The sequence below is a fragment of the Xenopus tropicalis genome, chromosome 6, assembly GCF_000004195.4.
Source record: "Xenopus tropicalis strain Nigerian chromosome 6, UCB_Xtro_10.0, whole genome shotgun sequence".
NCBI classification, from domain to species: Eukaryota; Metazoa; Chordata; class Amphibia; order Anura; family Pipidae; genus Xenopus; species Xenopus tropicalis.
In genome coordinates this window covers 37,452,789-37,524,877 of record NC_030682.2, presented here as the reverse complement: position 1 = coordinate 37,524,877, position 72,089 = coordinate 37,452,789, and the positions used below count along the sequence as shown (strand labels likewise).

The 72,089-nt window shown below is 40.4% G+C and overlaps 1 protein-coding gene across 4 annotated transcripts; it reads left to right on the top strand.

The window, feature by feature from the left end:
* The first annotated feature begins 29,603 nt into the window (after positions 1-29,603).
* agr3 (anterior gradient 3, protein disulphide isomerase family member) lies at positions 29,604-62,781 on the top strand. 4 transcript variants are annotated; one of them, XM_031903319.1, is made up of 9 exons: positions 29,604-29,699; positions 50,926-50,979; positions 52,243-52,374; positions 53,139-53,202; positions 54,411-54,463; positions 59,579-59,655; positions 61,018-61,081; positions 61,740-61,823; positions 62,303-62,777. In XM_031903319.1, the coding sequence occupies exons 3-9, from the start codon at positions 52,272-52,274 to the stop codon at positions 62,350-62,352; spliced, it is 495 nt and encodes a 164-aa protein (XP_031759179.1). In that variant the 5' UTR covers positions 29,604-29,699; positions 50,926-50,979; positions 52,243-52,271; the 3' UTR covers positions 62,353-62,777. The 4 variants fall into 4 exon arrangements, with proteins under 4 accessions (XP_031759179.1, XP_031759180.1, XP_012820000.1 ...); XM_031903320.1 differs by lacking the exon at positions 50,926-50,979; XM_012964546.3 differs by lacking the exon at positions 29,604-29,699 and having other exon boundaries at positions 50,972-51,049.
* Positions 62,782-72,089: the final 9,308 nt, after the last annotated feature.

The window sequence follows — 72,089 nt, the reverse complement described above, 5'->3', positions numbered from 1 at the left end:
TATGTAATTCCTGCATACTGTCTGTAATCTGTGGAGAACTGTTGTGCAGCTGGATTTCAGCATATAAAAATTATATTTATTCAGACTTTTTGAAAGAACAGATTACAGTGATAGGTTTATTAGGGGTTTCTGTGTTGTGTGGGGCTCTTTAACAAATTTTGATTCAGAAGCCGGAGTTTCCCTTTAATAACAGTGTGAAAGCCTGGGCAAAACAAAGAATATGATACCCCTAAAATATTGCTTTAACAACTTAAGATTTAAATTAGCATTAGGTATTAGGCTGATTCATTTTGTAACCCAATGCTTCTGTTTTGTTCAGTTGAGCACTTTTAGCATTAGGACTGATAATTATCACTGGGAGGTTTGGTTTATTTGTAAACTGCTGTTACTAAGTAGGTCACAGAATGAGAACCAGTGTTATATTAGAGCCTATTATGGGCATGGGCTAGACTGAGACACAACAAAAACTCAATAGGCTCCGGTTTCTGCTCAGGCTACATGCCAAAGGGGCAGTTTGATTGGTCCAGACCTACGGAATTAGTGCACAAGCATTTTGCTAGCTCAGAGCAATATTCATGCCTTCAAAATGAATCATTACCAGAAGCCTTCAATAGCACAATACTGTATATCAGCATTTTAGTGAAAATGAATACTATTAACATATAGAATAGCACTCTTTTGGTTTTCATGATTTAATAAAGTTTTCTTGCTTTGTTATAGCTTTACAATACTAATATATAAATTATATACTTGTGGGAAGATTACCTTTTATAATGGTAGGCAAACCTACAAAGGTTTCTTGTGCAGAGAACGAGACAGTGACACCAAAAATGCTGGAAAACAATACTTTGCCTTTAATTGTTCACTCAAAAACAGTCAGACCCCACACAGCCTACTTCCAAGTCAGCTTCACTGCTGCACTCTCTTCAAACACCTCCTCTCTCAAGGCGCAGTCACAGGCTCCTTGGCACTCACTTTCTCTCAAGCTCAGGCACTCTGCCTTCGGTTTCCTCTCACATAGTAGTAACAACCAGGATCCATCTCCTCCAGACATTCAAGAGAGAGCCCATAGGTGTGGCAGACATCCCTTTTACCTCTATAGGCAGCTCCTTTCTCAGCTTCCACTTAATTACCTGACCAACAGGGAATATTATCTTCAATAAGAATCCCCCTGCAGTCCATATTATGCTCCTTAAATGCACACTTTCTAGTACATTTTATAGGTTAGACATATGTGTTGTCTAAACCCACTGTCCTAATATATATGCACACAGGCTTATATCATATATCAAATGTAATACACCCAGGCACTCCATATGACTCAAAAGGGAAACTAGATGCTAAACTACAACAAGTTAAAGGGTAAACTTCAACATTTGATAAAAACGACACTTTTAGTTAAATGGTTTGTGCAAAGTATGCATAAGCTGATGCACCCCATCAAGGTGTCGTCCTTGACACGTGGTGTCCTTGTGTCAGTTGTAACTATGTAAAACAAGGGTATTAGTGGGGGGGGGGGGGGGTGGAGAATGCCATGTCAGCTTATCTCTTCATTTGCCTTGACCTCTTCCAAGGTAACTATAGACCTTAAGGTACCTTCTTACCTGTAGACCTGTCCTTACAGTTAGGAAGATCAGACAGATATTGATGCATAATGGCAAAGTGGCCATACAGTGTTGAAATAATTGGGCCAGTTATTCTGAGGACTTGGCAGAAGTGGGGAGAAGTCTGGCCTTTGAATTATGTAGTCAGCCATATGTAACCCAACGCATCCAACTGAACTGCATTATTGGGCAGGTTTTCTTTTTGCTGGTTTGGACTGAATGATTGTAAGCTCACTGGGGCTGGGATCTTCTTCCTCCTGTGTCTCTTAATATGGGACACTTTAGGGCCTAAATTTTTTTCCTGTTTTTAATAAACTTGAAATTTTACTAAGCTCAACTGTTCTCTTATTTTAAAAAATAAACTTAAATATAAAAAACTTGATCAAATTAAACTGCAAAAAAAACTTGGGAACTTTGAATTCATATTCTGCCAATCTTTTTCAATGGGTCTGCAAAAAATGTGAACAATATAAAAACCACATAAATTTTACCTAGGACAACTCCCATTTACTTCTTCATGAACTTGCACGCTTTTAGATGCCGAAGTTTTACATTCAAGTTGTTGGATTTTTTTGCACTTAATAAATATGGAATATTCGAGTTTTAAAAACCATAATTTATGTATTGCAATACTTGTCCCCTTTGTGCTATTGCTGTATTGTAAAAAGTACAGTGCTGCATATACAGTAGCACTTTGTAAATAAAGATATACATCCATACATTTTGGGGCCAAGCACAGATCATCAGTTGGTTAGACATTCTTCCTTGTAAATGTAACACATATCATTGCATTGTTTCCTGGAAAGTATAATTCAATTTGGGAAAATATAGCAGGTCTATAAAGTTGCCATTTAGAGTAGCACCTAACATTACAAAATTTACAATTTCAGTATTTCATGCATTGGGCTAAATGTACTGTATAAGCAGCATTAATTCTGGCCACATGTTGGCATGAAATTGAATTGACTGATTACAGATGTTGGATTAGACATGCAAGTATAATTGATGTACGAGGTTACCCTACGCTTTCGTTCATGTTTTCACACAGTTTACCTTCTATCAGTTATATATATCTGGATTGCATAGATTATCAAACATTCTGAATCTTATTATGATAAAAGGAAGATTGCACGCAAGAGTGGGGGGCGACAGGACTGTCTGTCTGGCCTGCTTCGTAAACCTGGGCCTGAGCATAGTCATGTGGTGGGTGAGCCAAAAAAAATTAGGCCACTAACTGCAGACTGGGACTCTATACTGGGACACTTGTGACACTGATGGAAACCCAATTTTTGTAGCAACCTTTTAAAACACTATTTTCTTTGTAGATTATTGGTGTTATTTTTTAAATGTACCAAAATTTTTAAATCAAACCAGGGGTATAAATGTGCTCATGTGTGTGTGCACAAATTAAAATTTGAAATTAAAAATATTTATTTGCTTTTGAGATTATACACTAGTGCATTTGCAACTTTTGAACAAATGGGCCCTATCACTATATGTAATTTATAAAGTGCCAGTATACTGTACAATAGAAGATTAATTGCATCTAACAAATTACCTCTAAATACTGACCAATACAGGAGGACCTTTTCATTAGAGCTTGCAATCTCACAGCAGAAGGAGATGAAGAGCAAAATGAGAGATGTGGCATTAAGTGAGGCACTCATCGGGTGGCAATGGCATATAGTGTATGATGAAGGATTACTTAAGTAGCTAAGCTTCTCTAAGGAAATGCATTTGAGAATATCATTTAAAAGCTAAAAGATTGGGAGAACTTTTAATGGAAATGGGAGGGAATTCTTGAGAAGTTGAGCAGTTTCAGCTAAGTCTGGAGTACATAATTATGTTTGAGGTATTAAAAAGCATAATGAGTGGTTTAGTTAATGTGGTGATATATTTAGAAACAACATGGGTAAGAGTTATAAGCTGCTTTATCTTCACAATTAGCAATTAAAATGTTATCTTGAATGGAAGGGAAGCAAGTGTAGGAATTGGTAGGGTGGCATGGCTGAAGAGTGGTGGCAGAGAGGTGTGAGCAGGGAAGCGGCATTTATTATGGACTGCAGAGGTGGCAGTCTTTGGAGGGGTAGGCCAATTAGTAGAGAATTTTCTTTCCATGTACTGCATTTAGACACATATGAGGTGCACTTAAGATATGAATATATTTTCTACACACTGAAAAACCTGACCTTGTTCTGTACACCTTGCAGTGAAGCTTGTACTAAACTCTGCTCTTCTTTTATATACATCACACATGTTACTTTAATATTTTCTGTCACTTCTTGTTTATAAAAAATTGAAAGACACAGAATGAGAGATCTGATATTACACTAGCGTTTAACCTTTCAGGTAACCGCAGCTCATGCTCGACATTGCATTGGAGGAGATTAATTGAGCTGGCACTGACACCAAAGGGTGTAAATTGACCCTTTTTGCAGCCAGCCTCACAGTTGACAGTTCTCTGTCGGATTTCAAGCCTTTGGCTCCTCTGTGGCAGGAGCTATATTTAGGACTGGAAGTTCATTTATCTTTGAGGTGCCACTCATTTCAGACTGATGGGGGAGAAACAAAATAGATTTGTTTTTGGGTTCCCTTGTATATTTATATATACATAGTAATCATAACCTCTCTTAAGATCCTGTTCTTCTTTGAAAACAATTTCATCTTGAACAACAAATCATGTTCCCTCTAGTTCCCTCTACACTCAGACTTGGTTATAAGAATGTCTTTGAAAGAGCAGAACTATACTCCCCCCTTAAATGTATTCCCCCATAAATACAGGTCCAGCCTTGCTGGACTCAGCTGCTACAGGCTTACATTATATGCTGATATATACTCAATAATTTATTTACAGTCACTCCTAGGTCCTTTTTTCATTAAAAATTCACCATGTCCAATTAACAATATAAGTCACCTGCATATATGTAAAAATGTGTAATGTTTTGTGCCAAACACATATGTGAATGCCAGCTTCCAAGTCATTAATAAACAGATGAAACAAAAGCAGCCTCAACATAGAACCCTATAAAACAGGGTGGGCTGTGCTGAATCGGGCCACCTCTGCTCCCAATTACTTGTGATCCCAACTCCCTGATGCATTACACAGCCATGACAATAGCTATGCAAAGCCCAGGAAGATTTCTACTGATTACGACAGGGACCAAAGTACTTTATTAAGCTGTATGTAATAATAATATTAATAGTAAAGTGCATAATATAAAATGTAACTAGTACTAGTTGCGCTGCACCCCCCATCCCTGGTCCTTGGAAAAATTGTCTTGCTTGAAACCGGTCCGTGGTACAAAAAAGGTTGGGAACCACTGCTATAAAACACCACTAGAAACTTTAGTCCAAGCAAATTCCTTTGCAAAATAGTTTCTAAATATAATTGCTGCCCCACAGGATGGGCCTTGAGCCATATATTAAAAAAATTATCACATTTTAATGCCTATTATAATACAGGCATAGGATCTGTAATCCAGAAACCCATTATCCAGAAGGTTTTGAATTATGGGAAGGCCATCTCTCATAGACTCAGTTTTAAGCATATAGTTCAAATTTTTAAAAAAATGTAATTTTCTCTGTAATAATAAAACAGTAGCTTGTACTTGATAGTAACTACACTGCATAAATCCATATTGGTGGCAACACAACCCCATTGGGTTTATTTCATGTTTAAATGTTTTTTTAGTAGACTTAAGGGGTATTGTAATTAAATCTCAAGCGCTATTTTGAGAATTTTAGTGCTGTTCTTGATACAATACTGTACACTAAACATTTATTACATTGCAAATGTTCAGCACCTGCTGGAATATACTGTAGCGTCATTGTGACCATGACTTTTTCATTAAGAAGTTTTATTACATTCACTGTCCAAATTAGGAAAAGCGGGCAGGACTCCCTGAGATTGATGCGGCAATCTGCCAATCTCTGATCATGGTGTCATAGACCCGCCCCCATGACATCACTGCTCTGCCTCTTCCCTGCCCCCGTAACATCGCCACCCACCCCCTTTGACATGACTTCACGCCCCTTGCCTGGAGAAAAAAGCCATCAGTAGTGTCAACCCAGCACTGTTCCATTTCTTATAAATTCATTATTCAATATTTCTAATGATAAACTGCTACACATTATCAGCACAAGGCTAGAGAATACCAATCTCTTTATTACTGAATAAAAAGGTTTTTGCTTTACACCTATGCTCTTTTAGTAAAAGTTTTCTTTTGCAGGTGAGAGACTAACAGGAATGGGTTTTTGCTCCAATGGATCCTGCTGACACTTACAGTACATGACTGTATGAGGAGTTGGCAGGTCACGCTGGTGCACTGCTAAGGATATGACACAAAGATAAAAACAGCCAACAAAAATCACGCAACGAGAAATGAATCAAAAGCCCTAAGGGCAAATATTAAATTGACCTTATCCTCACATGGCAGCCGACATATCCACAAATAGAAAACAAAGAAACTTTGGGAAAGTGTCATAATAAAGAGATTATCATGCCGATTTTAATGGTTATTGTTAGCAAAAGTGCTTGATATTGACTGTAGGCAAACTGAGGAGCAGATTGATCAGCATTCTAATAACAGTGGTTTTTAAATTTTTCAAAACCACAAATAAACTTATTTTCACTAAAACCACAAAATTCTTGTCATTTATTAAAAGATCCGAATTAAAAAAGCACAAAGAATTACATTTTTCATGGTTTTTACATTTTTCCACTAATCTTCATGGACTTACAAACTAAAAAGAACTTGAAATACTCTAAAACCACAGATTAAATAAAGATTATCACAGTTTGCCTAGGACAGCTCCCATTGACTTCTGCCTGACCTTGGAAGCTTTTAGTTGGCACAGCTTTTAGTGGTTTTCATGGTTTTTTAGCTTAATAAATCATGAAAAATCAAGTTTTAGTGCAAAAAAAACACGAATCATGAAAAAAAAGAGATACAGGTATGGGACCCATTATCCAGAAATCTCGGGACCTGGGGTTTTCCGGATAAGGGGTCTTTCTGTAATTCTGATCTCCTACCTAAAGTCTGCTTAAAACATTATTGAAACCGTAATTAAACCCAATAAGATTGTTTTTCCTCCAATAAGGATTAATTATATGTTAGTTGGGATCTAGTACAAGGCACTGTTTTATTATTACACAGAAAACGGAAATCATTTTTAAAAATGTGAATTATTTGATTAAAATGGAGTCTATGGGAGATGGCCTTTCCATAATTCGGAATTTTCTGATGGTTGCCAAAAAGTTAAACTCAGGGGTGTATCGGAACACTCACAAATACAGTGGGTCCTGTCAGTCTTGATATATGTTTGTAAAACATATATGACGTGTTGGGGGATCCTAAAAAAGGCCAGTGCCATCACTGCCTTGTAACTACACCTATGTTGCCTCTGAAACATAATCCCCTTGCATAAATAAAACCAATGAAATAACCTATATCACCAAGCTGTTGTGGTTTAGTACATCTGGGCCACAATGAAAGATTAGGAAAAGTGACCCACTTACTATCTAGCGCAGGTCTACTTCACAGGTAAAAATCTGACCACTGTAGATCACTTTTTCAGAAAGTAATGTTAATAAATAATATAGCACAGTAGAAAGATGCATATTTCTGACTTCTATATATTTGGCTTCAGTATTTCATGTACCTTTCTTATGTGGTCCTCATGAAAGGTAGATCCATCTGCACTATCAGGGGATTTTCTCTACCATGGAAGCTCTGCCATACACTGAATTTTCCAAGCAGAGGAAGCACACAGACACAGCAGCATCCACTGATGCCATTGTTATATGTAACTTTACCACATATCAATCATTTCACTTACCACCAATCCTCTGCTTTAGTTCCTATGTAGTAGATATTTAAGGCCCAATGCTTCACTGAATGAATTTACGTCTGACTTTTTACCCAACACAAAGTGCAGCCAGACCTATGAAAAAAGTACTTCCCCAATGAGCATTAATAGGTGCCACTTGCCCTTGCATTTGCACTTCATGTCCCAGAGTGCAAAGGTACTAGCTTGAAGAACAGTAAGGATAAGGAGCAGCCAATCTACAATTTCCTATTGTATTTCATTTTAAATTTGCAGAGAAAGAAGTATTGAACCACCCTCTCATAAATTCATAATTACTAAATGTAAATGTGCATATCTGTACATAGAAATCCCTGTATAAGTAAGGTTACTATTTAAGCGAATGGTTTATAGATTGTTCAGCAGTCCATTTTTTCAGAAATGGCTATGGAAGTTGTAAACCTCAACCTCAGAGATCACATTTTTGAAATAGAAAATGTTTTCTAAAAAGGGAATTAATTTAAGAAACAATGCACACTGATAAAATAATCTCCAATATATCTTGGATTTTCTTCCGTCATCTCCAAAGCTAATTACATTCTCATTTTCTGACATTCCAACCCCAAAGATAGTCTACACGATATCGGACTTTCCAAAAGACATACAGGCTCCCAGAAGATTTGGGTCTACAATTACAAAACGTATTTTTCATAGAAAGTTAGGGATATGTTTAATGAAGCCAAGGAATCCATGAAATCTCAATCTGCATTTGGTTCTAGGAGATAAAATATGACTGTCAGATGGAAAATGCCAGATGTGTTGGATTAAAGTTTGGCACAATTAAAAAATGGATGGTATTTACTTTTTGCTGCCATAAAGATATGCACATCTTTTTATTTTCAACTGTTTTTTGAATATCTTCTTGTTATTTAATGAAGAAAATAACCCAGGGGTTTATCTTTTGTCTCAAATACTATATCTGAGATGTTTAGAGGAACGCTCTGTTAATATTTCTTTGTTTTTTTGGATCTACCAAATGCGTAGAATGCACCCTAGCTCTCCAAAATTCCACTCGGTATTTGTACTGAAATCCTAGTTGCTTGAGAAGATTTTCTCAGCACAATTACTTCTCCATTTTCAAGTATTAACTGTTACATGATTTCAAGCAGTTTTTTGAATAGTGCAATATGATTACAGATATGGGACCTGTTATCCAGAATGATCAGAACCTGGAATTTTCCAGATAAGGGGTCTTTCCATAATTTGGTTCTCCATACTTTAAGGGGGCCCTTTACCAACTGTTGGATTTTCTTTTCCCCAATTTGGATTTTTAGCACTAAGGGGCCTATTATTTGTTCGGACTGTGCGTTTTTTGTGATTTTTTTTATATTTGCGACAAAATTTGTGCAACAAAATTGTATTGTCGCACCGAGTACGAAAGTTTCAGATTCAATCAAGCTTCAGTATTGTGACTTTCCTTGGGCCAGTTTGTAGCTGCAGAGTGCCATTGAGCCCAATGGGAGACTTTCCTTGGGCCAGGTTGGAGCTGCAGAGTGCCATTGAGTCCTATGGGAGACTTTCCTTGGGCCGGGTTGGAGCTGCAGAGTGCCATTGAGCCCTATGGGAGACTTTCCTTGGGCCAGGTTGGAGCTGCAGAGTGCCATTGAGCCCTATGGGAGACTTTCCTTGGGCCGGGTTGGAGCTGCAGAGTGCCATTGAGTCCTATGGGAGACTTTCCTTGGGCCGGGTTGGAGCTGCAGAGTGCCTTTGAGCCCTATGGGAGACTTTCCTTGGGCCGGGTTGGAGCTGCAGAGTGCCATTGAGCCCTATGGGAGACTTTCCTTGGGCCGGGTTGGAGCTGCAGAGTGCCATTGAGCCCTATGGGAGACTTTCCTTGGGCCGGGTTGGAGCTGCAGAGTGCCATTGAGCCCTATGGGAGACTTTCCTTGGGCCGGGTTGGAGCTGCAGAGTGCCATTGAGCCCTATGGGAGACTTTCCTTGGGCCGGGTTGGAGCTGCAGAGTGCCATTGAGCCCTATGGGATGCTTTCCTTGGGCCAGGTTGGAGCTGCAGAGTGCCATTGAGCCCTATGGGAGACTTTCCTTGGGCTGGGTTGGAGCTGCAGAGTGCCATTGAGCCCTATGGGAGACTTTCCTTGGGCCGGGTTGGAGCTGCAGAGTGCCATTGAGTCCTATGGGAGACTTTCCTTGGGCCGGGTTGGAGCTGCAGAGTGCCATTGAGTCCTATGGGAGGCTTCAAGAAACATGCACAGAAGGATCAAAGTCAGAAAGGTTTTCCCGCCATTTACGATTGTTCGGACACGAAAATTTCATGACTTTCGGATCGCCAATATGATATTATCGTGACTAATACAATTTTTTCGTAAACATTTTCATGATATTTGCGATCATCAGAAATGATTGTATCTAATCCGAATTTTACCCAATTCGGGATTCGAAATCGTACTTTGATGAATCTGCCCCTAAAAGTCACAGAAAAAAAGTAAAAATGGCTAAAAATCCGAATACAACAATTTATCATCTAAAACTTGCCAAGATCATGTAGAGCTCAAAGGCAGATGTCCCTTTCCTGGAGGATCTTTCATGCAACTCGAAAAAATTCTGAATTTTCGCAACATTTCTGCGACTTTTCCTGTAGATGCTTTTTCATTTCAGATTCTTTAGTAAACGCCAGACATTTGTGGAAACAAGTTTATTTGAATTTTAAAATGAGAAATGTTTGAGTTTTAGTAAATCTACCCATAAACCTACTAAAACACCAATCATTTAAACATCAAATAAACCCAACAGGATTGTTTTGCTTCTGATAAGGATACATAAGATCTAAGTTGGAATCAAGGTACAAGGTACTGTTTTATTATTACAGAGAAAGAGTAAATATTTTTTCAAAATTTAAATTTTTTGTTTAAAATCCAATCTATGGGAGATGGCCTTCCTGTAATTGGGAGCTTTCTAGATAATGGGTTGCTTGATAATGGGTCCCATACCTGTGTTATCATATTTTCTATGGAGCCTTTATATCAAATATATGTGTCACCTGTATCACAATTGCAAGTGATTGTATTATAGCATAACTACATTTAGTGGATTATTCTCAGTTATAGAATCTGGAGACTTTTAGCCATCTCATGATGCATCTAGGTCACATCCCAGATCTGCACTGCATTGTCCAGAGAGTGGCTTGGCCCTGCCTATTTTACATTTCAGACAGCAGGGTAGTTCTGTAAGAAATGTACAAAGGTGTCACACATTTATGTTCTTTACACACAATTTTATATATATTTGTGCCAGGGCCGGAACAAGGGGTAGGCAGAAGAGGCAGCTGCCTAGGGCGCAACGACTGTGGGGCGCCAGGCAGCCTCTCTTGCCTACCCCTAGTCTGTGCACTCTGTTTTCATTGCCCCCACCACTTGCGATCACTCGGCGGGGGCAATGAATTATCGCTTCGCAAACCCCCCCGCGAACTCCGTATGCACGGCAAAATGGGGGGGGGGGCTGGGGTGCATTAGCGCAGGTGTAGGGGAGAGGTGGCCCGCCCCTGATTTGTGCAGAGTAACCACGCCAAACATTGGACCAGTTCTATTGTGGGATGCCAGATGGGACTTCACAAGTTTGCAACATAATTATAATCATAATAATATGATTCTGTTTAATTGAAACCCATTAATGAGAATGGTTGACAAGACAATAAGATGTTGCATTGTAATGAAGCCTGTAATTCATAATAGGATTAGAAATCACTTAGATGCATCCATGCTTATTGCTATGTGGCTGGTAGGGCAGTAATCTGGAAAATATCACATGGCAAAATGTATTATAGTAATTGCAAATATCCCTCTAATAATTTCAAATCAGTTTTCCAGGAACTTGGCTTGAAAGTGACTGCTGTATGCAGGGCTTATTTTCTTAATATACCACAAGTACAGAAAATTAAATGACTGCTGTTGCACACTGTATGGTGGCTTCTCTCTGGGCAGTGCATTTCTGCTTGCTTGTTATCAGAAAAACAAATGGACCTTTGGATGATTCATTTACTCACATTTTGTTCCATATATATATATACTGTATATATATATTATATATAAATATGTCTGGATATTTTGCTTGAATAGGATCTTTACTCTGGACCCACTAGTTCCTTAAAACAGCCCTGGATATGTAGTTATATCTACAGACATGAAGGGCATTTAAAACAGGAGTTTTCTAAAGTAGACCCATCTGTCCCAGAAAAGGACGTGCAATATAAACGAAATGTAAGATGACTTTCTTGAACATTACTTTGAGATTAACATTTCAGAATTAGCTCCTAGAGCTTTATGCCAACAGATCAGATACCAATATATTTAGCAGTACTGTGTATCACATTCTAGTAAAGCCTTTCCAAAAAAGCATTGGTGGAATAGACTAGCACATTAAAAATATGCATAAATACACTATTTGTGGATTAAGATAAAACACACACCCATGTACTGTACTTCTTTGTATTTAAAAAATAAGTGTATTGGAAAATTCATGCTAAAGTTCTACAAATTATAAACAAAAGACCACTTTTTAGTAGAATCTCTAAATAAATCCTGCCCACTTTCAGGTAGACTCTGGGGCCAGTAATTCTGGAATGCCCCATGGAAATCAGGACTAACCATGGTTACGTAACAATAATTGTTAACTTGACAACTTGGTTTTAAATATCATAATTATATTAGCCGGAGTTATATAATCTTGCTAAATTCAAGGCAGGTGGAGAGATGCTGCTTGATTCTAACTTTAGGGTTTTGGTTTTAAGATATATAGGCCCTTAAAAAGCATCTAGTTGGAAGGTTCAGAATGTACCAGATGGACCAAACTCTGTCAAAATTGGTGAGCTGGCAATGATGTAGGGCTGCTGTTTGGAGATCTGGTAAGTTGCCATCTGGTTTTAGTGTTAGGGCAATTGAGCATTTCACTGCTGTAGGAATTAGACTGATCAGCTTCATTTTTCAGACCAGTGAGGGGTATTTTCTATATACGATTACCTCGGCTTTGTACTGAACAGTTTCTTTTTTTCCCGAGTGGGTTTTTTAAAAAATGAAAAACTTGGCACCTAAAACCTGCTGAGCTTTTTATTTTTTTCCAAAAATTCACTTGGGGCACAAAGGCGAGGTAACCAGATACAGAAACCACCTATGGTTTCAATAACCGATTGCTGAGCTCATAAATCATCCCCACATTGTTAATGATAGGGACCTTATATTGTAAGCAATGGGGCCGGGCGTGATTTGACTAATATATTATCTCTATTTTTTTAAATAAAAAAAGCAAAATAATAAGTCTATATTATACTCAGTTCTGTAGAAACAGCAGAAATTTACAAAAAATGTATATATATATATATATTGAATGAAAACACTAATTTATTATTCTCTTGTATGATAAATGAGGCCCTTTAATCTCTATATAGACTGCATTCACTGCAGTCCAACCTATTTAGAGCTGTCAAGCCCATTTATCTCATTCATTGCTACTTTTCCACTATATCATTTAGATTATTTGTGCATTCATTCCCAATAGCTCAAAATCACTGCACACATTTTTCTGTTAGCACAGAACTGAATGAGGTATTTTGTAGCTGAGAATAATGCTAAAGCATACTTATGGTAAATATGATACTTTGAGGTAACATGACTAATCCTATTATATTTAAATGTCATACACCATTAGGCCTAACCTGGCAAACTCTCATCAAGACAACTCTCAGTTAAAGATGCTGGCTGTTCCACATCTGAGCTCCATGCTTCTAACGCAACCCAAATCGCAGTAGTGGGGACTGGAAGGGAGATTCAAATAACTGTTCCTTTCTCCCCCAGTACCAAAGGTTGTGTATGTAGCCAAGTGGGAGATGCGAGCAGGGAAGCCTGTGCAAAAAGGTAAGTGCAAATTGTGGGGGGTTGTGAGCAAGTGCAGGACTAGGGGCACCATCATTTCAAATCCTGGCCTTTAAAGGCCACCTATCTTAGGAAAATTATTCCCCCCACTTAAGGTGGATGCCAATACTCCTAGCGGGCTTGCATTGCGAGCAGGCCATGTTTGGTCAAATGCATGTGCATAATGAGCGAGTCTCCTAGATCTATCATTATGTGCACCTCCCAGAGGCATAGCCTTTACTAGGGGCATTTTCTAGCCAACCATAGTGTTTTTCCCCCAAATGGAGTGTGGGCTCTATTAGACAGAGCAGAGAGGTGTTAGACTTAGGTTGTGGCCCACCACCTGCCTGTAACCTGCCTCTTGGGGAATTGATGGGCCCCATCTTTGGGTTTTGACCAAATACATATCATTATTTATAAGAGTCTGTTCATGCTCATATTATGTGTATGTAACATTTCACTGAATATCTTGCTCTGACACATCCTTACCTGAAGGCTTGTAGAAAGCATAAATATCATTGCACACTCAATGAACCTATGTTCAATCGCATTAGGGTTAATTTTGCTGAAAAAAACACATAAATATTCACTTTTCTTTCACTTGGGATTCCCAGAAACTGGCAAATGAAAAGTGCTGTGCCTGTTCTACATCAATAGGATTTTTTTATATGTAATTACAGCTTCAATCATTCTATTTGTCTCTTTTCATTGACAGTAATGTCGGCCCCGCTGTAATAACACAATCCTTTTCAGGCTTTTTAGCTTCCTGTGCCGTTTCCTAATGAGAAAACAAAACAGGCTTTTTGATCTCCTCAAGTGTAACCAAAACAGTTGGGGGAGTTGGTTTTTTAAAATAATAATGAAGGATACATGCAAAGTGACATCACATGAAAAATGATGGCTGGAAAGCACTGATGCATTCACAGGGAATATATGAATAATACTCACATTATGGCTTCCTCAGTCTAAAATGTGATGGGGAACTAAATACACAAACCATAGAATCTAACAATAATAAATAAATAAAACAACTTTTTATCTGACCCTTAGCAGTGTGAAAATGATAAGTTACGCAGTGTATTTTTATTCTCAATCTCCCTGTATTGATCTTAGACCTTCTTGAAATCCCTTTTCATAACCTCCACCATTCTTTCCAGGGATGTATAACGATTGGAAGCTCTTTTGGGCAGGGCTCTCTTCACCTCTTGTATTGGTTATTGATTGCTTTATATGTTACTCTGTATGTCCAGTGTATGAGACCCAATTATTGTACAGTGCTGCGGAATATGTTGGCGCTTTATAAATAAATGTTAATAATAATTAAGGGACTATTTATCATGATATGTAAAACAAATAATGCCGAAAAAACAGTGCAAAAAGCTGTGTAAAATTAAAGATAAATGGCAAATTATCAAGATGTGTTTTAATTTACACCACTCGAACAGTGTTCAGACCTTCATAATCAGAAAAGTCAGTGGAAGAAATGTCAAAAAATGTGTAAAAAACGTGATGGCAGGTAAGACTGGCCTACTCCATACTTGCTCTCAGCTTAGACAGGATGTGGGAAACAGGAACAGGATAATGAATCATAGACAAATGGCAAAACAATAAAAATGCCCTTAACCAAGTGTCCACACAAGCAGAGGTTACTACAGCCCTTGCACTTCAAGTACACAGAGGCCCATTTTCCAGCATTTTCCAGAATCCACAGATTGCCGGGTCTGCCATGATGGCCCCACTATCTTGTGTGGCAGGGAGTTTATGTTCCCCAACAGCTGGGGCTCTCTAGGCTGCCTATCCCTGGTGAAAACTATTAAAGGCACCAACACCCTTACATTCCACTTTCTAACATTGCTGCTTACTGTAATGGTCCTCTCTATGCAAAATCTTTTTTTTAACTTTTGTTGATTCCCTTAGTACATGTAATGGTGCCTATCATATTACTCCTCTCCCTGTTTGACGTTATGAGGTCTTTCGATCCTTCCCGATAAAGTTTATGATACAGGCCTTGTAGCACTTTAGCCACCATTGCTGACTCACAGTTTATTTTTCCTCTAATTAAAGCTAAGTCTAAATGTATGATGTAGAGAGCAGAATATATAAAAAATTCCCTGCTATGTTATGATATACCAAAAGCAGGGCAGTTCACAGTTAGATGACCATGTCAGATTAGATATGAATTAGAAATGAGTGCTTTTGTATTCAGGCTCAAGCTGACATCTGTAGCATTTGGTGAGACTGCAGCGTTGGGATGAACTGCTTTATCATTCACACAGTAAACTTTCATAATTTTTTTGGAAAGCATTTCAGTATAATAGCAGTTAAATATCAAAAGCTAGACTTTGTTAGAAATGAATCTGTCCGGGTAACGCAGACCTGTGTACTTGTCTTCATAATACAATCTTGGTTTGAGTGTGTATAAGAAAACAAGCAGGCCACATGCCCACAGCATGCCAGCTCAGCACTTAGTCATTCATGCTGCTAATGCAGCTGATGTACTGCACGGAGTGGGCAAAATAGCTCTAAACCTTGATGCAGCCCATGTGCCTCAAAGTCTCCGTCCTGGACTAACAAATCTGATGATCTTGATGATTAAAAAAATGAATCAATGCCCAGAAAAACCAAATAGCAAACAAGAAGGCCAATTTCTCCATTCATACTTTTTACAATATAAAAATGTATCATCCTTTATGTACAGTTACAGTCTTGCATTGCAACATATTGAGGTTTATTCACTATGTTTTGGGCAGGGGGAGTGCAATCTGCTTTTTTTACACTTAGCGCTCTGCCCTGCACATCAATCTGTTGCCACTAATCTCTGTGCTCCAAAACAGTGCCCAGTGAAGGGACCTACATTCCCATGAATATAATGCTGCCTACATCCATCATTGCTGTATGCAGGACAGGCAGGCAGTGCAAGGCACGTAGGTGTATCCTATCCTACCCCTAACTTGTAATTCGGACACTCAAGAGGGCTCTATGATAGGCATTAAGGTGAGGGCTGCCTTGTGCCCAAAGGTTCTGCACTTTGCACCTCATCCAGATTTTATTTTATCCAGAACCTTTGGTGGAATGAGTACTAAAGGTTGTGCTTTGCGCCCCTTAGTGCACTTTCATTTAGGCTAAATTACCTCTAAGTTTAAACGCACAAGGCCCTGTCACAATGGAAGTAAGTAGTGATGGGCGAAAAGTTTCGCCAGGCATGGATTCGCGGCGAATTTCCGCGTTTCGCCATTGGCGGATTGTTTCGCGAAACGGATGAAAAATTTCGCCGCGGAAAAATTCGCTGCACGTCCAAAAATTGTCGCGTCAAAAAAGAATAGTCGCGGGCGACAAAATAATAGCCGCGGGCGACGAAACAATAGCGCGCGACAAAATAATAGCCGCGGGCGACGAAACAAGAGCCGCGCAACGAAACAAGAGCCGCGTGCGACGAAACAATAGCTGTGCGACAAAATAATAGCTGCGCGACAAAACAATAGCCGCGGGCGACGAAACAAGAGCCGCGCGACGAAACAAGAGCCACGCGCGACGAAACAATAGCCGCGCGACAAAACAATAGCCACGCGATGAAACAAGAGCCGCGGGCGACAAAACTAGAGCCGCGCGCGACGAAATAATAGCCGCGCGCCAAAACAATAGCCGCGGGAGACGAAACAATAGCCGCGCGTCAAAATAATAGCCGCGGGCGACAATTTTTTTTGTCGCACGACATTTTCGCCGTTTCGCGAATTTTTCGCCGTTTCGCGGATCTTTTCAAAGATTCGCGAATTTTTCGGCGAAGCGAAACGGAACAGATTCGCTCATCACTAGAAGTAAGATCTAATGTTCTTACCACACATACATTCTAAAGTCAGGGAGAAAACTACTTTGAAAGTACCGATAAAACTTTCCCCTAGTTTTGCCTTACTTTTTCCTAATAATAATGCAAAGTAGTATATACATTAAGCAAATTATCAAACGTTTTGCTAAAGAAATAAACAATGTATTAATTGTATTCATATTTTAATGCTAATTATTAAAAAAAATAGAGACCTGATCTTTAAAATGCTCCATATCTAAATTTAGGTTTTTGATAAGAGAATTTCTCACACTTAAACAGGTATGGAATCTGTTATCCAGAATGCTCAGGACCTGGGGTCTTTCTGTAATTTGTATCTCCATAACTCAACTCTACTAAACCATCATTTAAACATTAATTAGACCCAACAGGGTTGTTTTGGCTCCAATAAGGATTAATTATATCTTTGTTGGGATCAAGTACAAGGTACTGTTTTGTTATTACAGAGTAAAATGAAAACCATTTTTAAAATTTAGAATTATTTGTTTATAATGCAGTCTATGGGAGATGGCCTTACTGTAATTTGGAACTGTCTGAATAACGGGTTGCCGGATAACAAACCTATACCTGTACTAATATTACTAATATTACCATAATACCAGTACTCTTATGGAAACAATAGTTCATTTTTCTTTTATCTTAATCATCTGCTGGCTGTACTTTGTTTGTTTTGCTGTCTTTCCCAGTCCATGGTTTATTAAGGGCAGAGCTGTTTGAGAACATGCTTTTAAATCATGTTCTCAAAACTGCATTCATATAGACTGTCATATTATAATCTGAATGATTTTTAAAAAAATCAATAACATTCTTTTAAATTAGAGAACAGCTACCCCCAGTATGTTTTTGGACTGCCTGGCAGTAGAAAATACTAGTTTTTTTCTATATAGTTTATATACTAGTTTTTTCTGTATAGGGCTGTAACCATAATACTGCTGCCATAGGCTTAGACCCTTGGGTGCCTATATGTTGCATGGTAACAGTGCTACCAAGCATACACTAACAAACTCTTGCTCAGAACTTTTGCAGAACCCTGGGATGGCACTGGTTTTTACTGCTGAATAATTTAATTAACCAATCAGACTTTAGCCACAAAAAGAAACCAACTGTGCACAACTGCTTACATTGTGGCAGCTATTAGGGACTGTTGTCCCAGGCCCAGTGTGTTTTGGGTCTTAATGGGGGCCTGACCATGATGACTGACAGCCCCCCAGCTGTCAGTCAGCTGCATAATTGGGTAGGGAGGGCAGAGTTGGAGTCCCTGCATCTTATTTGCTCTTTACAGCTTACTATTCTACTTGTTTTCTCATGGAGTTTAAGTCCCGCCGCATTGGGATTGAATAGGCTGGGGTTTGGAATTTAAACTTTATAGCATAGCAACCATTAGTAATAACACTAATTGGGTCCTGTGCTGTATCTTTCACAGGCTTATGTGAGTATATTTTAGGGTTCCCATCCCATTTTTTAACCAATAGACCCCCTTCCCACCAATGTGTGTTTTGTTTTTTAACCATGAGGAACCATCAGGAGGGGGGTCCCCAGATAATTATGTTGTATGGGGCTCAGTAATTTGTGATGGCAGCCCTGGCTTACAATACATTATAAAGAGAACTGGATTCTGAATATCCATCAGGCTAACCCCATGAAAGGAAAGGAAATCCACACTACGGGGCTGATTCACTAAAGGTCGATAACGCTTATTGCATGCTTTTTTTCGTTAAAAAGCATGCGATAAATAAGTACCGATTCATCAAAGTCATTTTGCATGCGTTAATCCGCATATCGCATGAGCAAAAAAAGCATCATCGCAAAGCATTATTTCTTACGCATCGCGTTAATTAGCGAATAGAAATAGTACTAACGCATGATTCACAAAAACAGTGTTAAACGTGCAAAATATTGCATTAATCTGTGTGAATATTAACACCTACTTGGGGCAGGCGGTATTTTAAAGAAAATTGTGGTTCATGAGCTTTTGGCAACACAACATGGAGTTTGCAGTCGGATTTTCAAGTCTGTGTTGGCCCTAGAGTGATGCAGCCTCCAGTTTTCAGGGAAATGGTAATTTTCAGAACAGTAGTTTTCCGAAAGTAACTGCTACGTGCGTAATACCATGCGCTAAATATCACACACAGCGAAATATATCGCGCGCGATGGGAAATAACGCACGCTGTGTAAAATACTGCAAGAAAATCGCTCATTGTGAGTTAAATAACGCAAAGAACATTGCTTCTTAATTATGACACGTGTCCTTTTAGTGAATTGAGCATTAAGTCGCAAAAAATAAGAAGTGATAAAATTTTTAACGCATGCTATAAATAGCGCTTGTTTTATCGACCTTTAGGGCTCGCCCGCGACAAATCTCCCTTTTCGTGGGCGACTAATCTCCCCGAAATGCCATCCCACCGGCGAAAATGTAAATCGCCGGTGGGATGGCATACGCGGCACTGTGATTTCCTGAAATCTCGAAAGTTGCCTTGAGAGGAAACTTGCGCGATTTCGGGAAAACATGTCGGCCGAGTATGCCATCCCACCTCGACAAGGGAGATTTGTCGTGGGTGACTAATCTCCCCGTGTGCCACAGCCTGTAGTGAATCGGCCCCTATATCTTAATCATATCTGATATTTCAGGGAGTTGTAAAAGCCAAAAGTTACAACTAATGTTACCTTGTGACTCCTAGGGGCTGATTTACTTACCCACGAACGGGTCGAATGGAGTCCGATTGCGTTTTTTTCGTAATGATCGGTACTTTGCGATTTTTTCGTATGTTTTGCGATTTTTTCGGATTCTTTACGAATTTTTCGGATCCAATACGATTTTTGCGTAAAAACGCGAGTTTTCCTATCCATTACGAAAGTTGCGTAAAAAGTTGCGCATTTTGCGTAGCGTTAAAACTTACGCGAAAAGTTGCGCATTTTCGTAGCGTTAAGTTTTAACGCTACGAAAAATGCGCAACTTTTCGCGTAAGTTTTAACGCTACGCAAAAATGCGCAACTTTTTACGCAACTTTCGTAATGGATACGAAAAACTCGCGTTTTTACGCAAAAATCGTATTGGTAACGAAAAATTCGTACAGAATCCGAAAAAATCGCAAAACATACGAAAAAGTCGCAAAATGTTCGTTTTCAATTCGGAACTTTTCCAATTCGGGTCGGATTCGTGGGTTAGTAAATCAGCCCCCTAGTGTTTAGAAGGACAAGAAAAATTCACAAGGCAGGATGTAAAAACGTGCCCCATTTATTCTCAACTCAGTGATTTCCTTATGTTATTATTGTAGGTTAGACTTTACTAGAGGATACAGCAGATTTCCTGTTTGAAGAAACAAGACGTGCTGCAACTCTGCTCTGATTTCTGCTGCGTTGGAATCACGCCGGCTGCGCTACTGTATGATAATTCATTACAAATGTACTGTTTTAAATCAAAATTAATGTAACATTAAATACACTTTAAAGCTAAAAGGAAACTATTGTGTTTATATTGTTGAAATGAGCAAATTTGCCTTGTGAGTGTACATAGTGAAAAGCAATCTAGTCATCTAAACAGACGTGGGTTCAATGTTATTTTATGTTGTTAATGTCCGTTATTTCCTGTACAAGTAAGCCCTTTTGTGAGTGTTGGTTTATTTACGCCGATATTGCATTTAATTTAAACCTTGCTGTTTTTTCCAGGTTTTCAGATATTACATAATCACGGCTGTGCTTAAAAAATCCTACAAATGGAAAGTTATTGCAAATTTAACATTATGTGGCAGGTTAATGGCACAGCCACCAGCAAAAACATAGTGATGATAATGAGAAATGCCTATTTTATCCAATTCTGTGGGCAGAGTGCACATTAGTAGCTCTGAACTTACCAATTGCTCCATACAGGCTTTAAAGGAGAACTAAACCATAAAATTGAATATGACTAGAAATGCCATATTTTATAGAATGAGGCCTTTTAAAGTTGTCACAGGGGGTCACCATACTGAAATCTGTTAGAAGTGTCAGTGACTCTGCACACGCTTAAAGTGCTCTGAGCAGCTGGGAAGCTTAGGGGTCCTTGCAAATTATCAAGCAGAAGATTAGGCTGGCCTCTCATATTAGCTGATTCTACAGGGCTGATTATTAATTTCTGATGCTAATTGCTCTGGGTTTAGACCTACCAGGCAGTAATTATCTGTATTAATTAGTAATCAGCCTTATATTGTGACATTTATAATGAATATACACAGTATTTTGTCAGTCCCTAAGCTCAGTAAGTGACAGCAGCACAGAGCATGTGCAGTGAATCAGCAGAAAAGAAGATGGGGAGCTACTCGGGCATCTTTGGGGGCACAGATCTTTCCTGCCAAAGGGCTGTGGTTGCCTTGGGCTGGTACAGAACATAGGGGCTGATTTACTAATCCACGAATCCAAATCCGAATGAGAAAAATTTGGATTGGAAAACGAACATTTTGCGACTTTTTCGTATTTTTTGCGATTTTTTCGTCGCCGTTACGACTTTTTCGTAAATTGTCGCGACTTTTTCGTAACCGTTTCATAGCCAATACAAATTTCGTGAATTGTCGCGACTTTTTCATAGCGAATACAAATTTCGTGAATTGTCACGACTTTTTAATAGCCATTATGACTTTCGTGAATTGTTGTGACTTTTTCATAGCCATTATGACTGTCGCGAATTGTCACGACTTTTGCATAGCCATTACGACTTTCGCGAATTGTCGCGACTTTTTCATATTGAGCGCTCGAAAAATTTGCGACAATTCGCAAAAAAGTCGCAAAATACCGATCATTACGAAAAAAACGCATTCGGACGCTTTTTGGACGTTCGTGGATTAGTAAATGTGCCCCATAATGTACAACATTTCTAGCCTAGTTCTTTAGCTAAACTTTACTTCTCTTTTAATGGAAAATAATTGTCTCAATCATTTCTCCAAGCATGTGGTACACAGGCCATTGGGCTCAGTGCTGACTGTCGCTCCATAGGCCTGAATGGCAAACACATTATTATTAACATTTATTTATAAAGCACCAACATATTCCGCAGCGCTGTACAATAAGTGGGTTTCATACATTGGACATACAGAGTAACATATAAAGCAATCAATAACTGATACAAGAGGTGAACAGAGCCCTGCCCAAAAAATTTACAAACACATTTAATACCCAAGTATTAGGTCTGATAAACCCAAGTTAAAATTTGATACCTCAGCCCTATACTATTTGGATTTCTTTAATTGTTCTGATTGATGATAAATGCTTTCATGTTGCCCTGGCTTTTGTGCCTGCAATTTGGTGTCCATTTGGTAGTCCTCCAGTCATCTTTTACTTCTATCAAGCTAGATGTTGTCATGGCACTTGTACTCATTTCCCTGTCTGCTCCCACCCTTCTCTGCCAACTCCCTCCTTATACCGTATGTCCTTATTTCTTTCACTGCTAATCAGATTTCAGCCATCTATCTTCCTCTGCCAATCTCTCTTTCTTTCCCACCCCTTGTCATTGCTACTGTTTATCACTCACTGGCCCATTTACTGAAATGCCTCTAATGCATGCTGTGCTACACTATTACCCATTATATCAGATCCCCCCTGTTCTGCTAACCATCTTGCAGCACATCATAATATGCAGAGACAATGCAATAGGCCCCAGAGATGGCTGACCTAGTTTAAAGCACTCTAGTTTAATCCTTCCTTTGTACTCTCTGCTGCCTGATTACTTGGGACCTGGCTGAAGAAGCCATGGGAGCATTGTGGCTGCAGCACAAATTTATGCTGTAATCAACAACTATATTGTACCTAGCAACCTTCCCCCAAACTGCACATGCGTGCCTTTACATTTAGTACCCTCAGTGGTTAGACATTACCATGGCTTTCATGCATTGATAAATGTGCAGAATTAAATGCAATTATTTGCTACTGCGTGATATTGTTATTTTAGTTTTGCTCCCTATGTAAAGGAAATATAAATACAATGACAGATTTCCTTTTTATACCAGAGTAATGTTGACTGTTTGGCAAGTGCAAGGTTTAAGAGGGATTAAAAGTAATTGAAGAGGGAGGGTGTGGATTGGGGAACGTATTGTATGTCCAATATAAAGAATGTTAATGTTTGCGTGAGTGTGCCTTGTTCCTCCCTGAGCTGCTTACCCAACAAAGAATGTTTGTGCTAAGTGGAAGAGCGGATATTGAGGCATGTTCAGCAGTAATTTATTCCTCCAATTTTACTACTCTGATTCTTTGATATGTTTGAACATGAAATAGACAGATAGATAGATGATAGATAGATGATAGATAGATAGATAGATAGATAGATAGATAGATAGATAGACAGATGATAGATAGATATATAGACAGATGTCCAATGTATGAAACCCACTTATTGTACAGCGCTGCGGAATATGTTGGTGCTTAATAAATAAATGTTAATAATAATAGATAGATAGATAGACAGATGATAGATAGATAGATAGATACTGTAGATAGATTGATAGATAGATAGATGATAGATACTGTAGATAGATAGATAATAGATAGATAGATAGATAGACACATAGGACAAAAGCGCTAATGTGGTTTATTCAATTTTTCAGCTTCTCACTTAAGCCATCTTTAGGAAAACCTAATTTTTTCTGCCACTTTTAAGGCAGTGCACACAAAAATAATAGATTTGAAAATAAAAAAGTCTCGTGCCACCTGTAAACCATCCCCCTAGAAAATAGCATAGAGGTTATATAAACTTAAGGAGGTGCACACAGATGACCAAAACAAACAATGCCTAGGGGTAGGTTATTATCGAAAATTCATAAGGCTAAAAAATTTAAACAAACAAAAAAAATATATATATATCTACAAAATCAAACTGCACATACTTTTAATGTGTTAATGTGGTTTATTCATGTTTCAGCTCCTTACTTGAGCCACCTTCTGAAAATAAAGTCCTGTGTGTAGCCTTATATATAAATATGTAGTTACTTATATTACTTTGCCATTGCCTTGCCTCTCCAGCTTCTCGGAAGGTGTAAATGCCTGTGTTTGCTTTTCACAGCTCTATTGTTCTCTGGTTCTTTAGCCACAACATTCCGTACATCCTCCCATGGCCTTCCTGTACTGTGATTATTCTCTTTCAAGTTCAAATGAGGTCTTCTAAAATTGTAAATGAAAAATACAATACAGCACAACAATGTCCCGAACCCCCCCCCCAAGTTTGCCAGTGGACTTTACAGAGTTCTTATGAAGTTATGTCTAGCAGAGGCATTGCCCTGAACTAATTATATTTAGAGGGTCAGATACACATATTTGCCATATTTACTCCTAAAAATAGAAGGAAGGACCTTGGTGCTACTTTAATTAACATTCCCCAAAGACATTGCTAGAACGACCCAGCCATTCCACTGGCTGTTTTCCCAGGCTGTACAGAAGAGCCTGTAGTGCCCATCACTTTGCAATGAAGGATATCAGCCAATCTTCATGTAAGGGCAACGCTATGATTGGCTTAAAGTTAAAACACTCACAACCTACTGTGCTTCCAGGGAATGAGCTTGAGGACATCCCACAACTCATTTTTAACATAGACAACACCTGAAGAGACTCTATGGGGTATATTTATCATGCTGTGTAAAAAGTGGGGCAAAACATTACTGGTTATGTTGCTCACAGCAGCCAATGCTTTCCTTTGGTTCTCTAACTGTTGAAATCTAATAGCTGACTGGTTGCCCCGGGCAACATCACCAGTAATGCTTCACTCCACTTTTTATACAGCATGATAAATATACCCCTATGGGTAGCTCCAATAAAAGTTTTATTTTTAAAGGATTGTGTTTCTCTCAAAGTAGGTGCTGAATATTTGTCATGGACTATGGGATGAAGATGACTTAAAGAAAAACATTTTAGAACTAAGTGTCCCTTTAAGTTGCAATCCTAGAGATAAAGAAGCCCCAAAGTTCTTTATGTCACCAGATGCAGACCTTAGTAAATAAATAGTCCTGCCCCCACAGCTCTTAACTCAGGAGGTACATCGAACTTACATAGATTATTCAATGTACACTTGCCAAGGTATTAACCCGCCCACCTGGATCTTCTCATACTTCTCAGGCATTTAGCTCCAGCAAGAGCATCTCTCTCACAGGGAACTTTAATAGTTCTAGCATTTTGTTAAATATACATAGACTGGTCTAGATCTGTTGCTATATTTAATATACAAGGTCTTTGACTTATTAAATAGACAACTGGTTAAGTAGTATTCTTAAAATTCTTAAATTTGTCGAGCATCTATTTACTAGGCCCTCCCTTCAGTAAATAAGAACAATCATCTTTTATTCCAAGACTCTTGCCTTAGTTTATCATTGCAATTTTAAGAAGTTTCTCGGGCTCTCCTCTTATAGGGTAGCCTTTAAATAAACCATGTGTAACAGATCATCTAAACAAAAGCCTGTAACCTTGTGTCCTTAATATAAGAATAAGCTACTTGTTCTCTCACTGGAAGCTTATGCTTTGCTTCAGTATTCCAAGAGATCCCTTGGGCCCCAAACTGACCTTGGATGCTTTCCTGTCCGTGGGGTTGCCTAGCAACTGCATGTAAGCACATAGTGGAAGTAGAGGGAAGCTCCATGACCCACTTGATCCCATAGATGAGTTTTTATTTTTACTTTTTTGTTTGTCTGATTCTCTTTTCCTCCTTAATGTTTTCTGTTCTTTTGTGGAAGACTTTCTCTTTTTTTTCTTTCTCAGTTCCTTCCTTTGATGCAACTTGTTAATTCTTGTTAGAAAATTCTGCTTTTATTTGTAAAATTAAATGGGTTTTATTTTACTATACTGAAGAATCTAGGAAGTATGTCCAGAGCCATGCCATGCCAAACAAACAGGAGAAAGGTAATGAAAAAAAACAAATAGAATAACTTTATTGATACGTGTTAAAAAAGAACAAGGTACAAATAAAGCAATCATGCACTGCACATTTGTTCTTATGGTAGAATACACAAATCCCATCATTTACAAAAGGTCCAATTTGCTAGAATGGCTAAAAAATTGCTTGGATGTTAATGTTCATATAAGTTATTTGTGGCCTACACTTTCCTTACACCTGGGGAGCTCCAGTGCATCTGCCCAGCCTTCTCTGATAAACAGAGGGGAAAAACCATGTGGGCCCTGCTGACCCAGGCACACTCCCCGACAGGAACTTTAGTGCTCCACCCCCAACCACGGCCTCATACTAATGCTGTTATTAACGACACACACACAGGGCCCCGGAAGTTTGACCATTCTAACTCTGCAAATGCTCGCTCCCTTTTGGCATATTGTCAGGTTGTCGCTCCATTTAAACAGATCCTTATTGCAACTTTGTCTTTTAAAACAAATGTTGTGACACGCTGTGACTTGTAACACCATGTGCATCTCTGTACATTAAACAGGCAACCACTGTAGAATTTATAACACTGTGTCATCAAGGGAGTCTGAAATGTAAGTGTGAATTAGTTAATGTAAAATAAAACTAAAATACAGTTTAAACCATAACCTCACCCTATCTATAGTATTATACCATTATATCATAATGAATGGCTGAGTACAGATGCATGTTGAAGACATTGCTGTCTGAGCAACAATAGAAGCTGAACTAATTATTAATGACTACTCGGCCATGTAACGTGAAGGTCACAGTCATACAATTTTTAAGAGCTAATCAGGAGAGCGGATCCCTTTTAAACAAAAGACCACAAAATGGACATGCCACGGGGCTGATTAGTAATTAGTTTAGATGCTAATTTCTTGGCTGCAAAGAACCCAGGGTGCAGTCGGCACTGAAACATCAGGCTTTCCATTTTTACGATTTGGAATTGTTTGTTTTGTTTAACCTAGCATGGACCATTTACTGCCTGCTTATTACTGAATTTCTTTATAAAGGGCCAACATATTCTGTAGGGCTGTACATAATGGTACATAGTAATAATGCATGCATTAGGTTATAAGGGCTCTTATAATATGCATATTGTAATACTGACAGAATGAATGTAAGAACCTGAAGCAGAATGGATCATTTAGTAGCACTAGGTGCAACAGATAAATATTTTTTCCATAATACACAATACATTTTTGAGCCTCTGCCTGCTAGTGCTCATCTATATACATGTTGTTTTTTCATCTACGTTGGGGCCTGAACTACTTGAATCCCAGTTGAAGGGCTTACCCAGTGGCAGTAACTGCTTCCTTAAAGGAACAGTAACACCAAAAAATAAAAGAGCTTTAAAGTAATGAAAATATAATGCACTGTTGCCCTGCACTGGTAAAACTGGTGTGTTTGCTACAGTAACACTACTATAATTTATATAATAAGCTGCTGTGTAGCCACGGGGGCAGCCATTCAAGCTGGAAAAAAGGAGAAAAGGCACAGGTTACATAGCAGATAACAGATAAGTTCTGTAGGATACAATAGTGTTTTATCTGTTATCTGCTATGTGCCTGTGCCTTTTCTCCTTTAAATGGCTGCCTCCATGGCTACATAGCAGCTTATTTATATAAATTATAGTAGACTTTTTGAAGTAAACACACAACTTTTACCAGTGCACGGCAGCAGCACATTATATTTTAGTTACTTTTATACACTTTCACTTTTTGGTGTTACTGTTCCTTTAATAGCTTAAGCAAACCATTAACATTGTTCCCCTCCGCCCTCCTACCTGAGAGCTAGTGGGTGGGATGGAGGACGTGAGGGAGGGGCAGGGAGTTGGGATGTAAGGGGTGGATGCAGAGAGGGGACATGAGGGGTGGGTGGATGTGTAACTGGAGGGGAGGGTATTGCTTGCATTGCCCAACATGCAGGGGGGCCACCACAGTCTAGGACACCACTGGGCTCACCCATGTGTAGCATCTTACCTTGCAGGCCCTACACATTGCCATTTTCACAAGGTTTACTAACCAGAGTAAATGCTTGCATCTCAAGTATCTTGCACAAAATGTTGCTCCTCATTGTGGTGGACATGTTGTACTGTTTTAATGATAAATTCCTTTTTAGAAAAGTGTTGCTGTAGTGCTTCAAAATGATAATTACAATAACAAAATGCATTCATCTTCAGCAGGTAGAGCCACTATAGAATTTGTTCCTACTCTTTGATAAAGCCTACTGAAGAGTGCCATCCTATATTTTGCCCAAGTGGAAGCAAATAATTGAACCTGAAGGGTTCCTATAAAGCCATGGCATCACCCCACACTCACGATCTCTACTTATCCTAATCCCCGGCTTTGCAATGCAAATTCAATATGAAGCTACAAGAATAACTAGAAAGGTAGCCAACCCATTAGCTGCTGGGGAAACTAACACCACTGAGGGATCCTGAATATTGCAGAATATAAATCTATGTTTGTGCACAGCAAATTATATGGTTCTGGAAGACTAGAGGTTTTGGTACACATTAATACCTATGGTGAAGAAATGGGAATGATATGGAAAGACTAGGTGAAAAGCTGAGGTAAAAACTTTCCATGTTCTTGTCCACGTGCTACTCTAGGGAGGCATTGAGAGATGTGGGCAAGGAACTGGTATAGTAAGGAGGGCTTTTGCTTGCTCTACAGCCATATCTTTGTCTGCCTTTTATACCCTGGTTCCCCTTATCACAATTTTCTTGGGGCTGTGGAGGGCCCATCAATAAGATATTTGTCCTGGGTGCAGTGGTACCTTAATGCAATCCTTTATACCTTGGATCATTTGGGGTGGGGGTATAAGTATAAAAAGTTCACTACTTTTGATCTTGAGCTGCTCACTTGGGGGTTTTCTAGCTTTGTATTTTTACTAAAAGTGCATATAGAGAAAAGCCCTAAAGAAAAGAGAAAATTATAGGTACATAGGCACAAATGAAATGTCCCCAAGGGTTAATACAGCCTTTAGGTTTCCTAACCAGGAATATCAGATTCCAGGACATTAACAAGGCCATGCTTAAATATATCCGCAAGACTACTGATTTACTAGTCAGTTATTTAAAGAATCACATCTTGTTAACTTAATGTAACTGTAATAGCAACAGTCAGTCCTTTTGATGGTAAATGGTAAGCAGAGCCCTCTAATTTTTTCTAATGTATTGTCCCAGTGTCGGTATGCACATTGCTTTCACAGAAATGGGGCAAATATTTACAATTTTGGAGGTATGCACATTATCATCCTCAATGTATTGTATAATGCACAGTTACAAAGCAAGTTATTCTTTGTAACTCTGTTCACATCTTTGATTGATGAATGTTTTGGAAATCATCCTTCTGGATTAAAATGTGGATTCTGTTTATTAAACGTGGTTTGCATTCTTTATTTGATTCAGTTTTGTTGCCAGCAAAGGTTAAACTTTATCCTTAACATATGCATGTGTACATTCTTTTCCTTAGCCAGCTGATATTTGGCACATGTTGTATTTTTCCTGTTGGTAACTTTAGAAATAACTTACATCGTATAATTATCTTGGCAGTTTCCTAGTGCAGATGCAATGTACCAGCAACTGTGAGCTACAGTATCTCCTGCTCTTCCAACTCCCTTCTTAATATGCTCTGGGTTTTATTTTATCTGCCGGCATTAGGTATGTGCGCAATTTCCATTACTTTTTCTGTTTTCCTTGACTTGCAATGTGTTGGTGATTTTCCAGTTGTACGTGCAATGGCTTTCTGTAGTTATGCAAGACCAAAATGAAGATAACGTTTAAATAATGTGAGATGGCAGCAGATAAACTGTTGGCAAGAAGATGTTTCTCTACTAAACATCCAGAGCTCAAGAAAAGGATTAGTAGAACAAGAAGGAAAATGTCCCACTGATTGGCTTCACGGGATCCTGTAAGTTCTGGGCACTTACAGAATTGCTTGGGAAATGGGTGTGGTTTTATAAGGGGCAATTACTAAATCCATAGTACAGGATCTCATTGCATCCTGTGTCCACTCTTGCTGCTCCCCAGGGCCATACACAGGCTGTTAAAAGCTGACGAAGAACAGAGTTGGCAACTTATCAACCCATGAATGGGCCTGCCTGACCAGTATTAGGGCAAAAATCACCCAGATGTCAATCGGGCAGGTTTCAAAATCTCGTCGGGGCAAAGAACACATCCACTCATTTATGTGGGCCTGCATCCTGCCAATGTGATCCAGTCATTTGAGCCAAGGGCTGACGGATCGGATGAATCCAATATTGCCCTCCTGAAGGTGGGCATATCGAAAAAAGTTCTGCTCGTTTGGCCAAAGGATCTTTCAGTGTATTGCCAGCTTAACTTGCATGTCTGAATGATGTGCTAGTTAAGGGACAAGTAAGTGACCAGAGGGGGGGGCGGCTATGTGCCTTCCATCCCTCATAAATACACCTCTGCTGAACACATACAGGGATATATTCATGGGAGTAGTCGATACAGAATGCAGAGACCTGCAGCAATTCATTTAGGTGCAAAATACAAATATTGTTGATTGTGCCAGTTTCTTGCACTTTACACCATGCCTTTCTATTTGTGAGACCAGTTATGTGTCTACGGGTCCTTTGGTAGGGAACCTGCGCTAGGCCTTTGGTGTGGTATGATATGATGTGATGATATCGCTAGAAGCATACCTCTCCTCTGTATGCCTAAGTATGGGCACCCCTGCAATAAAGTCTTTTTGTGGTAATACATGAATGCAGGGAAGTAGAGTTGTTGAAAGAGTAAGTTGATGTATATGCCATTACCTTGCACAAATAAGCCTTAATGTATATTCCTAATGCACTCTGCCCTGTCTCATGAATTTAAAAACAAGACAATAAGTATTTTTTCTTGGCCAGTGCCATTAAATATGCCAGAAGTTTTTCAACAGATTACTTTATAGTAATTTGTGCCTGTAAAATAAGAATCATGGACCCATATTGCTTTGTACACTTAAGAACCCTTGTGTAGCCACCAGTCAATGCCATACTGCCAACTCAGGAACATCTCACAAAGACTCACATGGACAATCCCAGTGTTGGGAACAGAGAAGCCTCGTTTCAATGAATAAAATGAATAATTTGCCAAATAATATGCAGTAACAATCACCTCCCTGAAGTACAAGGGTGGATTTGTTTTTCCATCTGCAGACATATTTGTCTTTGCGAGTTAAAGTTTTGTTACATCCACAAAAGGTTTGCGCACATCTGTAGCAGATTTCCTGTTACAGAATAAAAATAATATATAATAGTGTGGTGATCTAGGTATATTGCCAAATGTAAAAATGTTGTGAAATACAAAAAGAAATAGTTCTCCTTTTTGTTCAAACACCACACAAGCAGCCAAGTAACTTCCTTATTTCACATGGAAAAAATAGAACAGAGTTCATGGAAAAAGAAATTATTCACCCTGAAAGGGAAAGTCTATAATATAAACAAGCACTTTGAGGACAAGGAAAGCTTGGGTCATTGGAGGGTGCCAACTGAAGGGTGCCTACCTTATACCCCAGCAAGGGGTTGTTTTCTGTAGGGTGAGCTCCCTGTTTCCCAGCATCCCTTGCCCCTTAGAAAGACTTGGCACATGCTTAATACCATACAATTTTTTGAAAAGTTCTATACTGCACATACACCCAGGGGATGCTGGGAAGCTGGAACCTGCCATGTGTTCAGCTCTAGCTTTCTGTGTATTATTATTCACTATATAATACACTGCATCTTAACAATATTAATATGTGTGCATCAATGTAAGTTTTCAGCTGTTTCTGTCTTTTGCATGTCCCTCTGACTCTCCCTCTATTCATTTCCTTTCATACCATTCTATTAATTTCATCTGTTTGAACTTTCTTATTCACCCTCCACCGAGGGCCACATTCTTCCTAACTATCATGATTTGCTCCTTTTGCTTCTCTAAATCAAAATGTGATTTAAACCATGGAAAGTAAATACAAAATGGCAGTTATCATACTTAAATAAATCAAGTACATATGATTCATTAAAGCTAAAATGAAAAAAATGGAACTATAAAAATATGGTCACACTCATATTTGTTTAAAAATTATGTACAGGTATTGGAAATTATGGTCTCTATACATTTATCATCCTCCAGTTACTGTGTGCACTATTCCCCAGCTGTTTACTATTCTTCCAGCCCACATGTGACCCAATCCATTACCAGAAAGGGAGATGTCCAGTTGTCAGATAGACATCCAGATGGACAACCTGCAGCAGAACCACACATGGGATTACCAGAGGGTTTTTATAGCAAAGTTTGAACTCCAAAAGCCATCACTTCCCAATGAAAAGGTGAAGGAGTGGTTGGCTTACTGAGACAATAAAGAGGGTGGAAACAGGTCCTTAGAGCATAGGGACCAGTTCATGGTTTCCTTACAATCTACATATATATATTTATTTCTAGAAGTTTATGCGTTTATATAAACCCAACTAAATGAGATCATGTCAAAAAGAAGGGGGGTTATATTTAATCTGCCATGTTATAAAAATAATTCTTTTTACTGCCTCAGGGTACCAAGTATATCCTGCTACTGTGCAGCGCTGTTCAGCATAACAGTAAATTAATAGAACAGGGATTAACAAATTTTAAAGTTCAGCAGGCAGTGCCTTACTGATGTCAGAGCCACCTGCAGCCACAAGGAAACTGTACTCTTTCCATAGGAGACACTGCTGTACTGAAGCTCCTAAAAATATGCTCTATTCATTCATGTTAGCCCTCTTCATCCCTCAAGGGAAGGCAAGCTGCAAGCATTTCCTATAATATAAGTAGAAAACATAACTGCTCCCTTTAATATACACTTGTATATCATTTAACCAGTATAAAAATATAGGAATCTCCATCATAGTAAATTTAATGTTGTACAATAGAAGGTTGTATGCATCAATCACTTATCATGAATACAAAGATATAAATACTGAATGAAAGAGGAGGAAAAGGGGTCATCCCAGCTCATAAAAATTACAATCTACAAGGAAACATAAGTAAGTTGATACATAAAAGGAAATCTCTGAGGGATAGGAGATATGTAGGGAAAAGTATTCTAGGGAATGTAGAGGAATGTGTGGGGAAATGATGCAGAGGGTGAAAATGAGCCTTAATACTTCATTACAAAGAATAACTGCCTATTTAAAGCCGTCAAACACATCTAAGCAAACTGCCACATTCATAAATCTTGTTGCTCCTGCCCGCTGCCATTCAGGGCCCTGCTGACCCCCTGCTGCCCTGCTGGGTCCTGCTGACCACCCGTCGCCCACTGCTTGACTGAAACAGTTCGTATTTTTTGGAAGGTGACAAAAAAACCATGATGGTCATGCATTACTTTTCCTATGAAAAAAGTTTTGACAGTGGTGATAACATGGTCAGAGAAGGAGAGAATGGAGTCAAACACTACCCCCAGACGAGTTGAAAGGGTTAATGAGCATGATCTCAATAGAGTCAGTAATGGGGGAGTAGGACCAGGCTTAGGTGGAAAGGTGGTCAGTTTAGTATTTATTTATGTGGCCATACACAATACAATTCTGACCTTTCCTGTGACCACTGGCTTGTCCACTCCACTAACATTAAGAGCTGAAGTGTTAAATATCAAAATTTTCCATCCTGCCTGATCAACGCGACAACCCATATCCAAGACCTTTGCCGATATAGGTTGTCTTGTCTCCCAATGATTATCGCATTAGTTTTGTATGATAATATTGGTGTGTGTATGGGTACTGTGACATGCTGTCTGGCTGTCCATGTCATTTATTAACTATGGCAGGCTGGTAAGCAGAGGATCTGGAGCATAGAGACAGGGACACCATGTCTTCTGGCAAAACAGGTTGATTGTTGGCAAACTCTTCCAAATATAAAGATGACAGGAACACAGTTCATCAACAAACTTATTTAAAACTTGTCCCTTCTCTGGGAATCTCACCATCCAGGGTTATTTCAACTTCCACCCTCTGGAACTATCCAGTGACTTTCACACATTCTGGCATCTCCCTAAGCCCTGATGCTCTGGCTCTCATACACTTGGTGATGGCTCCCTCTGCTCCTTGCAGTGGCAGGCACCACCCCAGCCCCTCCGGGAGTTCCAAACACAGACAGACAGCCTTCCTGCCCTGAGTGACCCCTTTTACCTCTCCAGGCAGCTCCTCCCTCAGCTGCCTCTTAATTACCTGACTGAGAGGGAATTTTAACCCTATCTGCACTAGGAATCCCCCTGCAGTCCACATCATGCACCTCAAATGCTCACTTTGCCATACATTTTAGGCAAGATAGCTGTCACAGTACCTTTAGGTTCAGTATAAGGTGGCATCAATTCATCCAGTTAGAGATCTGAGTCTCAGTTTTAGCTGCTAATGAAGGGGTTAATAAATATATTTTGGTTTAGTCAGCATACAGATGATATTTAAGGCCAAATGATTAGATGAGGTTTTAAGAGGTTAAAAGTGTTAGGGAAAATAACAACAGAACAAGAGCCTTGCAGCATGCATACATTAAAGGAGAAGGAGAGGTAAAAACTAAGTAAGCTTTATCAGAAAAGCCATAAACACTTACAGAACTGCTCTGAGTCCTCAGTAAAAAAACACACCAAATTTCTTTCCTTTTATTGCGTATACATGATCTTCTGTGTAAGATTTCCTGTTCTCACAAAAATCCTTAAAGGAGAAGGAAAGGCTAAGTCACTCGGGGGTACCAAAATGTTAGGCACCCCCAGTGACTTTAATCACTTACCTTGTACCCCGGGCTGGTGCCCCTGTTCAAAGAAAACTGCACCAGCCCGTGGTACCCGTAGCGTTTCCTCCTTCCGTGTTTGCTCTGCCGGCAAAATCCCTGGGCCGGCACATGCACAGTAGAGTGAAAAGCGGACTTTGCAATTGTGAACACAGAAGAAGGAAACGCTCGCTGCTACCCCGGGCTGGTGATGTTCTCTCTTAACAGGGGCACCAGCCCGGGGTACAAGGTAAGCGCTTTAAGCCACTTGGGGGTGCCTAATATTTTGGCACCCCAAAGTGACTTAGCCTTTCCTTCTCCTTTAAGGGCACAGCGCAAGTCTGTTCAGTTTGCTCCTCTCTCCCCCTCCCTTCTGCTGTCTCCCCCTCACCTCTCTGCCGTAATCTGAGCTGAAAGCTATTCTGTGCCTGCACACTGCTGCCTAGAACTGAAGTCAGACCAAGCTAAAATGGCAGCTGCTATTTTAAACAAACAGAGGGAGATTCTATGGCTGTTTACTCAGGTATTGTAAAGCTTTCTGCAGAATAAATATAGCATTCTAGCTTCCACTATTGAGCAAAAATGCCAATTGTACCAAAATGCCTTGTGCCTTCTCCTTTAAGTGGCCCTGGAGAAGAGGTTAGCATAAAACAAAAACAATGAAGGATTAGATAAATAAGAAAAGATTAAGAGATATTCATCTGTTTGATGTTTTTTGGATTATGCTGTCTACTATACTATACTACTATAGTGATATAGTAGGATAGTAGGAGGTATAATATAGTAGCATAATAGTATAGTAGCGTATTAAAGGGCAGTTTAAGGGGGACTGACTTATAGCCAAGATTTGTGTTTTTTTCTAAGTGAGTACTGATATAGCAAAAAATGCAACACAATTCAGAGTTTATCATTTTAACTGCTGGAAAAGCATGAAAGGAGGAGCAGGACTCGCACAATGTGCAAGCCTTTTATTGCTAATCAGACTAGCAACCAACAGCAGCCAATCAGACTAAGAGGTGGGCTGCCCTCATGTATAAGTGATTACGTAGCAGAAGAGACTGCAGTAGAATGAATTGGGGGAATGCAATAACAGTTATTCACTAAAGCATACCCACAATGCCTACATTATTTGTCTAAACACCAGCAGATTTTGCCCTAGTTTAACGTGTGCATAATAAACGTTTGGCACCTTTTAGTGGGTCTTAAAAATACGTTATACACAATGCAAATGTTGAATGTATAATGACTTTCAAATAAAAAATATCACACAAGTAGGATTTTTTTGCTGTTCATTTTGCTAAAAGTCTTTCCTTTTACAACTTTTAGCACATTCCCACAATAGATGGTAAGAGGTTGGCCAAAGAAACCATGAATATTTCATAGGACCCCTGTGAGTTATACATGCCTTAAACTTGCTATGCTTAGTATATTTATAGAAACAGTAGTACAGGGCTGCATGTTACTATAGTATTAGTGAAGCATGTTTGCCACCTAGTGGTAATAGTGTCTAGGTCAGTGCTCAGAAAGTACTGGGTTACAGTTTGTAGACTGGAGATTCTTTGTGAAAGGACTTGTAGAGACAGGCAACGTACAGTTATCCTAAATTAGTTATGTGTTAATTAATGCAAACGGAAGTTCAAAAGTTTGAATGCATATATAACAGAATTTTGTCAAAATTCCTGATTCCTTGACTCTTTCCAAACATAGCTCCTCCCTGCTGTTTTGGGGTGGGGGGTTTCTCTTGCAGGGTCCAGCAACTGTGAAGCTATGTAGGGCTGATTTCTCTGCTTTCCATGTCCTTGGTAGAGTAATTATTTAGGAACCTTGAACCTACTTGGTTATAACATGTACAGAAGAAGAAACAGTTTTTAGTAAGCACAAAGTGCACCGCGGCAATTATATGTTTGCAACTTCTTCCCAAACAGTCAATGAAGTGGTCATGTTATAGATAATGGTCTTTTTATGGTGTGATGTTCATATTGGCCATTAGAGGGAGGCACAGACCAAAAAAAGTGGTTGTGGGATGGAAAAGCTCAATGCACATTCACTGGATTGGGAATAGCTATGATGGTTACTGGCAATTTTATCTTAATTTCAGATTTAAGATTACATATCTAATTGAAATAAAAAATCCTAGCACCTTTATAATAATAAAGAGAAATGCCTCCAAAGGTACAAGGATGAGGGTAAAGGCTTACTTTACTGTAATGCCTTTTAGTATTTAGTACAGATACTCTAACAAGGGAGGGGCAGGAGTTCTTCTAAACATAATGGTTCAGCGAGGCAAAACTATGACATATCACTGAAATGTTCCACTGAAGTCTATAGGAAAATATAGTATTAAATAAATTGGCCCAATGTATGTACCTCACTGCATTTTTCTTATGAGAGCATTGACCTATTTGTTATTTAAATATAAGGAAACACCAAGAGATTGCAATAAGTGACATGGCCACAGCAATTATTTACAAGACACATACAGGTATATATCTTAACCTGGGCAAAGGCTGGAAGACACCATTGCAAACCATAGATACCATTGTAGCCCAGTGCCAGTTACATATCTCAGCCTTGGCAAAAGCTGGAAGATACCATTGCAGTGCAGAGACAGTTACATATAATCAGCCTGGGCACAGACTGGATGATACTATTGCAGCCCAGAGCCATATACATAGTTTAGCCTGGGCACAGACTGGAAGATACCATTGCAGTGCAGACCCATGTACATATCTCAGCCTGGGAACAGACTGGAAGATACCATTGCAGCCCAGAGCCATGTACATATCTCAGCCTGGGTACAGACTGGAAGATACCACTGCAGTGCAGAGACAGTTACATATCTCAGCCTGGTCAAAGACTGGAAGACACCACTGCAGCCCAGACCCAGGTACATAACTCAGCCTGGGCACAGACTGGAAGATACCATTGCAGCCTAGAGACAGTTACATATCACAGCCTGGGCACAGACTGGAAGATACCATTGCAGCACAGAGACATGTACAAATCTCAGCCTGGGCAAAGGCTGGAAGATACCATTGCAGCCTAGAGACAGATAAATATCTCAGTCTGTGCACAGGTTGGAAGATACCACTGCAGCCCAGACCCAGGTACATATCTCAGCCTGGGCAAAGGCTGGAAGATACCACTGCAGCCCAGACCCAGGTACATATCTCAGCCTGAGCACAGACTGGATGATACCATTGCAGCCCAGAGCTATGTACATAGCTCAGCCTGGGCACAGACTGGAAGATGCCATTGCAGCCCAGAGACAGTTACATATCTCAGCCTGGACACAGGCTGGAAGATACCATTGCAGCCCTGAGAAAGGTACATATCTCAGCCTGGGAAAAGGCTGGAAGATACCATTGCAGCCTAGAGACAGTTACATATCTCAGCCTGGGCCCAGACTGGATGATACCATTGCAGCGTAGAGACAGTTACATATCTCAGCCTTGTCACAGACTGGAAGATGCCATTGCAGCCCAGAGACAGGTACACATCTCAGCCTGTACAAAGACCGGAATATACCATTGCAGCCTAGAGACAGTTACATATCTCAGCCTGGGCCCAGACTGGATGATACCATTGCAGCGTAGAGACAGTTACATATCTCAGCCTTGTCACAGACTGGAAGATGCCATTGCAGCCCAGAGACAGGTACACATCTCAGCCTGTACAAAGACCGGAATATACCATTGCAGCCTAGAGACAGTTACATATCTCAGCCTGGGCCCAGACTGGATGATACCATTGCAGCGTAGAGACAGTTACATATCTCAGCCTTGTCACAGACTGGAAGATGCCATTGCAGCCCAGAGACAGGTACACATCTCAGCCTGTACAAAGACCGGAATATACCATTGCAGCCTAGAGACAGTTACATATCTCAGCCTGGGCACAGGCTTGAAGATACCACTGCAGCCCAGACCCAGGTACCTATCTCAACCTGGGCACAGACTGGAAGATACCATTTCAGCGCAGAGAAAGTTACATCTCTCAGCCTGGGCACACACTGGAAGATACCATTGCAGCCCTGAGCCAGGTACATATCTCAGCCTGGGCACAGACTGGAAGATAACATTGCAGCGCAGAGACAGGTCACATCTCAGCCTGGGCAAAGGCTGAAAGATACCATTGCAGCCTAGAAACAGTTACATATCTCAGCCTGGGCACAGGTTGGACGATACCACTGCAGCCCAGACCCAGGTACATATCTCAGCCTTGGCACAGACTGGATGATACCATTGCAGCCCAGAGCTATGTACATAGCCAAGCCTGGGCACAGACAGGAAGATACCATTGCAGAGGATAGAGAGTTACATATTTCAGCCTGGTCACAGACTGGAAGATACCATTGCAGCCCAGAGCCAGGTACATATCTCAGCCTGGGCACAGGCTGGAAGATGCCATTACAGCCCAGAGATAGGTACACATATCAGCCTGGGCAAATGCTGGAAGATACCATTGCAGCCTAGATACAGTTACATATTTCAGCCTGGGCACAGGTTGAAAGATACCACTGCAGCCCAGACCCATGTACATATCTCAGCCTGGTCACAGACTGGAAGATACCATTGCAGCACAGAGCTAGGTATATATCTCAACCTGGGCGCAGGCTGGAAGATGCCATTACAGCCCAGAGATAGGTACACATATCAGTCTCGGCAAATGCTGGAAGATACCATTGCAACCTAGATACAGTTACATATTTCAGCCTGGGCACAGGTTGAAAGATACCACTGCAGCCCAGACCCATGTACATATCTCAGCCTGGTCACAGACTGGAAAATACCATTGCAGCCCAGAGCCATGTACATAACTCAGCCTGGGCACAGACTGGAAGATACCATTGCAGCCCAGAGACTGGTACACATCTCAGCCTGGGCAAAGGCTGGAAGATACCATTGCAGCCTAGAGACAGTTACATATCTCAGCCTGGGCACAGACTGGAAGATACCATTGCAGCCCAGGACCAGGTACATATCTCAGCCTGGGCACAGGATGCAAGATACCATTACAGCACAGAGCCAGGTATATATCTCAACCTGGGCGCAGACTGGAAGATACCATTACAGCTTAGAGACTTTTACATATCTCAGCCTGGGCACAGGCTGGAAGATACCACTGCAGCCCAGACCCAGGTACCTATCTCAGCCTGGGCACAGACTGGATTATACCATTGCAACGCAGAGACAGTTACATATCTCAGCCTTTCCACAGACTGGAAGATACCATTGCAGCGCAGAGACAGTTACATATCTCAGCATTGGCACAGAACGGAAGAAACCATTGCAGCCCAGAGCCAAGTACATATCTCAGCATTGGCACAGAACGGATGATACCATTGCAGCCCAGAGCTATGTACATAGCTCAGCCTGGGCACAGACTGGAAGATACCATTGCAGCGCAGAGACAGTTACGTATCTCAGCCTGGGCACAGGTTGGAAGATACCACTGCAGCCCAGACCCAGGTACATATCTCAGCCTGGACACAGACTGGAAGATACCATTGCAGCCCATGTCCAGGTACATATCTCTGCCTGGGTACAGGCTGCAATATACCATTGCAGAACAGAGCTAGGTATATATCTCAACCTGGGCGCAGGCTGGAACATACCATCGCAGCTAAGAGACAGGTACACATCTTAGCCTGGGCAAAGGCTGGAAGATACCATTGCAGCCTAGAGACAGTTACACATCTAACCATGGGCACAGGCTTGAAGATACCATTGCAGCCCAGACCCATGTACATATCTCAGCCTGGGAACAGACTGGAAGATACCATTGCAGCCCAGAGCCATGTACATATCTCAGCCTGGGTACAGACTGGAAGATACCACTGCAGCACAGAGACAGTTACATATCTCAGCCTGGTCAAAGACTGGAAGACACCATTGCAGCCCATAGCCAAGTACAAATCTTAACCTGGGCATAGACTGGAAGTTACCATTGCAGCCCAGAGCCAAGTACATATCTCAGCCTGGGCACAGGCTGCAAGATAGCATTGCAGCACAGAGCTAGGTATATATCTCAACCTGGGCGCAGGCTGGAAGATACCATTGCAGCCCAGAGACAGGTACACATCTAACCATGGGCACAGGCTGGAAGATACCACTGCAGCCCAGACCCATGTACATATCTCAGCCTGGGAATAGACTGGAAGATACCATTGCAGCCCAGAGCCATGTACATATCTCAGCCTGGTTACAGACTGGAAGATACCATTGCAGCGCAGAGACAGTTACATATCTCAGCCTGGTCAAAGTCTGGAATATACCACTGCAGCCCAGACCCATTTACATATCTCAGCCTGGGAACAGACTGGAAGATACCATTGCAGCATAGAGACAGTTACATATCTCAGCCTGGTCAAAGACTGGAAGACACCATTGCAAACCATAGATACCATTGTAGCCCAGTGCCTTTTACATATCTCAGCCTTGGCAAAAGCTGGAAGATACCATTGCAGTGCAGAGACAGTTACATATCTCAGCCTGGGCACAGACTGGATGATACTATTGCAGCCCAGAGCCATATACATAGTTTAGCCTGGGCACAGACTGGAAGATACCATTGCAGTGCAGACCCATGTACATATCTCAGCCTGGGAACAGACTGGAAGATACCATTGCAGCCCAGAGCCATGTACATATCTCAGCCTGGGTACAGACTGGAAGATACCACTGCAGTGCAGAGACAGTTACATATCTCAGCCTGGTCAAAGACTGGAAGACACCATTGCAGCCCATAGCCAAGTACAAATCTTAACCTGGGCATAGACTGGAAGATACCATTGCAGCCCAGAGCCAAGTACATATCTCAGCCTGGGCACAGGCTGCAAGATAGCATTGCAGCACAGAGCTAGGTATATATCTCAACCTGGGCGCAGGCTGGAAGATACCATTGCAGCCCAGAGACAGGTACACATCTAACCATGGGCACAGGCTGGAAGATACCACTGCAGCCCAGACCCATGTACATGTCTCAGCCTGGGAATAGACTGGAAGATACCACTGCAGCCCAGACCCATGTACATGTCTCAGCCTGGGAATAGACTGGAAGATACCACTGCAGCCCAGACCCATGTACATGTCTCAGCCTGGGAATAGACTGGAAGATACCATTGCAGCGCAGAGACAGTTACATATCTCAGCCTGGTCAAAGTCTGGAATATACCACTGCAGCCCAGACCCATTTACATATCTCAGCCTGGGAACAGACTGGAAGATACCATTGCAGCGTAGAGACAGTTACATATCTCAGCCTGGTCAAAGACAGGAAGACACCATTGCAAACCATAGATACCATTGTAGCCCAGTGCCAGTTACATTTCTCAGCCTGGGCAAAAGCTGGAATATACCATTGCAGTCCAGAGACAGTTACATATCTCAGCCTGGGCACAGGCTGGAAGATACCATTGCAGCCCAGAGCCATATACATAGTTTAGCCTGGGCACAGACTGGAAGATACCATTGCAGTGCAGAGACAGTTACATATCTCAGCCTGGACACAGGCTGCAAGATAGCATTTCAGCACAGAGCTAGGTATATATCTCAACCTGGGCGCAGGCTGGAAGATACCATTGCAGCCCAGAGACAGGTACCCATCTCAGCCTGGGCAAATGCTGGAAGATACCTTTACAGCCTAGAGACAATTCCATATCTCAGCCTGGGCACAGGTTGGAAGATACAACTGCAGGCCAGACCTATGTACATAGCTCAGCCTGGGCACAGACCGGATGATACCATTGCAGAGCAGAGACAGTTATATATCTCAGCCTTGTATCTGTGACCAGGCTGAGATATGTACCTTGGTCTGGGCTGCAGTGGTATCTTCCAACCTGTGCCCAGGCTGAGCTATGTAACTGTCTCTAGGCTGCAGTGGTATCTTCCAGTCTGTGCCCAGGCTGAGCTATGTACATAGCTCTGGGCTGCAATGGTATCATCCAGTCTGTGCCCAGGCTTAGATATCTAACTGTCTTTAGGCTGCAATGGTATCTTCCAGCCTTTGCCCATGCTGAGATATGTAACTGTCTCTAGGCTGCAATGGTATCTTCCAGCCTTTGCCCATGCTGAGATATGTAACTGTCTCTTGGCTACAATGTTATCTTCCAGCCTTTGCCCAGGCTTAGATATGTAACTGTCTCTAGGATGCAATGGTATCTTCCAGCCTTTGCCCAGGCTGAGATATGTGTCTGTCTCTATGCTGCAATGGTATCTTCCAGCCTTTGCCCAGGCTGACATATGTACATAGCTCTTGGCTGCAATGGTATCATCCAGTCTGTGTCCAGGCTGAGATATGTAACTGTCTCTAGGCTGCAATGGTATCTTCCAGCCTTTGCCCAGGCTGAGATATGTAACTGTCTCTAGGCTGCAATGGTATCTTCCAGCCTTTGCCCATGCTGAGATATGTAACTGTCTCTAGGCTGCAATGGTATCTTCCAGCCTTTGCCCAGGTTGAGATATGTAACTGTCTCTAGGCTGCAATGGTATCTGCCAGCCTTTTCCCAGGCTGAGATATGTAATTGTCTCTAGGCTGCAATGGTATCTTCCAGCCTTTGCCCAGGCTGAGCTATGTAACTGTCTCTGCACTGTAATGGTATCTTCCAGTCTGTGCCCAGGCTGAGATATGTACCTGGGTCTGGGCTGCAATGGTATCATCGAGTCTGTTCCCAGGCTGAGATATGTAACTGTCTCTATGCTGCAATGGTATCTTCCAGCCTTTGCCCAGGCTTAGATATGTAACTGTCTGTGTGCTGCAATGGTATCTTCCAGCCTATGCCCAGGCTGAACTATGTACATAGCTCTGGGCTTCAATGGTATCATCCAGTCTGTGCCCAGGCTGAGATATGTACCTGGCTCTATGCTTCAGTGGTATCTTCCAACCTTTGCCCAGGCTGAGATATGTAACTGTCTCTAGGCTGCAATGGTATCTTCCAGCCTTTGCCCAGGCTGAGATATGTAACTGTCTCTAGGCTGCAATGGTATCTTCCAGCCTTTGCCCAGGCTGAGATATGTACTGCTAGAGAACAGTCCCAAACTCTGTTACCAGTAGGGACTATATCTTCCTTTATAAAAGATCTGCAAAGTGGTAATGTTTTAAAAGTCCCAATGGCCTTAACCAGGTCTGGTAACCCACAGCAACTAGTTGGATGTTTGGTTTAAACAAATGACCAATGAATTACACCTGATGATTAGTTTCTATGGGCTATGTGATCCAGTGTAAACTTTGCAGCTTTTTTGGGGTTGATTTCATGGCTCCCTATGGCTTTATTCCTTACCTCTTCACATTATTATTGGGCAGAAGCCCTTGTACTTACAGTTACAGTTGTAAAGCTATCCCTTATAGGTTTAGCCTGGTTTTACACGCGCCCTGCAGACTGATAAAGTGTCTGGCAGGAGGGTGTGACTTCCTCTTTGGCTGCTCGTCTGCTACCTGATGCAGCACTCCATTGAGCCTGGGTGCAGACACAGGCCCCAGTAAGCCATTCCATCCAAATTAAAGTCGAGGTAAAGTAAGAACAGGTTAATTTATATTATAGGACTCTCTAGGAGAGTTACACAGTTAGGATTTATATAGAAAGAGCAGCTCATTTGCTCCATCCAGGAGAGTGAGTAAAGGAGTAGTCTCCTAACTGGCTTACTTGCCTTAGATTAGGGACACAGAAGTGCTAGGGACATAGGCCAGCAATTAACCCTGCCCTTACCTCTACTAAGAGAAGGGATTAACCGGTGAGCTGCCTCCTACCATTCTGTTGGCTGTTGTATCCTACCCATACCTCTTTATGAGAAGGGATAAACGGAAGGCACCATACTTCATCTGCTTGATTTGCTTTAACATCATTTGTGCTATTGAATACCTGTTACCTCATCTGAGTGAGTATTGATATCCCTGCATTTACAATACGGTCTTGGACAAATAAACAGTTCCTTTGTTTTGCAAGAGCTCCTGGCATCCATTATCTATTCTTAAGTCAGCATTTACATCTAATACACTACACAGTGGCAGTGGGAGGTATAGGTCAACAACATCCTCCAGTAGTTTCTCCCATATAGCGGAGGCCCATCCTGATGTATGAGAGTCGCATGTAACCAATGCTCTACTACTAGCCTGGTTTTGGTCCAATATTGCCCAAAATAGTGTTACAGCACTATGGTGTAAGTAAGCAAAAGTAAGCTTTGCCCTTACTTAGGAAATCCCTATATGGGGTTAATTCCAGCTAAGGGCTAGGCCTGTTAGAGTTATAAAAGGGGGGTGAGATCCCCATGCATTGGTAGCTATGTCCTAAGGATAACTAAACATTTCCTGTTAGCTGGGAGATGAGAGGAAATCAAGGCAGGACCTAGGGGTAGGCAGAAGCATGGAGGAGCTAAGACCATAGGCATGTACCTTTTCTGCCTCCTCTAACCCTTCAACCCTGCACATTGGATCAACAGCTTTAGTTTTTAAGGAGCTGCCAAATGGGGACCAGGGAAGTTATTGCAGTTGCCTCAGTGTCTTTGTGTTCCACTTGTTGGAGGGTGGATGATGCCAAGAGACTAAGGCAAAGTAGAACTCAGCAAAAAAAAAGTGGGTAGTACAAATCAGGATTAGGTGGCAGATCAGCCAATTTGAAAAGCAGAATAGTTAGTACCCTAGGTGCCACCTGCCAGCATAGGGAGAGGATAGGCTTAGGGAAAGAGACATTTTTTCTTGTGCCAACCTAGTGACTAAAATTGCAAGCAAGTGCCTAACAACTGGGCAGTGATTTCCCAGTGATTTAACCCCTGTTGCCTCTGTTATTTCATTATTTTGTTTTATATAGTGTCTTAATTACTCTTATTCTTATTTTACCTTTTTCCAGCTTACAACTAAAAAGACAATCTGGTTATCAGGGGTCACTGACCCAGCATCCAAAAACTGAATTCACTCTGAGGGCTCTGGTACACGGGGAGATTAGTCGCCCGCGGCAAAACTCCCTGCTCGCGGGCGACTAATCTCCCCGAGTTGCCTTCCCCCTGCCATCCCACCGGCGAACATGTAAGTCGCCGGCGGGATGGCAGACGCGGCGGCGCTATTTCGCGCAAATCGCCGAAAAAGACTTGCAAGGCTTTTTCGGCGATTTCCCAAAATCGCCCCGCCGCGTCTGCCATCCCGCCGGCGACTTACATGTTCGCCGGTGGGATGGCAGGGGGAAGGCAACTCGGGGAGATTAGTCGCCCGCGAGCAGGGAGTTTTGCCGCGGGCGACTAATCTCCCCGTGTACCAGAGCCCTAAGGCTTCATTTTTTATTGACTTTCATTTCTATTGTTTCTCTTTCTAACAATAAGCCCCACTACTATTCATCTTTGCTTTTAAAAATGCTTTCTGGTTGCTATGGTAATAAAGCCCCAGCAACAACATTGCAATTCAAATTCCATGCGGCTTTAAACTGCCTTACAAATAAAAATGGACACATTAAAGATTAATTTGATACTTTAAAAAGTTTGTTCTCAAGCCAGTTGTTTCCCAACTATGGGCTCTGCTACAGGGTAATGATGTAGCGAACATCGCCAAAAATGTTCGCGAACCCGTTCGTAGACTTTCGCCAAAACTCGCGAATATTCGCGAACTTTGCGAACCCCATAGACTTCAATGGGAAGGCGAACTTTAAAATCTAGAAAAGCCATTTCTGGCCAGAAAACTGATTTTAAAGTTGTTTAAAGGGTGCCACGACCTGGACAGTGGCATGCAGGAGGGGGATCAAGGGCAAAAACTTCTCTGAAAAATACTTTGTAAAAAAAACGCCAAAAAAAAAACGCCAAAAATAACGCCAAAAAATAACGCCAAAAAAAAACCGCAAGCTATTCCTATGTATATGCATAGGCGATAAAACGAAGCGAAAAAACGCGGCGGAAAAACCAAGGCGAAAAAACGCGGCGCCAAAAAAAACCGCGGCGAACCCAAAGTGGCGAATTAGTTCGCCGCGAACAGTTCGCTACATCTCTACTACAGGGGCCTGGAGCAGTGCTGGTGGGGCTCAGACTAAAAGACAATAAGATAAATAGGGCACGTTTATGGGGTATTAGTTCTCAGGCCATTGCCTTCATCAGTTTTCCCTTTGGAACAACTCATCACTTCCTTATATAAACTTCCAGGGGCAATTTCTGCCTTTGAGCTATCAAAACCTTCTGAAGACACATAGAGCTAACATGGAGCTACTTAGTAGCAGCTACTTGTCACAGCTACTAAACACCCTGCCATACACAATACTGACAATTGCCTCTGCTAAGACATATATAGAGACAGTTATCAGTAAATGATCAGCATTGTCTATTTCTGTCGTCATCAATAGTAGCTGCTACTAGTAGCTCTGTGTGTCCTTACCCTAAAGTTGATTCCCAGACTCACACTGCCATCTAGAGACTGGAATGTGTAACACATAACCAGTATGGAATGCTATAGTGCATTGCATCTACCCCTTAATGGTTTTTAATTTGTAGTAATTTAAATTGTACGGTCCCAATGTTATAGCCACAGACTGCTGTAGTATCTGGTGACGTTCCTTTAGCACAACTTGTTTTTCAACTAAGCCGACACCCAACTCTCTGTGCCAACCATTTTATCCCAGCTTAGAATGAGGCCACTTGCCTTCCATTGTCTCTTTGTTTTTATTCATTTCAGCCAGAGATAGTAACAAATTCCCTGTTTACCTGAAAAAGTTATGTTTTCCATTACAATAGTATGCATTTTAGGCAGCAAATAGATTTATAGGTGCTTGCAGCATGCTGTGTGGCAAAAGCAGTTTTGGGATAAACGATTTCTATTTAAACCGAAGGTTTGGGAAAATGTATCATATATATATATATATGTATGTTTATCTTTATTTATAAAGCGCTACTTATGTATGCAGTATTACAATAAAGACAAATAAATAAAAGATACAGTTGCAATAAGAGTCAAAAACACAAGAGGATGGAGGTCCCTGCCCCGTAGAGCTTACAGTCTATATGGGAGGGTAACTTACAGACACAAATAGGCAAATATAAGTGCTGTAGGTCACAGTGGGTGACACTGTATATATATATATATATATATATATATATATACACTGTATATATATATATATAAATATATAAATATATATATATATAGTGAATATCTGGCTGCATGGTAATCTGTGGAGCCTAAATGGCGAATAGAAGTGGCAATGTTTGCTCCAGACCCATATTTATGAACAGCAAGAAAATTAGCCCATGTGCTGCTGTGTTGTGTGATACAAATTTATTAGGAAACAACCCAGCTCAATCTTTTTGGGGGTGTTTATAGAAATAACTGACAAAGGCACTACAACCCCAGGAACCATTTTTCATAATCAGCCAATATTAACCAATATAACATTTTGGATAATCCAGGCCTCTCAGCTGCTTTTAAAATCCTTGATGACAGATTGATTGTATGTTTCTTTCTTCCTTAATCTGGTTGGGTCTGTATGGGAGATTTAGTTTCACCTGCTGGCTTTGAGTAGACCCCCACTTGTCAGTCTGTCTGTTATCTTTTATTCTTCTACGCTGCTTCTCCTGGTTTTCTCACTGGAAAATCTGTGGGAAAGGGTGCTGCTAAAGAGAGATGTTATACTAATCAGCCTATATCAGATGACACAGAGAGACAGTGAGAAGGATGTGGCCTCCTTTCCATACATCCTCTATGTTTGCAATATTTTCATTTAAAATATTTCCTTTATTAATTAGAGCACTCTGTCCGGGAGATTTAGACATTTTTTACACAATGATCTGTCTCATCTTACCTCTCATACGTCATATGCTTCTCCTTGTATTGTTATCCTGAATAAATTCACATGCATTACTTAAATGCTGAATGCTAGGAACATTATGCTTGCTTAAGAAACTAATAATGTGTGCAAAAACAGTCTGAAGTCTAGCATGGGATTCACCAACATGGGCAACATGCAAACAGTGCCCTGGACATAATACCACCCGCAGGCCGGTGTAATTCCAGGGATCCCTTGTGTCTGTGCACCTTGTACTTTGCACCTTTTACCTTATTCTGCATTGTGGACACAACTGACTATTTCATACAAGGTGCAAGTATAGAAGAGCAAGTATTGATGCAAATACCTTCATGAATAGCATGTGGCTGAAAGCAATTTGGGGAATATATAATTAATATTTAATTAAATATTACCATAGTGGGAGCTTCACAATGGGGAATTTTACTCATTTTCAATGAGATTAAATAGGCACATATGACCACCCCCTCTTAATTTTTTGGGTGGGATGCTAAACTTATTTGCCACAAGCTAATCCTGTTTGATACCTTCTACTTCTTACCTGTTTTATCCACAAAGTTTAACCGGCCAACCGGTTTGTCTCTGGAGTTTTTCACCTTTTGTGGTTTTTTTTTTTCTGAACAGACATTTAAACATTATCCCACGCTCAACTTTTGGTCTAGCCCATGATTTCCAAATAGCAAATTTATGTGTGCTTCACTGGAATTCATAACCTTTCTTGCCAAGTCTCTCTTAGCCCTGGCAGCAGCTCTCTGTGCTGTTACCTGGATTATTGCTGCAGTGTATGCCATGCCTAAGTGAATTATATCTAAATCAGGGATCCCCAAATTTTTTACTTGAGAGCCACAATCCTATCCCTATGCTGGCTCATGTAAAGTAAGTGTTGGGAAGCCAAAAGGGGTGCCAAATAAGGACTATTTGGTAGCCCTATCCTGCTGGCCTGCAGGAGGCTCTGCTTGGAGTAAAACTATGCCTCTGTGCTTCCAAAACTTGCCTATAAGCCAGAAATGTAAAAATGGGCATTTGCTTTGAGGCCACTGGGAGCAACATCAAAGGGGGTGGTGAGCAACATATTGCTCCTGAGCCACTGGTTGGGAATTGCTGACCTAAACCACAACCTAAACCACACAGGAACAGCAACACCAACAAGTGAAAGTGTATAAAAGTAATTGCAATACAATGTACTGTTACCTGCAATGGTACAATGGGTGTGTTTGGCCCAGAAAGACTACTATAGTTTATATACACAAAAGCTGCTGTGTAGCCATGGGGGCAGCCAATCAAAGGAGAAAAGGCACAGGTTACTTAGCAGATAACAGATAAAACCTTTTCTTCTTTGAATGGAAGCCCCAAAGGCTATACAGCAGCTTATTAAAATAAACTATAGTAGCGTTTCTGTAGCAAACACACGTGTCTTACCAGTGCAGAGCAACAGTACATTATATTTTAATTACTTTAAAACAATTTAATTTTTTGGCGTTACTGTTTCTTTAACTTGCTTGTTCCTACAGCCCTGGAGCAGCTAACTCTTTGGGCCGTGAGAGACGGGGAGATTAGTCGTGCCGCAACAAATCTTGTCGCAGGCGACGAATCTCCCCGAAATGCCATGCCACCGGCTAGAATATAAATCGCCGGTGGGATGGCATACGCGGCGCAGCGATTTGCCAAAATCGCTGAAGTTGCCTTGAGAGGAAACTTTTCGGGGAGATTTGTTGTACAGGGACTACATCTCCCCGTCTACCACGGCCCTTAGGGTGAGGACACATAAAGCTACTAGTAGCAGCTACTTGTCACGGCTACAGAAATGCTGTTCATTTACTGATAACTGTCCCTATGAGTGTTTTAGCAGAGGCAATTCTCAGTATCGTCTATGGCAGGGTATATTCTAGCCTTTAGTAGCTGTGACAAGTAGCTGCTACTAGGTAGCTCTGTGTGTCTTCACCCTTAAATCTCCAATCTCCATGACTGTATGCCCTGCAGGTATTTATGCCTTTCCTTTAATGCACTGCTTAGATTTATACGTTGTATGAATCTTTTCATGCAGTCATCCATTAAGGCATCTAATTTAGTTATGCAAAATGTTTGAGTATATTTCTGAATAAGAGCTAATTTATATGTATCCTATAATCTACAGATACCAAAGATCCAAATTCTTTTCATGAAGAACAATACGCACATACAATCCCAACTTTCAAGGCTGGTTTCCTTTTTCATCGAAACTTACCCATACCTGCATATGTGATCACACACACAAGCTCCCTTTTATCCTAATTTAGTGATATTTGATCCAAGCTTGGGAAGAGCAAATCCAAAGTAACTTGTGTTCAGCCATGAGAACGCGCAGGAACAAAATAAAAAAGGGACTTGGCTCATGATTTTTTCCCTTTTTTATAACAGAGAACAGGTTCCCGGCTCCTATAGCAACGGAAAGCCACAGGTCAGGTGTCCAAGGTACGCCTATAAAACTCCCTTATCTTAGCTATTTCCAATCAGACAGCCTCTAACCAAAGACTCGCCCTGTGTAAGTAAAAGATTTTATATTTACTTCTCTCCAAATAAAGTCCAAACTTCACCCGGACAAGCAGAGAAACCAGATTTTAATCAAAGCAGGTAATCCTGGGACTTCTGGGGAGAAAGAGTCAAAAGTTTTACATTTGTAGACAATGGGGAAATATAGAAATGTGCAAATGAAGTATATGGACCTTGTGTTACAGATTGTATGCTACAAGGAAGAAAATATGCAAAAATATAAAAGTATTGAATTTGTATTATAGTTACTGCAAGGTTTTAAGTATAGGTTTTAGCATTTAAAATAATTATATTCATCATATTTTTCAGTTCTTGACAATAATATGTAGATTCTGGGTTTTCTGCAGTTCTATTGATATAAAAAGAAATTTTGGATTAATATGCATTTTTTTGTATTTTAGCAAATAAGAGATTATTTTTCTAATGGATCGAAAATCTAGATGATTTAACATTCAGAATGATGGATTCTGTTTTGTATACTATTAACTATAATGTGATTTTTTTTTCTGTTGTGTTTCTTGCTAAACCTTATAAACTGTAAAAGGACAAAACGTATGCTAAGATTTTGATTAAGAATTTGATTTAGCATGAAAAAGTATTTACACATGTATTGAAAAAAAAAAAACTCTTACGGAAATGGAGGTTGGCCACCCAAAGGCCAAATCCTCTCATATAAGCTGCAGAGCTGATGTATACACATCCAGTATTGCCATATTGTTCTGACCATCATTTGGTATATAAGCCAAATACCATCACTGAATTCAAACCCACATTTACTTCTTGGCTATTAAATGTTACTGATATGTTGGTTGTGCCGACACCCTCTGTGTAGCTGCTTATAGACAACATCAATAGTGCCAGGGTCAGGCAGGGGCATAAATATAGAGAAAGCAGACCCAGCGACTGCAGGTGGGCCCAGAAGGTATAGGGGGCCCAGTGGGGCATTAACTGATAGGCAGTTTAACCTGTGCCCAAGGTTCAAGTTACTTTTAGTTGTTTTTAATTTATTTTTCTACATTTTATTACTAAATGCTATTTGCCAAAGAGAGGCTTATGTATCATAATTTTTAGATTCATTGTTATGAGTTGGACATAATAATTTTACCTAAAAATGTTTTAATCTGAAACCCTAAGTTTCACACAGCTGAACTGACGTGAATCTCTATCATTTGATCCCTACAACAGAGTTCTGAAGGCAACTGACAATATCCACAATGTATTTTCCAATGATAGAACTGACACTTGTGCTGCTTGCATCCTCCAACTTAGCCATGTCGGTCAGAAAAGAAATCCGGGCCCCGCAGACACTATCAAGAGGTGCTGTATTCTGTATTTCTCTAACTTAAATTTACACAACTGTTTCTGGTCATATCACTAGTGGAGGCAATTGGATTTGTGGATTAAAGAAAAGGAAATTTAGCAGGGGTGAATTTGCCCCATCTCTGGAAAATATACTACTGCACAACAAATTCATTGTCTGCATATGGTAAAGTAACTTTTGTTTTTTTACTGGAAGGTGCTGCTGAATATGTTGTAATGACATTAAAGGGATTTTATCATCAATTATTAACTCTACTATCATTATGAATCTTCATTTCCAAATTAAAACCTGCAGATTTACTTAAATCACAGAAAAATATGACTATTAGTATATCTGCCCCATAATGTGAGACAATTTGCAATTGATTGTTATATTTATTTTTCGTGGTTTTTAAATTATATTGCTTTTTGTTCAGCACCTCTTTAGTCTAGGATTCCAGCAGCTATCTAGTTGCTAGTGTTTAGTATACCCTGGCAACCAGGCAGTGGTATGAATGAAATACTTGGAGAGGAATAAGAGAGGGCCTGAATAGAAAGATATGTAGTAGAAAGTAACAATAAAACTGTAGCCTCACAGGGCAATAGCTGTTTAGCTGCTGGGGTCAGTGACCCCCTTCTGAAATTAGGAAAGAGGCAGAACATGAAGAGAAATAACTGATAAAAATCTAAAAAAATTATCACGAAGTTTCTGTCAACAAACAAAAAGAAGACATTTTAAAAACTCAACATGTTTAAAATAGGATTTAAAAAATATTTTCTAGGTTGGGGAGATGATATCTCATGGGTGCAAACATATGAAGAAGGACTTTACAATGCAAAGAAAAGGTAATTTTGTGTTTTTCTAAGTTAAATGTTTATATAAATATAGACATACATATATGTATTTGTACAGTCCAGGGTGGCGCACTCCTAAAACAATAGTTATGCCTGGGAGCTGAAATAGAAATGCAATACAACACTTGTTTAGTGCATTATGAAAGGAATCAAAGTCTGGTATTGGTTACCAAGTCTTGTGCCAAAACTATATTGTTAAAAAAAATACCCTACTCCAGCAGTTGGAGGCCCTGCTGTCTTCTCTCTGCAGTTAAAGGCAAGTAAAAACAAACACAGAAGGCACCTAAACATGCAGACACCATTATGCGCCATGTACTTGTTTCTGATTGGCTCCCACTACAGATAGGAGACAAAGGAGATTATTTACAGCATAAGGTACAGGGTGCAAAAGTGCAAAAAACAGGCACAAGGCACAATTGTTTTTGCACTTGCACCCAGTCTCACACTAAGTGCCCATGGTGCAGGTTTTTGTGCTCCTAAATAGACCACAAGGCCCTGCACATTGCTAATGAATACTGCACTGCCTGTGTTCAGCAGCACTGTATTCAAGGGGGTGGGCTGTAGAAACATAGGCATGCCTTATAACTCCCCTTACCTGCCCCTAACATCATTTGGACACTCAATTAGGTAGTGCTGATGGTCACAGGAGATAAGTATAGGGATGAGCTGCACCTGCAGTGCTGCATCTTGTACCTTGCAATGTTCCTCATACCTTGTGCTGGTGGAGACAGTTGGCCAGTAAAGGGAAAGCTAAAGGGAAAACTTCCACTGAATAAATCCTGTGCAGCCAAGTAGGCTGCAGAACACAAGGCCCTAGACTGCTGTGCACTCTGTTTACTCCTTGTTCCACTAATATTCCTTTACATACAATTTACGATAGTGTTTCTGCCAATTCAGCATGTAGACTACATTATAAAAAAATATTTTTAATAAGCAATTAGATCTGTATAAATCATGTCATTTTAAATGTCACTTAAAAATAATTGGCATAACTGAATACCGTTTCTTACTACAAACAGCCAGGGAAAGTCTGATAATTATAGTAACAGTTGTAGCAGCTTGCCTTTTGTTGTTCCCTGTGTGCCCTACATACACAGAGGTGCTTTTATAGTAGAAAACAAAATGAGCTCCTTCTTCATGTCATATAAAGGCACTCAATGTACAAGTCATATACAATGTCCTTTATTTTTTTTTTACAGAAATAAGCCCTTAATGGTAATTCATCATTTAGAAGATTGTCAGTATTGCCAAGGTAATTATCAGACTTGTGATGGATTGATGGCTGAAAGTGAATTGAACATACCTGTACATTACATACAGTAGTGATTATCTGCAAGATGCCTCATTTAAACACCAGACTTCTATGTAACTTGCCAATGGAAACACAAAATGTAACAAACAGCTTTGCCATGTTCATTTATTACCCTTAATAATATAAACTGCCAAAACACTTACATGCTTGTCTGTACAAATACATCTGTGTATACCAGTCTAATGCACTGTTTGATTTATTCGGTGCTGGGAGTATTGGGGCACCTTTCCCCCCCAAAAAAACTCCTCCACTGACCTCACCTTCATGGTGTCGCTTGTCTTTACCATGTATACCTGTCAGCCCAGCACATAGTGTGGGGGAATTAATCTGCAAGGGGCTTCTGCCCATTGGAGCAGCAGCACTAGGTTTTAGCCCTAACTTGATAGGTACTGTGTAGTACTAATTTGAAGGCACATGGGCACTGGTGCCTATTTTGCCCTTTAATAAATAGAATGTAAGACTGGAAAAGAAAACATAAACCACAGCATGCAAGGAAGAGGGGTAAGAATGTAGTATGTCATATATAGTACACTCCCTCAGTATCCAGGAACACAACTGTGCAAGAATGACTTGCTCCCTCAGAAGAAAGAGAAATTCCACATGGGATCAATTCTTAGCAGTGATTAACCTGGGAAAATCATGCCAGCATGACCCTTGTCAGTTACACAGGATATAAAGCTGGAGTAGAGGAGTAGAGTTATCCTTCCTCCGACACTGAAACTCAAGCTAGAAACTCTGGTTCAAGTTTCATAAGCAAAACCTTTTAAACCCAGAAAAGTGGTTTAATGTTCTTGTATCCCAGCATGTCCATAGATTAGGTTTTGTAAATTATGTTTATTTAAGTCAGAGGAAACATTTCAATTTCCATATTCTTTCCTGAAAGAAGCAAGTGACCACTTCAACTATAGGGAGGTAGGCAGTGGGTGGTCTTGCACAGAGTAACCCATTCTAGCTGTCTTATTACAACAGGGTGGGCAAATGAGGTTACCTGCAAGTTCCACCTCAACAATTGTGGCATTCTACTGGGATCCAATGTCACATTCCGGGAAACTTCTATTTATTAACACAGAAAAGCAGGATATTTGCCAAATGCGATAGTGTCCTAAACAGCCAAGCAATCAATTGAAGTGTCGGGTATCCCAATTACACCAGCAGAATACAAAGATAAGCAGCAACAATCCAACTGACTTAGACTGGGCTCCATTCCCAAACCTATACCAGTACATTGTCTGACATACTTCTTTTAATGGAAACAATAACTACATTTTACTTAATTCTTTAGTTTGCTAATTCATATATTATAAAACACTAGAGAATGTAAAAGAATAACATATTTTTAGTAAGAAGGTTTATTACATGCACTGTGCACTGTATGTATGTGTATATATATACATACAGTGCACAGCAGGCTTTGGATATTATTTAACATTTAACACCTTACAAATGCAGCTTTGGCCTGGCTTTGACTTTAGTCCATCTCTAAATACAATACATACTGTATGTGCATTGTACTAATATTTGTATTTCACTTCTTGTATTTCATAAATAGTAAAACAGGGCAATTAATAACTTGATGTTAATTCAAGAAGCATTTATTTGTAATAACTCACAGGCATGTAACCTTATTTAATGGAGTGCACACAATTTGTTATATATTTGTTACTTTGTACATAAGCTAACATGTAACATAAAATCTGCAGTGTGTCTATTATAGTTATGATGCAATCCCAAAAAACAAGAATTTAATAGTGCCTTATATGCCAATAGATTCCACTAAACTAATAGTGACCTTATAGTTTGTCTAGTATTCCTGAGAAATAAATAACTTAAGTAATTAAGAATAATCTTTCAAGCACTTTTATAAATGTCTCCATGCCACCATTACTTATATCAGGCCACCAATTTTTAACAAAATCTCTGCTCTTTGGGTACTAGAGGTATGATGGATGCTCTGCCTTTACTTGGGTTGCATGATTTAACAGACTCCCCTCTGCAACCTTCTAATATTCCAACGTAATTACACTGAAGGGAAAAAGCAAAGCACTGAATAGATGTGTTGTTAAGAGACCAACACCTGCAGTGGAAAATGCAATAGCAGGTGCCTGTGAGCTGGAAGCTTTAGAACCTTATTATGAAGACAGACAGTTTCTGTTTCCCATGCTTGTGGCTGAGTAATCAAAGAAATTAGGCTGAAAGACTAATCCAGGAGAATCTGCTGTTTTATAATGCACTGTTGTTGTAAAGTCCAGTGAAGAGCTATTTTTTTTTGGCATAGAAAAGAAGAACCCTTATGTATGTCCTAAGCCCAGCTGCCATGTGGACAGATTTAGGGAGGGCCAGACTGGGCCAGCAGGACACCAAGAAAAAACACAATGGGCCTGGCACTTGGGGAGAACCTTGCCTCAGATGTCACTTACAAATTTAGCATCGGAGCAGGTCCAGAGGGGGCCGCAACATTGGTTCAGAGAGTGCATCCACTGCGACACTAAATTTGTAAGTGTAGAGTGGGAGAGAGGGGGAGGAACTGGGGCTGCTGCTGCTGCCTAAGGCACTGGGGCGCACAGGTAGGCAGTGGGGCCTCTGGTGCAGCAACCCCGGTAGACCTTCCACACCTCAGTCCCACCCTGGGTTTAGGACTTGCAAGAGTGAGAGTTCTTCTGCCATGAATTTAATAATTTGTTGCCACAATCTTGGGATTACCTGAGTAATCCGGAATGGTCAGCCCTGCCCATAGGGTGTAGCTTCAATTGCATTAGGTACAACAACAACAACAACAAACATTTGTAAAGCGCTTTTCTCCCGTGGGACCCAAAGCGCATAAGCTTGTCTCAGATAAGTTATGTGGACATAAATGCCAGGCTAAACAGGTGGCTTTTCAGTTTTGATTTAAACGTGTCCAAGGTTGGAGCTGTCTTGATCCCGTTTGGCAAGGCGTTCCACAGGGTAGGGGCAGCATGACAGAAAGCTCTGGATCCAAAGGTTTTCAGTTGAACTCTAGGGATGGTCAGATTATTGGATCCATTTGATCTAAGATTGTGGGAGGTGTGACATAGTTGCAGCAAGTCCTCCAGGTATCCGGGGCCCAGGCCATGTAGGGATTTGAATGTTAGCATCCCAATTTTGAAAAGGATTCTCCATTTTATGGGTAGCCAGTGCAGTGAGCGAAGGATTGGTGTTATGTGGCAATGGCGGGGTTGGCTTGTTAGCAATCTTGCGGCAGCATTCTGTACCAGCTGCAGGCGGTGTAGGTCTTTATTTGGAAGGCCTGCATAGAGGGCATTGCAATAGTCCAGTCGTGATGAGATGAAGGCGTGAACTAGGGTTGGAAGAACCTCAGAAGGAATGAGGTGTTTCATTTTTGCAATATTCCTTAGGTGAAAGAAGGAATGTTTCACCACAGCTGAAATTTGGCTCCTGAAGTTTAATTCCCCATCAATTAGTAAACCCAAGCTGCGCACAGTGTTGGTCTCATGTATAATTTTGAATTGGATTAGTTTTCCCCTAGTACTGATAAGAGGGTAGTAGATATTGGTCCAGATTCAACTCAGTAGAAACAAATGGACAAGATTCAATTTGAGATGCAATTCAATTCAGAAAAACTTATCTCACAGTTTATCACGTCAAAACTCTTGAAATCTATGGGAAAAACTGGAACTGAATTATGAGAAAAGATTTTGCTTTTTCTCTGGAAAAATTAAAACAGTACCTTGTACTTGATTCCAACTAAGATATAATGAATCCTTATTGGAGGAAAAAAACAATTCTATTGGGTCTATTTAATGTTTACATTATTTTTTAGTAGAAGCAAGGTACAGAAATCCAAATTATAGAAAGATCCCTTATCCAGAAAACCCCACGTATTCTGGATAACAGGTGCCATACCTGTATAACAAATATTTGGATTCAATCACTATGACTTTATAATTGCTAGAGTACAGATACATTTAACAGATTATAAAAACAAACAGGAGAATGTTAAAAACCCAGGCCACCGTGGTTCCCAGTAAAACCGTTATCCCTGAGAACATTTTCATCAAATGAAATCAGTGATTCTCCTAAAAAAAGTTTATAACTTGGAAGTTGAGGCTACTGCTTTATTTTACAGCTTATTTATGAAATATAGAATTATCTTTTTACGTTTTAAATTCTGGACTGTGCTTATATATGGGCTATTACCATACAGGCAAGCAGCTGAGCAAATGCAGCTTCACAGGACTTGTGTTGTTATATAGCAAGAGGGCAGGGAGAGTACTTGCCAAGTTTTCCCTACAGTCTTGTATTAAACACTGGAAGAGAGCGTAAGGCTTCCTAAATGTAAAAAAGGGCTGAGCAGGTGCATAAGTAGAAGTTAGTGGACTTCAAAGAAGACCCGTGTTGCAAGCATATATAGAAGCAGCTATTGGTGTAATCATAGAGGAAGCAGACCCTATGTGGGGACCGTGGGGTCTAATTCCAAATACAAGTGTATTTATCTTATTTTTAGTTAGAGCCCATCTATTTCCATGACATATACATTACCCAAGTCACATAAATGGCTCACTTAGAAGCCCAATAATTCTTTACTGTTTCTCATCACCTCGGAAATACCAGAGGGTTGGTGAACTGTGCAGCAGGACAGAGAACAAAAAGTACCACATCTGAAGCCAAGCTCAGGCATTGCTTAAATAACATCATAGCAGTGCCAGTGTCTGACCCACTCATCCTGAATATAGGGTCTAAACTGTAAGTACATAGGATAGGTGAATGAATAGGCTGGCTGGATTTAAACAGTGGGCGACCCTAGCCTGCGCCATTTGTCGTTCTCTGCCCTCTCCTTTGCATTGAATGTGCACATCCACGTATGCGCAATAGATTTGTAATTATTATCCCATATTGGTAGAGTGCCAACAGTGATTTACATAGACATTCACATTAGTCCCTACCCTAGCATGCATGCATTGCAGGTTTACCTTCAGTTCTATAAAATCTGTCCCCCAAAACTGTTTTCTTCTTTTGTATAAAGTAGTAATTTGTTTACAGACATATTTCTATATAAATCCATTCTTCTGTCATCAGCATTGAAGAAAGTATTTGCAGAAAGTGATGAAGCTCAGACATTAGCCCAAGAGCAATTCATAATGCTCAACCTTATGGTAAGTGATTTTGCATAACAGTATGTACATCAATGTATAATGAATGTCAGACACTGTCTGTTAGGTGAGGCATATGTTTATATGTAAATGTGTTTGGACAATTAGCAATGCTAGACTATTTACATTCCCATAGAAATGAAGAACATGACACGAGGGTGTAACTTTGCACTCCTGGCATCCCAGCAAAGTACATTTCTGGGCCTCACCTCCAAGCAAAGCCTTAGCTACTGATAATCATACACTTACATAAGGAAGAACATATACAGCAACACACTCCCTACAATCTAGGACCCAAGAGAAAGCTTCTTGCTTCTGCCTTGTTGAATAAGGTACAAAGTACTAGGCTTACAGATCCATGGAATCCCTAGAATTGAGAAAATGTTAAGGTGGCCATACATGGGTAGATTTAAGTTGGAAATCCAACTCCATTATACTGATTTGGCAGCTTATCTGCCCGTGTATAGGCCCCCCCCAATGGGTTTCCATGATCGATATCAGGCAGGTGTCAATCGGGCAGGTTTGATTTTCCCGTCAGATGACCGCATCAGCTCATTGATGCAGTCCTTGGTCTGACAGCTCCTATGCTCTTCATTGCAATTCATTGGCCCTAGGGCCAAACAATCAAAGTAGCCCGATATTACCCACCTTCCCTTTACATGCTGCTTCTATACATATAACTTACACCTAATAATTTGCAGTTTTCAGCACTGGAACATTAGCCAGCAAAATGCAAACACAACTTGTAATTTACCAATGTACGGCTTACTCTACTCAGCAGTTGGTCAAAATTATGCTTGATTTCCATGAAAAATGTTTCAATGCAGTATCATACCTGAATTAGGGAATAAATTCTATGTCAGAGCCAGGCCAACACAAATGGGTACCCAAGGCAAGCCCCCAGGCCAATCCCACTCCCTCGGCAACTCCTCTCAAGAACAATATAAATGTTGCATTAAAAGATTTATCTGAATCTGACCTAGTCAATAGGTCAGATTCAATTTGATGAGAAAGCTAATCTCCTAATTCAATTGCAGATTTTCCCATAGAGCCAGATGTAATTCAGTGACAAAAACTTATCTCACTACTTATCCCATGGAAACTCTATTGATGTCAATGCAAAAAACTGGAACTGAATTAGGAGAAAAGTATTTTCTCCTTAGATAGAATCTCGCACATAAGGTTATTACATGATGCAGGATAAACTAGCATGTTGTCTTGGAGTTTAATCTGGCCCAATGTGTGCAGTTGTATAAGGTTTGCAAGGACACGGGGGGGGGGGGCAATGTCTTTTGGATCTTTTGGATTGCATTAATGTATACATATAAAGTTCATGCGCTTACATTTTCACATTTTTTATATTAGCATGAAACAACTGACAAAAACCTTTCCCCTGATGGACAGTATGTGCCTCGGATAATGTTTATTGGTAAGTAATAAAGGCATGGATGCTGTATATTTCTCTGAACTACTGTGGTTGCTTTTTCGCTGCAAACATTTTTGTATGCTAAATGCACAAGAGCCACAAATATCCTTTAAATTATATCCTTATAAGCAATGCTTAGTGATGTCTCCAGTTATAAATGATGCTCAGTGATGTAATTTGTGTCATATGACTCACTGACACTTGTGTGTTATAATAAATAATGTACCCCCTTTAGTAAAATGTGAGGATATTGGAAGTCACCTCGGAGTTACATCAACAAATGTCTTCATCTTTGTGTCTTTGGTCAGGTGGTAATGGAGCTCCTCTAAAAGCCCTATATTTTACAACAGGGGGGCACATTATTATGCACAGAAATGTCCAAATAGAAAGCACTCACAGATCAATTGGAAGAATACATTTAAATCCACTACACATCAACGCATTTAAATACTTAAGGGACTGTCCTCCTGATGACAGTTCCTTGAGAAATAAAACGCTATGATGTGTTGCACTATGTGGATTAAACTGTATTTTTACATGAAATAGATCCATGAGTGCTTTCTTTTGAACATAATTGTGATATATTGATTAGCACCCCGATAAAAACAGCAGTGAGGATTGTCGATCACTATATCATATTCTTATACATGTTTCTTTCCAGATCCCACTCTTACAGTTAGAGCTGATATTACGGGAAGATATTCCAATCGTCGTTATACTTATGAGCCACAGGACCTACCGCTATGTAAGCAGCATTTGTCTACATTTTTTTCCATATACTGTATATATATAAACTTTTGGCCTTCTCTTGCATATGCTATTTTGCGCATAGTGGCACCATGTAGCTGTTTGTGGTCGTTGACTTAGCGAGGGAGTATGCAAAGGTTTCTCCTGAGCTGATGCACTTGTAGAAAAATTATCAGCCAGTGACATCCATATGATCTGACCTTTATTCATTAACATTATGCAGTATTTTGTGGGACTAAAGCTACACCTGACCCAAGTGACACCCAATGTGCCACTAAGGAAATCCAAACTGGTGATTACTACTTGAACGCACACCCCAGTCCGGCCCTGACTATATTATGCCAACATAAATGCCATTCACTTACTGACTTGTTTCTGTGCCATCTCGTCCTCTCTTTTGTATTCCAAGTTTCCCTTACTGCACTTCTGTCACTTATTTGTTACATTATCTTATATTTATCTTACATTTCTTTTCAGTGATAGAAAATATGAACAAAGCGATACACCTTTTGCAGACTGAACTATGAGCGCTTCCAGTTACTGCCAAATGAATGTAGGACCCATCCCTGCCATCTGAATCCAACATAGTGACTGTAATAGGGGCACAAGGAGGAGCGCAGTCTCCTGTGGTTATAGCAGGATGCTAAATATATTGTTCTGCTGCAGAAGAAATGATGGGTATACAATCTGTTACATGCATTATACTTGTTATAAGTTCTTTACACATTATTCTTGCAGCTTCTGGCCTAAACTGTGTGAAATACATTTAAGCCCTGCCAGCTGTACAATATCGCTCTTAGAGCTGTGCCATGCTGTGTGCTGTCTGGCAAGATGCAATGTAGTACAATAAAAGACACCCTGTGGGTTATGGGTTACTTGGTATGAATAAATGATTGTCACATCTAATATCTGTGTTGCATTCACACGGGTAGAGATAATAAAAGTTGTTAGACAAATATGTGTGATGCAAACTTTTTTTTCTTAGTTTGGAATTTCAGCAGCTATCTGGTTGTTCAGGTTCAAATTACCCTAGCAACCAGGCAATGGTTTGAATGAGACTAGAATATGAATAGGAGAGGGCCTGAATAGAACCATAAGTAATAAAGACTAATAGCAGCATCGGACTGTGCCGCCGGGGCACCGATAACACACACTACAATTTAACTTAAAGGTGAATTATCCATTTAATACACACAGAACACACATAAATATAAAATGAAAGGAAATACAAGTTTTTTGTTTTGTAGGAATGACAGGATTCTCACCTAAAGCCAGGATTTGTGGTAAGGCCACAAAGACCGGGGCTTAGGGTGGCATGTCACCCAGCTGCACCTGAACTTTGCTGACATCCGGAGCACTGGGGTCTGGGCACGCTTGAGATTTCCCCAGTGCTCCATGTGTGAACTAAAAGGATGTGTTTGAAAGTGATCCTAGGGAGGAGAAGGGAGGAAGGGTGTGGGACACTGGTGGCCTCTGGGCACCCAGTAGAGAAATCACACACCTTAAAAGCATTTTAGTGGTTACACCTTTGTGTACAAAATGATGCCTGTGCCCCTTTCTCTGCTTTCTTAGGGCTAAACTTCACAAGCAGTTTTCATCCGATTCTGTGAGACAGATTTAATCTGATCCTCCAAGCACCCAAATGTTAACAGTTTTTATTAAATGATGCATCTTGTCTTTTCTCATGTAGTGCCAAAGCCTGGGGGCTGGTTAACTAAATTAGATGAATTGCACCAGCGCAATTGCCCATAGCAACCAATCAGTAATTTATTTTAGCTAGTTGTCTACTAACAGTTAGTTTCAATAAAGATCTGATCGGTTGTTATGTGCAACTGGACTGGTGCAATTAAACAGCTGTACTTGTAAATCAAACAACCCTATGGGCTAAATTCCCAGGGATTTTCTTCAGATTTTGTGGGTCAGATTTAATCTGAGTCTTCATGCAACAGCACCAGGCCCAGATCTGTGGCGAGGCCACAAAGGCCCGAGCCTAGGGAGGCACAAATTTAGGGGCGGCATGGTGCCCCGTCGCAACGATCTGCAAAATTTGATCTCCATAGACTGTAATGTTAAGTCTGATCAGATAAAATCAGATGGTGTGTTTTGTTCCTGCATCTACATCCGACAGTCAAGGTATTTTAATGAGAAACACCAAAGATGAGATGTCACACACCACAGATGTTATCATGTAGATGCAGAAGCAGGGTGCTGGGTTCCCTTCCCACTGGCGAATTGTGTCGAATGGAAAATCTTTCTTCTAGTTTACACATCAGATTTTTCTATTGAGTCCATTATATTTTAAGCCATGTAACTACATCCAACTAGGATGCGTTTTGTCTGTCCGACATCATCGTCCAAAATCTCCCATGGAGTTCAACCCCAAAGGTGATGAAAGCGCGTTGCTGCATCACACATCATGAGGCCATTTGAATTCTTACCAGCACCATTGATGATGGATTTGCTGGGCCCCTCGTTGTTAATACATAGGCCATGGGGTCTGTCTGGTTTTTGTAGCAAGTTGCTTTAGAAAAGATCAGCAATTTAGGAGGCAAAACATTAGATCAATAGAGATGTTGACCTATGGTTCGGCATGCTGGCCCCAAGCCAGCAAAAAAATTCTTAACAATCAAAAAGCTATGCCCAACAGAACTAATCTTTTATTATGTTTGTTTTTCCAAGGAGTAACCCACTAATAGAGAAAACTGGAAACATTTGACATTTCCTGCTGTAGAGACACAGTCTTTCGAAACTCCAGGGGGTTATCTGGCTCCACTGGGTCCTTTAAGGGGTTGGTTAACTTTAAATGAACTTTTAGTATGATGTAGAGAATAATATTCTGAGACAATTTGCAGTTAGTCTTCATTTTTATTACCTGTGGTTTTTAAATTATTTCACTTTCTGTTCAGCCAATTTGAATTTCAGTAGTCACGTTTGTTAACATTTGGTTATTCACACACACGGGGTGGTTCACCTTCAGGTTAACTTTTAGTATCTTATAGAATGGCCTATTCTTAGCAACTTTTCAATTGGAGTTTTAATTGTTTGCCTTTCTCTTCTTACTCTTTCCAGCATTCAAATGGGGGCCACTAACCCTGACAGCCCGTGCTCTGTGAGGCTACAATTTTATTGTTATTGTTACTTTGTATGTTTCTATTTAGGCCCTCTTCTGTTCATATCCCAGTCTCTCATTCAAACCACCAGGTTGCTAGGTTAAACTTAGGGCCTTAGTAACCAGGTAGCTATTGAAATTCCAAACTGGAGAGCTGCTGAACGAAAAACAAAATCATTCAAAAACCGCAAATAATAAAAAATGAAGGCCAATTGCAAATTGTCTCAAAATAGCACTCTCTACATCACACTAAAAGCTCATTTAAAGGTAACCCCTTTAAAGGAGAAGGAAAAGCTAAGTCACTTGGGGGTGCCAAAATGTTAGGCACCTCCAAGTGACTTGAATCGCTTACCTTTTACCCCGGGCTGGTGCCCCTGTACAGAGAGAACAGCACCAGCCCGGGGTAGCAGCGATCGCTTCCTCCTTCCGCTGCATGCGCAGTAGAGTGAATAGCGGAACTTTAACAGAGAAGTCGGCTTTTTCACTCTACTGTGCATGCTCTGGACTCGGAGTCGCAGCTAAACGAAGGCGGAAGGAGGAAGCGCATCACCCCAGGTGCCCCGGGCTGGTGCAGTTTTCTCCTAACAGGGGCACCAGCCCGGGGTATGAGGTAAGCGGTTCAAGTCACTTGGGGGTGCTTAACATTTTAGCACCCCCAAGTGACTTAGCCTTTCCTTCTATCTATCTTTGCAAATAACTGGTATTGCACCTGAAGAAGGGGTCACCCCCGAAAGCTTGTGCTGTTTGTCCATTTCTGCAAATAAATGATTTAAAGGCATTGCCGACAGACTGGAGTGCTTCTTCCCCTTTGCAAAGATACATGGAAAAAAGGCTTGGGAGCGGCTGTGGAAGTTAAGCACCCTCTGAGAACATGTAGGTAAGTGGTGTGCTGAAGATTTTTGTTTATGTTGATTGAACTCTTAGCCTTTCCTTCCCCTTTAAAGACACCTTTTGGGCTTTGGCCAATTCAGCATTAGGAAGACCAACAAGAGGCTATGTCTATTTATGGAATGTAGCATAGCCTGTTTTTGCAGAAATTAGTACCTGTAAAAGATCTCAGTTCCTACTTAAAAGCCTGTCTGTATAGAATTTGGTAAGAGCTCCAAAATCAAGTGTCCCAATTCTTTCAATGCTTTATTTCTGTTTGCACTCAAGCTATTTAAGCATCAACAGTCAGTAAAATTCATGTATGAACATCAGCACAAGTGCAAAGCGCATGGATGCAAGGAAACTCTGGAGTCCTAGTATTACCTATTTAGGGCCGACTGCCGTGTAGCACTCATCTTCAGGAACCCAGTGGCCGAAGTGGAATCCAACGCCTTATTGTGGCTATGACACCAATAGCAATAGTTTATGGAACAAATTTACTTTTAAAAAATTCACTTTTTTACATGCACAAATATTTTTGCTATTAAGGAGATGTGGAGTTTGGGATGAAATAGTGTGTCATATGGTTTTTTTTATACATTTTTTGAGTTTTGCTGCAATTTGCCTCTAATATTTGCTTGCTATGAGGAGGTATAAACCATTAACACCAAAGGGAATATTGTAAGTTTTCCAGAATTCTATAGGAATGTTGTTTAGAAAAGTTGCTGAATTGGTTTTTTTAATAACAACATTGAATACATTTTTTCAACAGTATCAACAAAGGTCTTTCCTATTCAGAACATAATAATAAGAGGATGACAGATTTTCCAAACACTATGGAAATACTGTCACTGGAACTTTAAACCACAGCGCATCTCATGGTAGCATCACTCCTGCACTGACAACCTCCCATTGGGCCCTGGTGCAGTCACACTCCCTGTCCCTCTGGTATTTACACCCTGAGCTTCATATGCTTTTAAATATACTGCAAAGTTACTGCACACTATTAAAACATGAGTATTTGCTTAACAAACTGTAAAGCTGGCCATAGTAACACAGTAAGTTAGGTTGAAAAAAGACACACATCCATCAAGTTCAACCATAATGCCTATATATAACCTGCATAACTGCTAGTTGATTCAGAGAAAGGGAAAAACCCCCATCTGAAGCCTCTCAAATTTGCCGTAGAGGGGAAAAAATTCCTTCCTGACTCCAAGATGGCAATGAGACCAGTCCCTGGATCAACTTGTACTAAGAGATATATCCCATAACCCTGTATTCCCTCACTTGCTAAAAAGCCATCCAACCCCTTCTTAAAGCTATCTAATGTATCTGCTCGTAAGATTGATTCAGGGAAAGAATTCCACAACTTCATGGCTGTCACAGTAAAAAATCCTTTCCGAATATTTAGACGGAACCTCCTTTCTTCTAATGGAAATGGGTGCCCTTGTGTCAGTTGGAAGGACCTATTGGTAAATAAAGCCTTAGAAATTAGATAAATATTATTTTATATTCATACATTTTACAGTTATCATATCACCCCTAAAGCACCTCTACTCCACTGTAAACAACCCCAACTTGGCCAGTCTTTCTTTATAACTTTTCATACCCTTTATCAGCTTAGCTGTACCCTCTCTAACTCAATAATATCCCATTTGAGCACTGGAGACCAAAACATATTCTAGATGGGGCCTTACCAGCGCTCTGTAAATTGAAAGCATGTCCCCTCCTCCTGTGAATCTATACCCCTTTTAATACAGCTCAAAACCTTGTTTGCCCTTGCAGCTGCTGCCTGGCATTGCTTGCTACAGCCAAGTTTATTATCTACAAGGACTCCAAGGTCCTTCTCCATTATGGATTTGCCTAGTGCAGTCCCATTAAGGGTATAATTGGCTTGCATATTTTTACATCCCAGGTGCATGACCTTACATTTATCCACATTAAATCTCATCTGCCACTTAGCCGCCCAGATTGCCAATTTGTTAAGATCCTGCTGCAAGGATGCCACATCCTGGATAGAAGTGACTGGGCAGCAGAGTTTTGTCTGCTGATACACTGATATATAACTTATAATACCCTCCCCATAGTCATTAATGAACAAGTTAAACAAAAATGGACCTAGTACAGAACCCTGAGGGACCCCACTGAGAACCCTACTCCATGTAGAGAATATACAGTACAGGGTCCATACAATGAACTCTCTATAGATAATTCCAGAGGACAATAGGGCACTTCTTGACATTTGAAGAAAGGAGACTTCATAATAAGGTACACAAAGGGTTTTACAGTGATAGCTCTGAAATTGTGGATTTTTTTCACTGAAGTAATTGTATTGCAGATACATTCAACTGAGGGTTGGACACCTAGCAAGAGCATAATAAACTATCGATATTAATGCCCACTACTCCAGTACTGGTTCAATTGCTGCGTCAGAAAAGAATTTCCCCCTCCCCAAGGTGATCTGAAAATAGTTTCAGACAGTGCCATGCCTAGGAGTTTAGGCCCCCAAAGCAATCTTTGTAAATGGCACTATTTTATGTCCATAATTGTCTTCTCCTTGGTTGCCACTTTTACAAATGTTCTTACTGGCATGGTGGAAGGTGGTGCAAAGTGGTGGAGTGATGACAAAAAGGGGCAGAACAATGATGGAACAGGCAGGACAAGCACAGGTTCAAGACAGATCAGGGAAGAAAAGGGTAAGATTGGGACACATTCGGACAATAGAAGGCTGGGGCAACAAACAAAGGGAATTACAAATTTACCAGTAGATTTGTTATACCAGCCTTGGTATATGTTTTATAGACTAGGCTGGTAAAACACTGGCCAGTTGGCAACCCTAACTGGCCCATGTCTTACAGTATAAGCCAATCCTTGAGCCCTGGGCAAAAGATCTATTTAGGTATCCTTAAGGCACACCTGCTGTATGTTGCACCCAGTGTATACTGGGTGTATACTAGTATACACAGTGCTCTACATTTTTACAATACAATAAAAGTACAAAGAGGGAAGACAAACAATTTAATAATTAAATATGAATATTTAGTTACAGAGATTAAGTGCCATGTGTAAGTGACATAGGAGAAAGGAGATCCCTGAACAGTAGAGCTTACTAGCTAAGTGGTAAAGATGTGGGGCAGCTTAAATTGTTCAAACATAGCGTCATAGTTTGAATTACATCCAAAATTTGGCCACTGAACTAGCTATTACATATTTTAAAAAATTTGAAAAATAGATGTGGGTATTATATATTGCGCTCTAATGCATAGACTTAGGGAGAACTAATAATAATTACAATAACAAATGTACAGGGAAATATACAGGGATGGTAATAAAAAGAAATACAGGGAGGTCAATAAAGATGCATTTTTAAATTAATTGTTTAATGTATATAATACTACTACAGAATCACGTACTTCTGTGCAGATAGATGTACACAATATATTCAAAGGAACTAAATTTTAAAGTTTTCTGTTTCAGGTAGTTTGGCTCACAAATAGCATATCTTTCCTATGAATTGGTATCTTGGTTAACCAGCAGGTGGCACTCGATACCTACTTTTATGTCCCAGGTGCAATATTGGGGTAAAACCAGGACAATTATATACACCCCATAAATTACTCATAAGAAGAAATATTACTACAGTGAGCTGATAGTTCCCTTAGGCAGAATAGCCACCCACAATAGCCAGCCATCGGCAGTCCCACAAACAGCTGCTTGCAGTATAAGTTACAGTATATTATATTCTGGACTCTGTATTAGGACAGAAGAGATTCACAGCAGCTGGTAGTGGGACAGATTTAAATCAATCCTAATGTTAGTAGGTAAAGTCACAACACAGCTATACTGATGGAAGGCCCCCGCTCCTCACAGCTTACAGCTCAATCATTTTCATGTACTTCTTATGCCAAATAAGTGAGATACCAAATTCTTAGCAGGTGTGTTGATTTTTCCTGTTGACACTATTCTAACCAAGTATTAAGATCTTTATAAACCCCAAATATTTAATATGTATTGATGATGATGAGATGTGAAGATTCTCATTCATCCACGTCGCGGAATTTCTGTAGTAATTAGTCAAATCAACTGGACTTGCTGTGTTTTTCTTTCTGAGAAAGACGTTTTGCCAGGCAATGAGAAAGCCAGTCGGATGACTGGCAAAACGTCCTCAAGAAAAACACACAAAGTCCAGTTGATTTGACTTATTACTACAGATATGTATTGATAAAGAGTTGTATATAACTAGCATTGTAACTATATGTGATGCATCTGATGGCACAAGCAGAAAGCTTTGCTGATGGAGAGTATAACAGGCATCCTTGTAATCTTTCTAACTGGGAACTTCTAACTTCTTGCAGAACATGCTGATCCCCCATACTTTTTTGGAATTAGAATTAGAATAATGCCATATGATAAGATTTTGTTGACTGAGAGGCTCTGGGTTTTTGTACCTTAGCAGCAACAGACCACCCAAAGGCAGCCTTCTGGTTGATTATACCTGGAGGAAATTTTGAATGAATACTACAACTTTACTAAGTCCCCTAGAAACAACCACCGGTCATGATTAGATCATTCTGATGCAGTCTTTGCCATCACACTGATGACATCCACAACATGCAGCCATAGCAGCAAATATGTTTAAGTCTAGTGTCTTAAGTCTAAAGTGCCTATACCAAGTATAACTATACATGCACAGATGGAGCTCTATTAGTTTGTATGAATACAAAGGCTTCAGTAACAATTTCTAGGTACAACAGCCCCGTGCAACCTCAAATAAAGTCCCCTAATGTTTCCCTTCTTAGCACTAAGTCCAGCTCACCTGCTGCATGCACCGTCATCTCTTGGATCTTGAGTAAGTACAACATAAAGCTACAAGGCACAGGAAAAAAAATGGGGGGGGGGTGCATTAAATTGTTTGGTTCTCCCGTATCTGAAGGTAAGCCACGGACAACAGAGAGTATCTGATATGTGGTATAACACAATGCATTGTTAAAAACAAGAACAGGCTTATTTATTAAGTAATCACTGTTTGTGTGGACATTTTGGTTAAGGGCATTCTTACTGTTTTGCCATTCATTATCCTGTTCCTGTTTCCCACTTCCTGTCTATGCCGAGAGCACGTATGGCGTAGGCCAGTTTACCTGCCATGTTATAATAAATGTAACAGAAGTTAGTGGTAGGGGTCATTTATCAACACTGGACAAATATGCCCTTGGGCAGTAACCCATGGAAACCAATTCAATTGTTTCAATCATTATTCCTCCTGCAGCTGGCTGGAAAAAGCCTATCGCTGATTGGTTTCTATGGGTTACTGCCCGTGGGCAAATTTGCCTAGTGTTGATAAATGAGCCCCAGTTGTGCTTGTCTCACTGCTTCACCTGTACTAACACAGCAGAATCTGCTATCCAAGCAGTGTATTACATGCAAAGAAGAAAAATGAGTGCAAAGCAGCATGTTTTTACACTTTGCATCCAGCACTGTGGGTTCCATCTGAAGGTATAACTCTTTTAGTCAGAGAATGACACGCTAAGAGCTGCGCCTTACTGCAAATACAGCGCTGCCTGTGTTAGTCATGAGAAGCTGGGGTGGCAAATGGGCTTCCCCTTGGATTCCCCTATGGTGAGATTCAGACTTGCAAATTATGGATATCCAATGGGCACTGGGTTTAGGAGAACTACAGTATGTATTTACTGCCTGCAAAGTTATGGTGGCCAATATATTGTACTGCCACAAACAGCCAATTTCATACAAATCTGTTATAATTGTTAAATTGTTGGAAAGTTAATGGGAGACAGTTTTAAAATAGGTTTTATAATATTGTCCTGGAAATTGATCGGCCAGTTCAGCTGGGAAACAATACAATCTGTCATAAGTGACACGACACGTCATTTACTGATCTCTCTCTCTCTGCGCATAGGTGGGTGATGTGATAACTGGAAATAAACAAACATTTGTTTTCTCAATGATGACAGCTAAAATAGAAACATGACTTAAGTCCTACACTGTTCCTATAATCCAACAGTAGTCTAAATAACATTTCCATTTTCATAGACATAATGACCCAGTATGGGGCGGGTGTTGAGCCACAGAAAGTATTGGTCAGCGTTCCAAAGGAACATATTTCAATAAGTGGCCAAGACACCCTTTCCTACACATTATATTTGCATTTCTTTGGATTGCTACTAATTTGAGTTCTTTCTGTAAATTCTAACGACCCGCCCATGCTGAGTTAATTAATTAAGGCATTAAGCTGCCTCTAGGTAAGACAGAAAGCTTCTTATTAGCATGCAG

Excerpts from the sequence above, each read along its gene's own strand:
- agr3 (XM_031903320.1), top strand. The coding sequence starts at position 52,272 with ATGTATTTTCCAATGATAGAACTGACACTTGTGCTGCTTGCATCCTCC. Across the intron at positions 53,203-54,410 it reads CTTTACAATGCAAAGAAAAG|AAATAAGCCCTTAATGGTAA; the intron begins GTAATTTTGTGT and ends TTTTTTTTACAG. Across the intron at positions 61,082-61,739 it reads GCCTCGGATAATGTTTATTG|ATCCCACTCTTACAGTTAGA; the intron begins GTAAGTAATAAA and ends GTTTCTTTCCAG.